The sequence below is a fragment of the Urocitellus parryii genome, chromosome 4 (assembly GCF_045843805.1).
Source record: "Urocitellus parryii isolate mUroPar1 chromosome 4, mUroPar1.hap1, whole genome shotgun sequence".
In the NCBI taxonomy this organism is placed as follows: Eukaryota; Metazoa; Chordata; class Mammalia; order Rodentia; family Sciuridae; genus Urocitellus; species Urocitellus parryii.
The window spans coordinates 60999728-61071816 of NC_135534.1; the positions used below are offsets into that span (position 1 = coordinate 60999728).

A 72089-nucleotide genomic window follows, 5' to 3' on the forward strand; every position below is an offset into this window, starting at 1 on the left:
ATTGTGGAGGCTGACCTCAAACTTGCAATCCTTCTGCCTTAGTCTCTGAGTCTCTGGGATTACAGGCATGCACCTCTACACCTGGGCCACAATCCATTTTGAATGTATTGTCCCCAGTGATCTAAGGACCTCCCATGACTTCCCACCCTCTAGCTCCTCACCCACTACTAGGGAATGAATCCAGGTTTTGGGTATGCTAGGCAAGCACTACTACTGAGCCTCATTTCTAGCCTTATGTCCCACTTCTTAAAGATCCACAGCATATAGTTTTCTGTATTGTTATCATTTTATATTAATGTGGTACATGTGTTAAAATAGATGAACTAATATTAATCATATTAATATCTTCCCTAATACTGCCATTCTAAGGACCAAGCCTTTAATATGTGCTCCTTTAGAGAACAATACCCATAACCAAACCATAACCCTAGGATTTACTCTTTGAATTCACTCTAATTCTACAGGTTTGACAAACATATAAGGTCATGTATCTACCATTACAGTATCAGACAGAATAGTTTCATTGCCCTAAACATGCCTTGAATTCATTTATTCATCCCTCCATTCCTTCTCTGAACTCCTGGAAATCACTGATCTTTTTATTGTTTCTATGATTTTATCTTTTCCAGAATGTCACATAGTTGGAATCATCTGGTGTATTAGTCACTTGGGCTGCCCTTTTCCCCTCACAGCTTTGGAAGCTAGAACTCCAATAAGATTAAGATGACACTCGGTTTCTTTCTGGTGAGGCCTTTGTTCCTGGCTCTTAGATGGCCTCTTTCTCTCCAAGTTCATATGGCTTTTTTTGTGCATATGTGTGAAGAAAAAGAGATACCCCTGGTGGCTGAATTGTTTTCTATCATTCCTTTAAAAATACCTTATTTTGTGGGCCAGGGCACATATAGTATTAGTCGCTTATTGTAGTTATGGGCATTTTTGAAAATGTGGCTCCCAAATATTTACATTATTTCCATTCAGAAACAGCTTTCTTCCTCCACTCCCACCACTTCTCCTTAACATTTTCTCAGCAGACCTTTGCACAGAAAAAAAAAAAAAATCCAATGTAACTGTATGCTTTGTTGCTATGAGGTCTCCAGGCCAATTTCCCTGGAAAGTTAGGTTGCACTATCTAGGCCATTTCCTTTTTATTTTATTTATATATTTTTTGGTCTTGAAGTAAGCCTAAACAGTCTGAGATCACCAAAATTAGCCAGTCAAAGAAAGAGTCTGAAAGAATCATTTTCCAACACCGAAAACCATAGTGCTCTATTTTGCTTTTTCCTTGTCTTTTTGGAGAAAATCCTAGAAACACATAACTTCTGCCATCTCTTAATGTGTCATTGTGTGGAAAAAAGTTATAATCCCATGAAGGGCAGAGAAAGAGAAATTATGCATCTGGCATGAAGCTTCCTTCCCTGCCGAAAGAACTAACTCAAATATTGCAGATAATGAACATTTTTTTTTTTTTTGGAAGAGGATTGAGTGGTATGCAGAGAAATGATTTAAAGCAAGTTTAAAGATTCTTTTAAATGTCAATAACTATCACTTTTCCTGGGTCACCTTTGTTTGTGCATTTTGTGGTGCGTTCTGACAGTGCATCAGATTTCATTCTGTAAAGTTGAAGCAACTCGTGAGTGTTTGAGAATGGCAGTGGTGGGGAAAACTAGGACCACAGTGGTCATTTTCAGTGATGCCGATTAGACAGAGAAGCAATATTTGTGTGGTTGCTGTCGGGCTAATATGGAAAATAAACTCATATTGAATCTCATCTCATATATAATCTATTGGTAAGCATGAACAATTAACTCAATTCTCTGTGTTTCATATGATAATTGCTGATATTAACTGAACTAATCCACATAAATAATTTGGAATAGAACCAGTCACACTCTAGAATTCAGTGAAACTAAGTATTGTGTTAAAACTCTATTGTAGAAAATAATACCTAGCTTACATTAATCTTCCTCTATCTTTGTTGAATCATCAATATTTTCCAATTTATACCTTTCTGTGAATGCTACTGGTGTTTTTTGAATGTTCTTTTCATTTGGAACTCCTTATTTTGTGTTACAAGTTTGTGTCTCCATTTCTTGTCTTACAACTTTTCCTCCAGTAGAGGTATCTATCTCGTAAGTGATGAAGATGATAATAAATATAACAATGAAGACTCCTCTGATGAGAAGCCAGCCCATAATAAACATCAGATCCTAAAGCAGGATGTAAAAAATTACACTTTCATGCGATGAAACATGCGGACAATGGCTCGACGGATCTCCTTTGTCTTGGCGCTATAAATGAGAGGATTGAGCACAGGAGGCACAAAGAGGTAGATGTTGGACATCAGGACATGTATGTAGCGTGGGACATGTTTCCCAAAGCGATGCACTGTGGAAACTCCGATCATTGGCACGTAAAATGCAAGTACTGCCAGGATATGTGACACACATGTGTTGAGAGCTTTGAGGCGTTCCTCACGGGAAGCAATGCCCATAACAGAGTGCAAAATGAGCACATAGGACAGGAAGATAAAAAGCAGGTCCATGCCAAAGGTGGATACCAGAACAAAGAGTCCATAGATGCTGTTGATAGTGATATCAGCACAAGCCAGCTTCATCATATCTGGATGTAGGCAGTAGGAGTGGGAAAGAACATTTGATCTGCAGATAGGCAGCCTCTTGATAAGAAAGGGAAGAGGGAAGAGGGTGACAAAGCTCCGAGCAGTTACAGCTAAACCCATTCCAGCAATGACTTCATTGGTGAGTACAGTGGCATAGCGCAAGGGATCACAAATAGCTACATAGCGATCAAAGCTCATGGCCAGTAGAATACCTGACTCCATCATGGAGAAGGAGTGAATGAGAAACATCTGGATGAGGCAGGCATCAAAAGCAATGTTGCGGGCATCAAGACAGAACGTTCTGAACACAGTGGGCAGTGTGGCCAGGGATATAGCCACATCACTGAAGGACAACATGGACAGGAAGAAGTACATGGGTGCATGAAGGCTGGGCTCCATTCGAACAGCCTGTAGGATCACTGTGTTTCCCCCAAGGGCCACAGCATGCATCACACAGAGGGGCCCTGCTAGCCAAGGATGAGAACTCTCCAGACCAGGGATACCAGTCAGGAGGAAAGAAGCAGGGTGAGTGACATTGAACAACCCCATGACTGGAAGAACCCAGGGTACTTCTCAGGGTCAGGTCTGAGTTGGAGAATTCTAAAAGTTGTACTTACTGAAGGACAAAAAATCAGGAAGTAAGAGGGACAACTGATGGAAACCGATGCACTCATGAAATCACTGGTTCAGAGATGATACTGGCCAACTTCTCTTCTTCATATTTTATGATCACTGGACTATAGGCTAGGCTAATGCTTCTCTCTGTTCCATGGAAGAAGAAAGACATTACCCAATACCTTAAAAATATTCACTGATTATGAGGAAAATGTTTCCTTCACATTATTAGAAGCAACATTCAGTAGAAGAGGATTAATAAGAATTCATACGTAATTATTATAGAAGGAAATCAGGAATTGGAGTGATCAGTAGCTATTGGAAGTGCTTAAATATTTTTTAAAAGCACTGTTTAATTCAGATGTGTCACTAATTAAGGAAAGAATTCCCCAGAACTAGTGTAAATCATAAGTGAGGAGAAGGGATAGTGGGGTGTGGAAGGAATTGACTACCTCTGGATATGGCAGAATTGCTGCAAAAAAGCAGCAATAAAAATAATAAAAATATATATATTTGTGCAAAGACTCAAAACTGTTCTATTTTTAGAAAATTGTGAATCCTAAATATTCTATAGGTACACTAACATTCAGTTTATAGGAAGGTATTGTTCCAAATGCAAACTTTCATACCTTTATGCAGTCATATGTGTTCTCAAAATACCCATTATGCACAAGGACACATACATGCCTTCACAACAGTCTTACACTGGATGCCATTAATTTGCTAATGAAATACTCTTTCTCCTACAATCTCACTCTCATGTACAGATCTATTCACACACTTCTTGACCTTCACATTCTTTAATGTGCACAGATCTTGTCCTGATAATACTCTCTGTCCACACTGATATACAAGCAGTGTTTGTATATGCAAGCAAACTCAGTGTATACGTAGAGTTATGTACTCACACTGCATTTCTACCCATATGCTTGCAGGATGCTCAAGGTATTAATCCACTCACCACCACAGGAACTTTTTAAACTCTTGTGTATTTGACAACAGATTTTTTAAAAAATCTTTTCACTCATATTATTTAATTTCTACAGCCATTCTATGTAGTAATAACTATATATTGTTCATTCTTCTATCATGCAGATGTTCTGAAATGCTGCCATGTTCACTGCCTCCTGTGGATGAGCACAGTGAAGGCTGAAGGCTCTCCGCCTGATAGGTCTCTTTAGGCTCTCAGAGAACCCTCCTGTGGGGGAACTCCAGCAATACATGTCACTCTCTTCCCTTCTCTTCCTCCCCAACCCTGACCAAAGCAATATCAGATGATGTTTTAAAAAATCCCTTCTGATAGGGGTGGTGGAGGAGGGGAAACTGGGAGCCTTAGGGAGCTGCAGTGACAAGAGATGCTGTAACTGTGTGCAGAACAACACAGGGAACATGGGAGCATTTCTGGGCTTTCCAGCACAGTGTACAACTCATGTGCTCTGTGGTTCCCAGCAAGTCAGAGGCCACTGCTCTGTGTTTACAATGATTACAACCCTTCTGTTCTTAGAGCTCAGTCTCTGCAGACCTGTGGTCCTCAGAACTGTGATTCTTTAGAATTCAGGACTTGCCAATCTGACTTGTCTTTTGTTTCTCCCACCTGACTACAATCTCATTCTTTGTAATGAGGTACACAGAAGATAACAAAGAAGAGAACTGAGATAAAATGAAGAAAACATGAGGATAAGAACAAAGAAAGCAGACTCAAAGAAGAACTCTGTTCATCATAAGGCCAAAATCATTTTGAGTCTGGAAACCTAAGTTTTAGAAACTTTTGAAAGAAAGATGCCTGACAATCCCAGGATCACACTCCTTCCTGTACTCTTATCACTGATATTGTGGGTTGTCTGGGTGGCTATGATAAAGAAAAAGAGAAAGAGAAAGTAAATGTTCTGGGCATGCTATGTGCCAGGTACTCTGCAGAAAACTGCACAAACATTTACCATTTAATAATTGACAGATGTAGAAACTAACGATCAGTGTAATTAGCTTGCCTTACAAAACTATAGTGAGTAAGTGATAAAAGCAAAATTTATATTAAGATCTGTAGGACTTTCTACTCTCTCATCCAGCTTTGTGAGGCATTATTAAGACATTAGTAAAGAAAACATAAAGGAAAATAGAGGTGTGCATGTTGGAAATTTCTCAGGTACCCTTCCAGAAGGAGGATGCCCTTGGCTGTGGCTTAAAGCAGATAGAAGAGAAGAAAATGGTACAAAAAATATACTACTGATAGCCTGTACTTCATTTCTTTTGTCCTGGAACCCAAAAGTTCTAAGTTACTGTGGTTTTATTGGACATTCTTTAAGAATTTTTTGGCATTGATACTCTTTATGTTATTTTGCTTTTTAATTTCCTGTCAAAAAAGAGGTATATAGGAGAGGTTTGATAGGGTAAAGCAAGCAGGAAGAAATAAGGTAGAGATGGAATATAGAAAGACTTGTCTAAAAAAATCATAGCTTCCAATCATTATTAAAGATAGCAAAAAACTAGAAACAGCTATTTGTGACCCATCTGAGGTTATGACTACTATTCTTTTAATCTATGGAACTTTTTATTCATAAGGCAACTGCAAAGCTAGACCATGTGTGTGTGCTGTTAGTTTGAGCCATGGATGCCTGAACCATTACAGAGTCCTGCTTCCCTCCATGAATTTTCAGTATTCATTTATTCAGTAATGTTAATGAATTATAGAAACTGACTTTTGAAGCTAAGAGTCACAGAGAATTCAATGATGGCAAGTAAGTCGTCTAGAGAAGCACAGGGAACTTCCTAGGGTGGCACAATCAGTTAGTGGCAATATCAGGACAAGAACTCCAAGTCTAGGGATCTTTCTATCTGCTCTGCTGACTCTACTAAGCTGCTGCTGTCACCAGGCTCTCCAGCACTTCTCCTCTGCCTACCTCTATCCAGTTTAACCCTTTATCGAAGCAGGCTTTAGGAGACCCTTCAGGGTTTCAGAACTCACCTGAAGACAGACAGATGAGAGGCACTCTCCCTCAGAACAACATGTCCTTCAATCTGCTAAAGTGAATTCATGCCTGCCACTTTTATATCTATTGCTAAGCCCCAGGGAGAGAACAGTGATGCTTACTTTGTTTTGGAAAATTATTCAGTGGGGTTTTAGTCTCCTGAGGTCTTTAATGGCTGCTAGGAATTGAACCATATACTTTTTTAGCTGAAAATCAACTCAGCACTTTCCAGAATAATTCTTCAGCTAACACAATTATCCGGACATAGTTGGGCAGGTGTTGTGAGAGAGGAGGTCATCACCTTCTAAGAGATCCCAGGTTTATGCAACAAGTAAACCGAAGAAATAAAGTATAATCAGAAAGTAACTGTTTTTACTCTTATTGTCTCTTTAAATGTATTAATTACAAAGGGCTAATTACTTCTTAATCCCATATTTAAACTCAATTCCTTGCATTTTCTGGTCATATTCACATAATAAAATAGCCTCTGGAGAAAAATTAGAATGCCTAGTCTTATGTGATAGTCAAATTTTGCATTATGGCTTTTTCTTTTCTCCCAGCTCTCACAGTGCCATGCTTCTTTCTCCAGGAGGCAACCCATGCAGGAAATGGACAGCCTTCCTCTGTCACACAAATGCTCTACCCCAAGGCAGCAATTGCTTCTCCTGCAATCCTGCTTTCAAAACAGAAGAGCAGCTTTTTTTCAATTTTATATTTTATTCATTTAGATTTAACATGTACTTGTTTTGCATCTCTTTTAGTGACTGTTGAATTCATATACATGAGTCATAACTAACACAGGAAAAACAAACAGGGTTCAGTGGTCCAGTCAGAACATGAAAACTACATCAGTTCCTACAATTGGAAAAAAAAGTGTAAAGAAAAAAGTAACCAGTTTTAGAGAGCTCACAAGACAAAAAGGGAATCCAAAAGTGTCATTGAAGATAGCAGCTTCAGGAAGTAGCTTTTAACCCTAGAATTGGAAGCAAAAGTAGAGGCTTGGAATTATTAAATCATATAACCTTGGAAGAGGAGTTCTATAAAGTTGAAACTCTTTTTATTTTGTACTAGAGATTGAATGCTTAACAACAGAGCCACACTAGCAACCTTTTTTTGTATTTTTTAAAAAATTGATAGACAGGGTCTCATTAAGTTGCTTAGAGCCTCGATAAGTTGCTGAGGCTGGTTTTGAACTTACAATTTTCCTGCCTCATCTCCCAAGCAGCTGGGATTACAAGTGTGTATCACCATGCCTGGCTTGAAACTTTCACTTTTGAGCAATGCACAGTGTTTTGGAGATTCTAGGGTCTCATGACTTTAGAAGAGAGATTCCCTATGATTGAGACTTACTTCTGTGAGACCGGAGTTTGAGGGAGGATTCTCTGGCTTATTCTGGGGTTCTGGGAATGTTGAGAAGGTGTAAAATGGAATCAATTCATGCAGCTGGAATTAACCACTTGTGATTGAATGAAGAAATATATCTGGGGTAACATAATAACCAAAAGTACACAGGAGAGTACAGGACACTTCTTTGGCCCAGCTTCTGTCCCCTATTTACAGATCTTGGGATCTGGTTGATAAAAAAGAAATGCAGTTTGAAGTGCCTCAGTCCCAATGTCACTAATAAAGGCATAGAAGATGGTATTTAAACCATGAGACAATGACACAATAGCCAGTATAATAAACCAAAATGAATGTAGTCCTGAAAATTGTTTATACAGATTTCAAAAGAACAGAGAAACTGAGCAGCAGATGGCCATACAGCCTAGAGACGTGCAGCAGCCAGAAGCTCTTCTGACCTTTCCAAGGTGGGCTTACGGCAGCTGCAGTCAAGGGAGCCCAGCCAGGGGAAGCTGGGAGAGGTGTGACCATGCTAGAGATCACTGTCCAAGATGAGCCCAAGAACTGAGAGGCACATCCTGCATCTAACAGTGCTTCCTCCTGCTAAATCCACCTGGAAGGCATCTGGTACAGGAGATTGCAATATTTGTCAAGTAATTATGGGAACCCTGTGATATGGAGAAGAATCAGAGGGCAAGGAGCAGATTTGAGGATAAACAGACCTAACCGTGGGAGAATAGAAGCACAATTTGTTCATCTCGCTCTTACTGTTTCACTGATATAAGATAAATGCTTTCCTCTTCATAGTCTGCACCATACCAAGCATCAACTCATGGCAGAACAGTACTGGTGAGAGAAATCTGACTTGTCAGGGTCTGAGCAGTAGAGATTCTGTTGTATAAAATGATCTTCTTTCTTAAATCCAGGCATCTAATTCTCTTGGAGCTGCTTTAGGACTGATAGGCCACAAAAGCCTACTTATATCTCTAAAATGTTACTCACTCGAGTAGAATGTATTCACTGTTTCTTTTTGTAAACTTTATTTTATAGGTTCATCTTAGCTATACATGACAGTAGAATCCATTTTGATAAGATTACACAAGCATAAGATAAATCTTATTCTACTTAGGACCCCATTCTTGTGAACAGAAATGATGGTGGGGTTCACTTAGGTATTTTCGTATGTGTACATAAAAAAATTATGTTAGATTCATTCTACTGTCTTTCTGATTCCTATTTTCCTCCCTTACTTTCATTTCCCTTTTTCTAATCTACTGAACTTTTCTTCCCTTTCCCCTTTTATTGTGGTTTAGCTCCCATATATCAGTGAAAACATTTGACCTTTGGTTTTTTGAGATTGGCTTATTTCACCAAGCATGATATTCTCCAGATCCATTCATTTACTAGCAAATGTCATGAGGTCATTCTTATTTATGGCTGAGTAATATTCCATTGATAACACTTTATTTCTGCAATAAAACAATTACTGCACTCTGTGCTGAGAGAACTTTGTGAGAGAACCCAATGTCTCTGGAATAAGACTTGAATGTGGCAGGGGGAATCTCCGCAACTGGTGAAAGTAAATAATTGATCTTGGACAGAAAAAGCTGAAACTGAGAAATTTGACTCTTTTATTTAATCATATAAAAGGATATCAGTATGCCAAGTACACAAAATTTAGCCTGTAGCATATTATAACATGGTAGATATTAATTAAATATGCTCAGGTTTGGTTTAACCTTGGAAAGGAGATGCCTGTATTAAATTGCATGTTTTCATTGCTATTTAAAATATGGTCTATACTTTCAGAATAATACTATATATCTTTCATCATAAATTGTTAACCTATATTATATCATTAATCTTTTTATTATGATAGCTTTATCTTATATCTATTATTCATCCCCTAACCATTTATAAATCATCTTACTTTTTCTCATCATTGTAAAATAAGTTGTGATATCAATACAACTTCCTTGTCAGTGTTTATATAATTAATTGGAATTCAATAGTTTCTGGAACTTTTTTGATTTTTTAAACACCCAATGCACACATATTACATGTACATAATATAAAATTTTGACACAGGCATAAATTTATTATAGAATATGTTTATGACATATTTGTAGGTAAGGTATGGAAGCATATCTGAATTGCTGTGTGAATCAATTTTTCAATACTTTGCAAGAATAGGTGCTATATCTTTATTAATCTTTATAATCATCAGTGTTGAAGATAACATCTTAAAATTGCTCACTAATGTGTTTTTCTGCCATTTGTTTGTCTAGTTTTAGTTGAAATGAACACTTTGTAATTTTTTATTATTCTGTACAGTGGTTGAGTAAAGGAAACACTTGCAGAAGAAACATGCCAAATGGATGCTTGTATGTGTGCAGAAAATATATGGTGCATTCAAATTCTATATATTTATCTGCGGATAGATGTGGGGGTATTAATGTGTTGAACGTTTTGTTGATATGTTAATAATAATGTAGGTATGTGTTTGAAATACTTACTTTTGGTTATGTGTTCATGGGAGTATATTTGAAATATACTTAGTCATTTTTCAAGTCTGTGTATGAGTCTCTATTTCTAAAATTATGTCCATAATATATTTTTAGCCTTTATAATTAATGTAAGTATGCACAAATTACAGGGGGTGCTTTTGGGGCAGGGGTACAAGGATTGACCCCAGGAGTGCTTTACTACTGAGCTACATCCCTAGTCCTTCTAATCTTTTATTTTGAGACAGAGTCTCTCTAAGTTGCTGAGACTCTTGCTAATTTGCTGAGGTTGAACTCAAACTTGCACTCCTCTTGCCTCAGCCTCTAGAAGGCATGCCCCACTACAGTCAGCTATAGTCTATGTTCAATATATCAAGAAATGTGATTAGTGACACTAATTAGTGACAGTTTCAGGAGCTTATTTGCATATAAATTAAGAGGCAATATGAACATTAATGAATAAATAGCTGGATGTGTCTAAGGTACATCTGTGGAGGTCTCAGCATATCTGGGACTATGTATGTTTGTGTGTGTTGTATGCAGCGTGTTTGTATTTCTGATCAAGGAAGGACTGGCATGTTAATGGATGTGGATGATGACATCAGAATTCCTGAGGCCAAGATTGAGATTCCCCTGGGAGTGATTCTCCTATGGCTCAGCTCAGTTCATTGATGCCACCATCCCAATTATTTCTACTTTTCTCCCTCTTGAACAAAATGAGTCTTGGGATTTTGGCACATTCATAAATTTATGTCATAGGAGAATGGTTGATGCCGCTCTGGCGGCCGGATCCACAGTGCAGTACATCCAGATACAGGGAAAAGAGGCATCTTCCATCCAGTGAGTGCTCTTCCCAAAGACTGTCCACCTGGACTCTTTATATAGGCCTTATCCAAAATTTGAGAATTTTTACTGAAAGTAAAGGCAAACTCTACCTCTTATATTTTCTCTACAAACATGAGCCAAATCTATTTCCTTCTAAAGTCCAGGATCACAGAGAAATGATGCCTATTCCCATCTGAATCAAAGCCCTAACACCAAACCACCTACCATTAGGCCAAGGGACTGATGCATCAGACTTTGTCTTGAGGGTATTTTATATTTCTCATTTAGAAACCTACAATTTGAATTATGATCTCCTATACCTGGCTCTGGGTGTACATCGGGAGAAAAATCACAGAAGCAAATGAGCTGAAGTCATTCAACAATGTGGTCTTCAATCAGGTTGATTTCTACTATGTGTCAAGGGATTATCCTTAATGGAGATATTGCTGTGAGTCTATTAATGGTGATCATTTGTGACACTGCTTATGTGTGTGTGTGTGTGTGTGTGTGTGTGTGTGTGTGTGTGTTTATAAGACAGTATAAACAAGGGAGGATGAATATTTGAAACATTATATTAACCCATGAGCTGTCATGAGTCTTCTTGAGTTCTGTGGTGTGATGGTGTTATGTGTGACCAGGAGGGATGTGAGACAGTTTCTATGAATGTGTGGATGTTTAAGTGAGTGTGGAAATGTAAAAATGTGCACTTTCATTGCCCTTTTAGGCACTTATTCATGTGCAGGCTCATGTATATGCTGTGTTTCCATCTTCTTGACTTTTTTTTTACTGAAAAGTCATAGTTAAGAAGCTTTAACTGACACTCCCTGGACAGAGCAGAGAAAACAATGGTTGTTGGGTGGCATTGGGCATTATTCTCCCTGAAATGTTTTCAAGTCATTTTCCAGACAGGAAAATCTGCAGCACAAAAGAAATATTACCATCTAGACTACCTCAGCTTGCACACCAAACATTAAGAACAGTGGGGCAAGCCTCTCTTTTGGAATAGGTTTTAGTATCTCTTGGTGCTGTCAAGGTTCTTCCCATTTCTTCAGGACTCAGACAATGTCTGGGAGTAAAGGTGATTTTAAAAAGGTAGATCTGGATAGGCTGGGTCCAAAAAGACTTCTTAGAGATATTGATTTTAAACATGGGTTGGGAGGGGGGAAATGTTTATAGAGGATAAAGGACTAGAAATCTTACTGATAAAAGGAGTGCATTGATTTATCAGGTGGAAGAGAGAGAGAAATTAAAAAAATACATAAGTTTCTTCTGATAGTTTATATACTTTAAGGATTGTGACTGATATCACTATCCAGCCCCTGTCATGATCAATTTCACCATGTTTACCAGGTGTGTTAGGCAAAGAATGGAAAATCTGGAAAAAGAAAAGGACAAAAAAAGCCATTGTGCCTAAATTCTAGAATAAAGCTTTCATTTTGAGCTAGTTGGTAGTATGAAAATACAGTTGCAGTGATACTTTGAATAAATACGAAAAAGGGAGTCTTTAATGATACTTTTTTTTTCCAATTTTCACCTCTCTGACTATTGGTTATTTTACTTGGTGTTAGGCTGTTGCTGCTTACAGCAAACACAGAGAAAGAGGATCCAGTGAATAAGGTAGAAATAGGAAAGCCAAGGCACAAGAAAAATCAAGGAGAAATGGTGCTCTTCCACAAAGAAGGCAGTTTTGGGGAAGGTGAATTACTGATAATGCAATCAGGGAAGTCACATGGATAAGGAGGATATTTTCATTACCTTTAGAGGCAAGGAGATTACTGGTCACCATAGAGAAATTTGTTTTTGGGAGGGAGAAAGTGTAGAAGCTATATATGGAAATGAGTAGTAATAGAAGGAAAGACCAATGACATTGAATCCCTGATATAGAGGATCTCAGAGATCTGTTGCAGAAGCTGGCACATTAAATAGGTAAGTGCAAGATCCTCTCCCTTAGCATCAGGAAGGACAGTGTTGAAATAAATATGACTAAGAATTGATAGCAGCTAGAGAGGGAAGGTTCCAGTTTTCATGATGGGATGGTTCCTGCAGGCTTGTTGCCTGTCAGGAAAGAGGCAGAAAGGGGAAGAGATAGAAGGCATCATATAATGGACTAATGGAAGAGAGATCTGAAGGAGGTGGCCAGAAATGGGATCTTGAAGATGAAGGGACAGTCTTTGGAGAAGGAGGGACATCTCTTTCTCAAAAGACTGGGGAAAAGGCTAGATCAATGTGTAAATAGGTTGAAAATTTAAGCAGTGGCAAGAAACAATTACCTTCTTTTTATTTCAATAAAGAACTTGCATCTTCAGTTTTGCACAACTGATTTGATATAGACCTTATCAAAGGTTAGGGTTAAAAAAAAGGTTAGGGTTTACCATGTTCATACAAAAGGGAGGAAAAGAGATAAAGAAACAAATCCCTGTTGGGGAGTAGGTCAGGAAAGAAGTGAAGAAGTTAAGAGTTAATAGACAAAGAGAAAAAAAAATCAAAAGAATCCTGGAGACTTCAGAGCTAGTGTACAAGCATGAGAAGGTAAGAGAACTGTGAGATAGAAGTCTGTGATCAAAATGAAAGGTATTAAAATTTATGGTTTCAGAGAGAGAAGAGATTTTGGTGATGACCAGTTTAGGTGTGGCCAAGGGATTGGGAGGCTGAGGTGAAGTGTGGGTGAAGGCTGTTGATGCCGTAATTTTATGACTGTAAATTTTTTGGAACATCTGCTGAAGAGTTCCAAAAGGCATGGGCAATGTTTTCTCTTTATGGTGTATCTTAATTCCTACTTTCCCAAAATTAAGAGATGTAATTTCTGGGTAGATTGGAAAGGGAAGAGAGATTGCATTTGAAGGTTAGAAGACTTTGTTCATGCCATCTCACACCTTGCCTTGCCAGGTTTTGGGCACTCTTTTGAGTTTCCACCTTGGCCTATGTGGCATGCTGGGCCCTGCTGGTACAGAAATGTGTAGAACTCAGTTTCTTCCTCACAGAACGCAGAGTCGGATGGAGGAGGCAGGAATATGGATTCACGTTTTCAATCTCTTGTTTTTTGTGTTGGAGACAGGATATCTGAAAGAAGGAAAGTGAAGAGCTCCCCTGACACCCTCTGGGCTCATTTCCCTGCCATGCTGGGCCTCAATGGCACTCCCTTCCAGCCAGCTATGCTCCAGCTGACAGGCATTCCTGGGATGCGGACAGGTCAAGCCTGGGTTGCCCTGATTTTCTGTGTCCTCTACCTGATCTCTATTGTAGGCAACCTGAGTATCCTTGCTCTGGTGGTTCGGGAGCCTGCTCTTCACCAGCCCATGTACTGCTTCCTCTCCATGCTCTCTCTCAATGATCTGGGAGTGTCCCTTTCCACACTTCCCACGGTGCTTGCTACTTTCTGCTTCAACTACCACTATATTGGCTTTGATGCCTGCCTGGTCCAGATGTTCTTCATTCACACTTTCTCTTTCATGGAATCGGGCATACTGTTGGCCATGAGCTTTGATCGCTTTGTGGCTATTTGTGATCCACTACATTATGCCACTGTGCTCACCAACAGCCGCATCTTGGCCATGGGTCTGGGCATCCTTGCTAAGAGCTTCATGACTCTGTTCCCTTTCCCCTTTCTAGTGAAACGACTGCCTTTCTGCAAGGGCAATATTTTGCATCACTCATACTGCCTCCATCCAGATCTCATGAAGGTGGCATGTGGAGACATCCATGTTAACAACATCTATGGACTCTTTGTGGTCATTTTTACCTATGGTGTGGACTCAGTTTTCATCCTTCTTTCCTATGCATTGATCTTGAGAGCTGTGTTGGCTATTGCATCTCAAGAGCAGCGGCTGAAGGCACTCAACACCTGCATGTCACACATCTGTGCAGTGCTGGCTTTTTATGTACCCATAATAGCAGTCTCCATGATCCATCGCTTCTGGAAAAGTGCCCCGCCTGTTGTTCATGTTATGATGTCCAATGTCTACCTGTTTGTACCCCCCATGCTCAACCCCATCATCTATAGTGTGAAGACCAAGGAGATCCGTAGAGGGATCCTCAAGGCCTTCCGTAAGTCCTAGGCCCAAGGAAGGCTGAGGATCCCAAGAGAGCACCTTTGGAGGAAGGACTATGACATGCCTACTAACCTGGAATGCTAAAACAAGGAGGAAGATGACCCAAGCCCTTGAGAGTTGTGGATTTTGAATGAATAAATAAATGTTTAACTCAAGATAGTGATGCATCTATTGAAAATTATTTATTGAAAAAGTCACTGTCTGGGGCTGGGGTTGTGGCTTAGTGGTAGAGTACTTGCCTAGTATGCATGAGGCACTGGGTTCAATCCTCAGCACCACATAAGAATAAAATAAAGGTGTTGTGTCCAGCTAAAACTAAAAAATATATTAAAAGAAAATTTACTTTCTGAAAATTCTTGAATCCTTAGTTGCTAAGGATATTACAAGGGTGAGTATAGCATATTGTTAAATAAACAGATACACATGTCAAGAGAAAAGCATAAAAAAGAACAACAAATACCCTGAGAACTTTTTTTTTTTTGGCATATATGAGGAATAATGAAAGTCCTTCAGGGTAAATAGGCTTGAACACAAATAATTCTACTGTCACTAAAAATGAGGGAGGCAATAAAAATTAAAGACAGAGATTTGGGGCCACAGAGAATTGCTGTTCTTATTTAAAAGAGAGCTTCTATTTTATATGGAAATAAGTATAGGCTATTTTGGGTGTTATGAAGTAGCTTGTGAAGGATGAGAACTTTTAGAATGCTTGGTTCAAGATAACAGGGTAAAGGACAGATATAATCTCCTGAGAGGAAATATTTAGACAGAAGACAGAACCATAATTCTCAAAATATAGTCTCATAAACAATAGCATTGGCATATCTGGTACTTGTTAGAAAAACAGAATCTCAGGCTATACTCAACCTACTGACTAAATGCATTTAGTAAGAGCCTTGGGTGACTAAAATTTTTGAAGCATAGTATTCTCCTTTCTAATGACTCCCAGTGATTAGATTCTTATATGTCAGCTGAGAAGCAAGAGTTAAAAAACAAAAAACAACAACAACAAAAATCACATAGTCAACAAAAGTTTGAAAGGTGATTCTCAGAGTAAAACTCCCAGATCAGCATCATCGGCATTGTTTGGAACTTTAATTAGACACACAAATTCTGAGAACTGTTCTCAAACCTCCCAAACCAAAAATTCTGGATGGTAGACACAGCAATTTGAGTTTTAATAAGCTTGCTAACTTATTCTGGTAGTTTTAACCTAGAATACTGGCCTAGAATGTTTGGGAAAGCTGCAATTAGTTTTGACTAGACAACAGGGAGGTCTTTCATTGAGGAGCTTGGGGAGCAAGGACTTTAAAGATTGCCTAAATTAACAGGTGAATGACTTAAAATTTGGAGAAACTGAGTGCTTTACAACTAAGTGTAAACTTACTATCTCTAAGAGACGATGCAAGTGGAACATAGAAACAACTTCAGAGGAATCTGATGAACTATCTTCACCCATGTCACAGTCACTGCCCATGATGTGACTCCCTTCCATTCCTCCCAATCCCCACTCCTGACATTCCAACCTACTAGGCATCAAAGTTTAGACAAGCTCTGATTTTAGGGCTGCCACCTAGGTACATAGAAACTAGAGAGAAAAATTTCAGTTAGTTTTTTTTTTTTTCTTTCTCAAGTTGCTTTGATACTTCAGAGCACCACAAGGGGGAAAGAAAGTTCTCTATGCCCATCTTCTGTTTGACTCTCCACACACATTCTACCACATGATAGAAACGGGAGAGAAATTTCTGTCATTTTTTTCCTCAGTAAACCCTTACTCTATGAAAAATTGAAATTAAAAGAGGTTAAATTGAATCTTTAATAGGAAGAACAAATGTTGGGGAAAAGAACATATTTGGAGGATCTGAAATTGAGATCTACAGCAGAAGTAAGTTACCACTAATTATCAGGTGTTCTATAATTAATTAAAAACAAAGAAGCCTATTACATCCTTCTCATTTGCATCTCTATCTCCTGTAGACAGAAATATATACTTTACAAATTAGGTTCCAAGTTCAAGTTGGAAGAATATGAATCTCCTAAAACCCTAAAGTAAAGCCAGGACATAAACCTAGGTTTGTGACTTTGAACTCCGTGTTCCTTTGCTGCCCTGGAATGTCTATCTAGAAGAGACCCTGAGCTTGCGGAACATGGTGAAGGGTCAATGGAGATGGGATGGCAGTGGAAATTAAGTAGGGAACAGTGGGGATAAATGGATCAGGGTAGCCAAGGGCATGCACTCTAAATTCTGGGGTTTTCTCTGGGCTCCAAGCTCTGTTCTCTGATATCCAAGCTCTAAAATTTTTCTTCTGGGTTCTGTGCTTTAGGATCTAGCTGAGATCTGGGTTTTATGCTCAAAATCCAGGAACCTACACTTTGGATTCTGGGCACACACTTTTAAATTTTAGATTGGATAGTTAAGTGTAGGTATGTGAAGCTATGAAGCTTGGAAAATTTTTTCTCCATGTTCTTCATCATGAGAAAGAAATTGAAATTTTATTCTTTTGTGTGTGTGTGTGTGTGTGTGTGTGTGTGTGTGGTGAGAGGACACTTCCAGGGGAAGTGTTTTCATATACATTCTTATCTTACTATGATACATCTAGCCTAATTCTCTCTTGGGATCAGAAGCCAGCTTGTCACAAGCTATGAAGGATTCATTTCTGTTTTCTGTAAAAATATTAGGATGTCTGTATAGCCTGGCCATAAGTTGATGTTGTAAAGCTGCTTGGAATGCCTGCCTGTACCTTGAACTCACCCATGCCCAGTTTTCCCTGACCAGATAATAACCCTTTCCTAAACCTTAGTGATGCCTCATAAATCCTGGCCTTCCCTGGCCAGATAACGACCCTCTCTGAGGCTCTAACGACCTTCATAAATTCTGATGTAGGGGGCCAGCAAAAATGTAAACACACTAACATTTGTGTGTTATGCTTCTCAGAGTTCTGTTATCTGTAACCCCTCTTTGTGAAACTTTTTGGGCTATAAAGCTGGGCTGTAAGAAAGCTGCGGGGCTGTCCTTGGCTCCCACGATTTTGATGGGACAGGCAGCCCCGGTTGAAATAATAAGCTTGCTTTAATTTGATTTTAATTGGAGTCAATGGTCTTTTCTTGCATCGTAGTCTAACAACTATTCCCCAGGGGAGATCTAACCCCCTCCTTTTTCCATTACCAATGAAGCATCACACTCAGGCAAAGAGTACTCTGGAGGCCTTGGTCTCTGGGAACTCTGACTCAAAGACATTAAATCTGCCTCCGCCCCTGGCTACTCACTGCCTGAGGCTCACTGTGGATGGTTATAAGCTCTGGCCCTCTTGCATCCCAATAGTGGCTTGCTTCACAAAGCCCCACCCAGTGAGTTTGAATCTGTTTTTGTTTTCCAGATGTGTCTAAGAAGTGTGTTTTTATTGACAATTCTGTTTGTGTTCCTGTATGAGGTTCTCAGTCTCTTTGATCATATTTTTGAGTGAGTTTCTGTCAATGCTTGTGTGTTTCAATAGTTGCCACAATATGTTTAGCCTATGATAGAGAGGTTTAAGGCAAAACAAACAAACAAAAATCCCCAAATTTCATTTTTTAGAAAAAAGAATATGTGGGGCTGGGGTTGCAGCTCAGTGGTGGAACCCTTGCCTAGCATGTGTGAGACAATGGATTTAATTCTCAGCCTCACATGTAAATAAATGAATAAAATAAAGGTCCATAAAATTTATATATATATATATATAATTTTCAAAAAAGAAAGAAAAGAAAAAGCAATAGGCATTCAAATGCCCTTGTGGTCTCCCACCCACTTTCAAACAGGGTTTCCAGAGTCACCTTCAGATGACATGCATTGGAAACTTGCCTCTGTCTTTCCCACACAGATTTGGAGATAAGATTTTCTGTCACTGAACAGGAGAGAATTTGACAGTCTGGAATCTCAGGCCTGAGACAGGAGGAGAGTTGAAAGGGCCTTTCAAGGTTATCTTGTCTTTCTCTGAATATCTTCCTTATCCCGAAGCTTATTATTTTATCACATAGCTTTGACTTTGAGAAAAATGTTCCTTATGACTCCCATACTGTCTCCTGGCCACCTCCACCTGTGACTCACCACCTGTCACATCTATTTCTGCTGTGGTTCCCTCTTGTCAAAATGAAGTGTCCTCTGTTCCTTCAATTATTTCCTTATATCTTAGTTTCTCTTACCTTTGCTTATGCCAGAGTTGGTTCAACTCTTATCTAGAGTACAGAACTCAGAACTGAATGTGCTTCAATTATGTCCTGAGTAGTATAATAATGCATTTTATTTGTTGATGGTTTTTAAAGAATGTTTTTATGTCACAAACATGGGAATAGCCATGGAGGTGAGGTAAATAAGGTACAAATCTGATATTAAAATAATTCAGCCTCAAAGGAAAGACAGAGGCATAAATGCCATTTTAATATGATAGGAAAAGTTCATATAAAAGTTCAGATGAGAAAATTACTATTCCTGCTCAAATGATATTAGGAACAGTTGTCAATTTGCAGTAAGATATATATATTACACTGCTCATTCCTATTACACTTACTATCCATTGTTAGTCACCCTAACAAGAGGACTCATGTGGTATGGAAATGGAAAGTCAGAAACTTCAAGAAGAAGCTAAAGGAATTTAGGATAGGTTATATGGAGAAGGGAAGATTATAGGATACCATGACTAAAATGTTCAGATATTATTTATCAATTTAGCTATTTATTCATCCAGTTATATATTTATTAAGCATTTTCTATGCACTTGAACACGTGTTACTATTAGGTATGTAGTGGGAAAAAAGTCAGCATTATTATTTCTTTGATGGAGTTTGCAATCTAGTAGGGGATACAAACATTAAACCAAAGAATATACATGTAAATAAATGCCTACAAATTAAGATAAGGGTTGCAAGAAAATTACAGATACTGTGAAGAGCAAAATTCAAGTGATAGCTGAGTAAGATTATTGTGCCTCCATGTTTGCATCTATAATACAGAGAAAATAGATTTAACCCAAAGGTAAGAAAGTTCTCTATAAGTCAGTGAGACCTGACAAGGATAGTGGTTTCAGGAAGCAATAAGAGTATAGACATTGAGAATGTTCAGACTAAGCATAAGAATGTCATGGTGAAGATTCTCACAGCGTGTACAAGACTGGGCTCTGGTCTGATTCACCTTCAAGCAAGTGCAACAATAGCCCTGAATCTAAGCTACTGCTGTGGATGTCACCTTAGAGTATTACAAGTGAATCTACGTTTGTTTAAAGGAGCTCCAGGATTCTGAAGAATCATCAGATGATGAATCACAAGGAAATGTGAAATTGTAGTTAGAAGTTAGGGAGGAAACTTTCTGAAATAAAAAGTGTATGGAGGAGACTTAGGAAATGCTTGCAGGTTTCATTGTGGTCTAAAAGGATGTCACTATAGTGATTAGAATGTCATAAAATGAGTCTGGAGTTGTTCTCAACACTGAATTCATCTCAGAAAATTTTTAGTAAAATTCATAATTTGATGCTTTACCCAGAGGTTCCAGTTTAATTTGTGAGATGTTTCCTGGGCACTGGGATTTTTCGTTCTCCCCATGTGATTTTAATGTGTAGCCAAGATTGAGAACCACTGATCTATAAGGTCGACCCAAGAGAAATCTGTGGATAAGAGGCACTTGGTAGTGTATTTCATTTGTCAGAGAAGTTGCTAGTTTTGAGGGAGGCCCAGAAAGAGTGTGCAAGAGGTTTTAACAGAGCTGTGTCTGAAGAGTGACTATCATAAGAGTGCAGCTTCTTTGACTGTCCTTCTTGTTACACTATGCTAGTGTCCAGTCATAGCTCTTTGTATTCCATGGGCTCTCCAGTTCTCAATCATTTATCCCTTCCAGCAAAGCATTATCATTTAATTATTTAGATCTTTGAGCCGTTTCACATGAGCATAATGTGACCATAGGATAAAGAACTGATACAAAATCATTGATTCCTACATCCAATCTGTGAAACAGTGTTAATTCAGCTTTCATGCTCATTGTGACTGCATATTCCTATCTACTATTTTACAAATTTAATATATCATATTATGTTATATTCAATGTGTTATGCTATATTAAGTTATTTCACATTGCATTACTTTAAATTTTATGTGACTTCCAACTCCTGATTGGTTTTTAGCTATTGATCCCTGACTCTTGGTCTCAGATGGAATCTTTTATCTCTGAATCTTTGATCTCCATGGTTTCTAGGTCAAATCTGCTCATTTAGAAAGGAACACATCTCTGATAATCTTTCTGTTTTTATACTGGAAGGTCACTGTATTTTAGCATAATTTTAAGATGGATTGTTAATTTCCTTCATAGTCCATATTTCTCTTTTGAAACAGTTTGAAACTGCAGTTACAATTTTACTGGAAACATTTTTCCCTCCCTAGGATTCAGCAGGGACTCATGGAGACTATCACTTTCCTAGGTGTTTTTGTCATCTTAGATCCATGTCAGCAGAGCTCAAACTCAACTCTTTTTGATGACTCTAGCCTAGGTCAGAGTTTGCTCTCATCTCTGTAGTGAAAATGAATATAAACTCTGAACGTATATTAATTTTCTCAATTTTTCCTTATGTTCAAATAAAGAGAATAATACTATTTTCTTTCATTTTAAAAGTAAAGTAATTGACTGAGTATGGATCTGACTCAGATCTGAGTTATTTAAGTTTGTGTCCCATTTTTAAGCTGTGTTATCTCCCACAAAATTGGGCAGTCTAACATATCTCTTTTACTATAACATGTTAGGAATGTAGAACTCAGGAGAACAGGAGTAGAGATGAGACTGTGTGTTACTCCAGCTTCCCCCACCCTTCCTATCTCATTTTTGAGCCTTCAGAGTGGGCTACTGAGGCAGACAACTTCATCTTGTGAGAGCTGATTTTCTTTTTAATTTATTTTGTTTTTCAAATGGCAGGTGAAGACTAATACCTGCTGTCGATGACATGGGAACTGAGAGCAATGGAAGCCTCAACCGCCTATCTGTCTTCCTGACTGGCATCCCAGGACTGGAGGCCCAACATGGCTGGTTCTCCATCCCCTTCTTTACCATGTACATGGTGGCCATTGTGGGAAACAGCCTAATCATGGCAGCAGTGCAGGCAGACTCTGCCCTTCATGAGCCCATGTACCTGTTCCTCTCCATGTTGGCCATTAGTGAGGTGGGCGTCTCTGTGTCTACACTGCCTACTGTTATGGGTATTCTTTGGTTTGATGCTCACAGGGTTGACTTTGATGGCTGCCTGGCCCAGATGTTTTTCATTCACACCTTCTCCTGCATGGAGTCAGGGGTCCTGTTGGCCATGAGCTTTGACCGCTTTGTAGCCATTTACAACCCATTGCGCTATACAGCCATCCTGACCCTGCCCCGCATCATCTCTATGGGTTTGGGCATTACACTGAAGAGTGTAGCACTCATGGCCCCACTTCCAGTCCTGTTGAGGCAACTGCCCTATTGTCACATTAACATCCTCTCCCATTCCTACTGCCTCCATTCAGACCTGATCCAGCTGCCTTGTGCTGATACTAAGCTCAACAGCATCCTGGGCTTGGCCATTGTCCTGGCCACTTTTGGGCTGGACTCACTGCTCATTGTGGTCTCATATGGGCTGATTCTTTACACAGTGTTGGGTATTGCTTCTGGGGAGGGAAGGTGGAAAGCTCTCAACACTTGTGTGTCACACATCTGTGCAGTGCTTGTGTACTATGTGCCTATGATTGGTGTGTCTGTCATGCATCGGGTTGCCAAGCATGCCTCACCTGTGGTTCACACGCTGATGTCTAGCATCTATCTCTTTGTGCCACCAGTGCTCAACCCCATCATCTACAGCATTAAGACTCAGCCAATCCAACAGGGAATTGCTACCTTATTCTCCTGCAAGAGGAAATCGATCTAAGTCACTCCTTCAGTCCAAAAGTTTGATGTTTCTGCTATGGGCAAAACTCAACACTAGGAACTTTGAGGATAAACAGGAAGGAGAAATTCGAAGCATTGTCACAGGCTTGAATCTGAATCCCAGGAATTACTCCTAAGTCCTTTACCTCTCACATTTTATTCATATATATGTCTCTGTGTGGGCACACCTATATACCCTTCATTTCTAAGCAGATATAACAACTTGAGGGCAGAAATAATGAAATTACCTCCCCACCTCATCCTCTTAGTAGTTCTAGCAGAAGCCTAAAAAACGGTAAGCTAACAGTAAAGGCCTGAAACCTTGTGATATTTGAATTGAAATAAAACAAAATTTTATTTTATGGGATAGCTAGGGTTTAAGAACACCACCTTCCTATCATCATAAAGAAAGATCATCCTGGGCAACAAAAGGGGGAAATGTTAGAGTCTGTAAACAAGTCAGGATGGCTCCTGGCAAATGTTAGAGTCTGTAAACAAGTCTGGATGGCGCCTGGCATATTGCCAGAGGGAGTGGTTTGTGAAGTAACGCCAGCGAGCCATTAAGTGTGGAGATTCCTTATTGGTTGACTGCTGTATCTAGTTTATGCTAATTAAGATAAGTTGTGTGGAATGTATAAATACCACTCCTGTCCTACAATAAAGGGCTCCCACTCCTGCTGTATCAATGTACACAAGTTGTTCGTCACCCCCCCCCCCCCCCCCCCCCCGGTTATTTTGCTGCAGACGGACTGCTGCACTGATCTTCACCAATTAATCTGTCCAAACTTAATCCTCCATTAAGTTTATAATTATTTTGCAACGGAAACTCAGAGAACATCCTCAGTACTCAATGTGGTGATTCAGGAGAAAGGAACCAGAATTGACGTGCATTCTGGAGAAGAGCCCCCTAAGAGAATAGCTTAGGTGGGACAGTACAAAAAGACATTAAAAAAGGACAGTATAGCTTAGGTGTTAGTGTCAATGTGCTAGAATTCTCATCAACTCAGATGCACATCTCTTTTGTATAGAATCATTGTTTCTAGTTTACTACCCCAAACTCTCCTGCCACAAGTCAGGACCATGTGTACTCCCTCAGTAATATTATGGGGTTTTATTTTACATGTATTATTTCACAATTCTGACTATACGTTCCTCTTATTTCTGTATAATTTAACAAATGAATTCCCTTATCATAAAAAGATTGAAAGATGAAAAAAAAAAAAAGAAAGAAGAGTTTAGGCAGATTTCTAGCAATTGTTTCTTCTAATAGTCATGTAACAATGAGAACTCTCTTGACCTTTCTGAGCCCAAACATCTAATTTCCAAAACTGGGTTTCTATTTGCTGTGGCTTTTATCACAATTAAATTCTTTAACTAATCTTTTAGCTAGCTGATGAAAGGACATCCTATATATGTGTGTTACGTTGTGACCAGATTCAATTCCGTAGGTCTCCCTGAATATGCTATTGAATTGGGGCCTTGGTGCAAATTACAAAAATTCATTGAATTTGAGAACATTTTCTGAGACATACCTCAATATTTTTTTTGGGGGGGGACATTAATTTTGAAATTTATTATAGACTTTTGAAAGGTAAAACTTTTCTATTCATATGTTAATAGGCACTTGGGTTGTTCCCATATCTTGGCTATTGTGAATAATGGTTTCACAAATATGATGATGCAGAGTCTCTTTAAGACCCTAATTTTGATTTATATGTGCCCAGAAGTAGGATTACTAGATCATTTGGTAGTTCCATGATAAGCTTTGGAAGACTCACCATTCTGTTTTTCCATAGATGCTGGACACCTGAATAAAGTTATTCTTAAAATTCCTAGGAAGATTCTCAATCTATATGCAGTTCTGAGGTTCATCTTTATTTTTAGATTGAATTTGTTACTGATAATTCTGGACATATGGTGATTAAGAGGTGAGAAGAGGGCAGTAGCATTGGAAATATCCCAAGATGCAGGAGTGGGTTAGTGGACATTCCTAGGGAAAACCCCAAATGCATCTCTATTTATATCTCTGTTTAAGTTGGGGCCTTTATCTCTGTCTATCTATCTATCTATCTATCTATCTATCTATCTATCTATCTATCTATCATCCAGAGAGAGACAATTAAAAATATCACAGAATGAGATTAAAAGAAGGATATAATATTAAGAGCAGCCTATACTCTAAACAGGGTGTTTTTTAATTTAAGCAAAGCTTTTTTCATACCCTTTATTCCTTACTCTTTATTGATAGTATTTACAATTTTGATGAAGGTGGTCCTTCCTTTTACTTCATGTTTCTCTATCAAAAGCATTCTTGCAAACCTGACAGTTTATGTGTGTTTTATATCCAATATCTACTAAAACTTCTTATGGAGGCATAATTGTACAGACTTTATAGATAAAGAAACTGCTTACAAAATGATAAACAACTTTTTCAACTCATTGATTAACAAATCATGATGACACATCAAGGATATCCACCATAATGAGAGCACAGCTTGAGCCAGTGTAGAAGGCAAAACTAATTTTCCACCATTTTGAGTTGGTTCTGTATATTCACACAAAATATTGACAAGTTTCTTGCAATCTTCCAGAGATGACTTTCTTGGAGTTCCTTCTTGCACCTACCATCCTCTTTAAGCAAGAGTTTCCATTTCCGAATCTGTGACTCCACCACTAAGTTTAAGTGAACTTTGAATTGGAAATTAGTTTAACAGTTTCTGAAACTCCAAGAGTATTTTCTCTTTGACTTTTGGTGATTAGTATTTGTTTTTCTTTGCACATAGCACCATTATCCATAATGTTTTGCTTTTTTCAGTTTGGTCTCCTAATTTATGAAGGTTGTCTTTTATTATTTCAGTTTGAGATTATATGAGAACCAGCATTAATTAAACGTTGACATTTGCTTTAGAAATTACTTATAAGGATATGAACATGTTATAGCTTCGATGAGAATTTTTATATAGTTATCAGAATTTAAATTTTATAAAGCAGAATTTTATATTTTATCATATACTTAACACTGCAAAGAAGGAAGGAAAGGCTTCATATTTTGAATCATATTTTAATTTTTTTTCTTTTCTCTAAGTCAAGTGATTAGTGAAGTGCAAGGTTGGGTTTTTTTAAAAACTATTGGGGGGGCTGGGGATGTGGCTCAAGTGGTAGCGCGCTCGCCTAGCGTGCATGCGGCCCGGGTTCGATCCTCAGCACCACATACCAACAAAGATGTTGTGTCCGCCGAGAACTAAAAAATAAATATTAAAAATTCTCTCTCTCCTCTCTCACTCTCTCTTTAAAAAAAAAAAAAAAAAAAAAAAAAAAAAAAAAACTATTGGGGTTGGGGGTGTAGCTCAGGCGTAGAGCATTTGCTTGGAATGCATGAGTCCTGGGTTCAATCCCCAGCCCTGCAAAGAAAACAAAAACAAAACCTATTTCTTATAATTTCTGGTGAAGCAATAGTGATATCTTTTTATTTACAATGGAAGCTTTTTATATACCATCTGTTCCTTTCATCATCTATGCTACTTAAAATTGTGATGGTAATGGTCTTTGCTCCTGACTCCACGTTACCTAATAAAATGATTCCAGTAAATCTAAACTTCAATAGTTAGTGCATTTTCCTCTGAAATAGGAGGCGAGTAATTCCCTGATGGATCTGCTTAGTCTTTGCACTGTAAATGATAGGATTCATCACAGGTGGGGCCAGCAGGTAGATATTGGCCATGATAACATGGACCAGTGGAGAGGCATGTTTGGCAAAGCGGTGAGTCATAGATACACCAACCATGGGGACATAAAGGACCAGAACAGCCAGAAAGTGAGAAAGACAGTTATTGAGGGCACGAAATCGCTCAGTCCGGGTGGCTGTGCTCAAGACATTTTTCAAGATGAGTACATAGGAGAGTACAATGAGCAGAGGGTCCATTACAATAATGAGCAGGACCAGGGCAAATCCATACCAGGCGTTGACTCGGATGTCAGCACAGACCAGGTGAATCATATCCTGGTGGAGGCAGTAGGAGTGAGAGAGTAAGTGGGAGCGGCAGAAGGGCAGGCGCTTGAGTAGGAAAAGTGAGGGAAGAACAGCCAGGACACAGCGGCAAATAATGGCTAACCCAATTCTACAAATGACCTCACTGGTGAGGATGGAGGCATAATGGAGGGGGCGGCAGATGGCCACATAACGGTCAAAGGACATGGCCAGCAGGACGGAAGATTCCATAAAGGAGAATCCATGGAGGAAGAAGAACTGTGCAAAGCAGGCCTCAAATCTGATTTTTTGAATGTTTTTTTTTTTTTTTTTTTTTTTTTTTTTTTTTTTACTTTAAATTTTTATTTAATATTTCTTTTTTTTTTTTTTTTTTCTTTTTTTTTTTTTATTGGTCGTTCATAACATTACATAGTTCTTAATACATCATATTACACGGTTTGATTCAAGTGGATTATGAACTCCCCCTTTTACCCCGTATTGATTTTTTGAATGTTGAACCAGAAGAGCTGCATGACTGTGGGCAGAGTGGTGAGTGTGAGGCCCAGGTCAGTCAGAGCCAGCATGGAGAGGAACAGGTACATGGGCTGGCGCAGAGACGGCTCTATGCAGATGACAGCAAGAATGGTAGTGTTTCCCATGATGGAGATGGCGTAGAGACAGAAGAAGGGGATGGAGATCCATATGTGAGAAGCTTCAAATCCAGGAATGCCCGTGAGGATGAAGTAGAAGGGAGCGTGGGTGGTGTTAGTCACAGGCCCCATTTTTGATAGATGCAGAACCCAGAATCTGTGTGTTCCACATTAAGAATCTCATCAGTATGCTACCACCACAGAATCACTATCTATTAAATTCAGGATACAAGCATGCTTTTAAGATTTCTTTTTCTAACTCCACTGAGCAATACACTAGCCGGAAACACAACAAACAGGCATGCCTTTTTATAAGTCTCTATTTCAGGTAAGTTCATGTTTTGCAAACCATATATATATATGGTTTGCATATATATATATGTCATTACATCCCAATGACTCTTATACATATGTACATATGTACCTGCACAAATATTTTGAATTATGGAAATTTGTTTTATTAATAGTTTAAATAACTTTCAATCAAGTCTATAAACAACCCACATTTTACTTGACATATAGGAAAATAAAATTTTACTGATTTATATTATTTACTTGAATAGAAATAGTTTCAAAGGGTAAGTATCAAAGTGATGCCCAAGTTGAACACATGTAGATTATAGTAAGAATTTTTTTTTTTTTTTTGAGCACTAGAGCAGGAGGAGACTCCAGGGAAAGAGTACAGAGTTGGTTTGTGCAAGTTGAGTCTGTTCTTCATAGAAGCTATTCAAGAGAAACTACCACCAGATGGACAGAGAGAGGAAGTCTGCTAGGGGTCAAGGTAATTTCAGGTAATAGAGAATCTAAAGTTAACATAAAGGGCTGGGGATGTGGCTCAAGCGGTAGTGCGCTTGCCTGGCATGCGTGCGGCCCGGGTTCGATCCTCAGCACCACATACAAAGATGTTGTGTCCGCCGAAAACTAAAAAAATAAATATTAAAAAAGAAATTCTCTCTCTCTCTCTCTCTCTCTCTCTCTCTCTCTCTCTCTCTCTCTCTCTCTCACTCTCTTTAAAAAAAATTAAAGTTAACATCAAAATTTAAGCAAGAATTCAGCATGAGAAAAAAAGGAGTCCTAAGGCAGATTTATGAGAAAATGAACAATTTAGCAGGTAAGTATAAGTAGAAGAAAAATAAAGGCAATTATGGAGGACTGTCTAAAGGGAGGAAAACAGAGAAAATAAAATCAAAAGCCAATTAATTAAAGGGAATATCCACCGCAGTTTAGAGCAGCTACTCAGACATTCAATAAAATCAGTACTGAAAAGAGTTTAGTTAGTTTAGGGACAAGAATATCACCAGTAACATTTTGGAGGAACAGTTTAGTAGAGTAATTGGAAAAGAAGCCAAATTAGTGGTCTGAGGGATAAATTAAAGGGGGGGGGGGATGGAGAGATTTTGTAGTTTTGTAGACTGTGTTCTCAAATCGGTTTATACTGCCCCCCTATGGGCGAATGCAGACTTTAATTTTTTTAATGAAAAAATATAATGACTGAACCCTTATTAATCTTTGAAGTGTTCTGGGAATAAAAGCTCAGAACATGTTATAAGAAATAAACAGTACCTAGAATCTACCTACAATCCATGTATTCTAACCATGTCCCCCCTGATGAGCTTCTAAGTGTCAAAGTATAATCCTGGGAAAAATCTCTTAAAAATTTAAGAAACTGGGAGAAATGGGAGGAAGAAAATAAAGATAAAATAGATTTTTAAATTAGAAAAATAAAAATATTGAAACTTCTAGAAATTATTTGGTGGAGTCAATATAATTTGGAAGCTTCTAATAAATATGGTCAGGAAAAAAGAAATATAGGCAAACATTGAGAACTGAAATGTAATATGAAAGCAAAAATTGTAGTGAGATTATAGAGACTAGTGAGAATCACTGATCAAATAATAAACAACAAGAATTGAAATGTCCTCTGAGGCTTAAACTGTAAATCAAAAGACAAGAGTCCATAAACTAGGTGTGGTGGTGCATGATTGTAATTCCAGTAATTTGAGGTAGGAGGATTGCAATTAGAGAATAGCCTGGAAATTTAGCAAGACTCTGTCTGAAAATAGAAATAAAAGGAGCTGGGAATTTAGCTAGGGCTAGGGATACCCCTGAGTTTAATCCCCAGTACTTGAACAGCAATAACAGCATCAAAAGACAAGAGGCAAAAACAAAAGTTTTTAAAAATCTCCTAGCACCGAGTACTAATGATCTTGATTAATATACCTGAGAAGTTAACAATTTATCAGATATTCCAAATAAATATATTTAATAAGATAAATAGTTGTACAAGGATAAAGGAAAGAAAAACCTGAGACAATTTTCAGTGCTGCCCATCCAAATGCTGTGCAGAAGGAAAATGTGTCTGCAGCCAGGAAATGGCAGCTGCATGGGGATCAAATGGGGCTACCTGGTCCAGACATTTTAGCTTTCAGTCAATGACTGCATTCCTGTGCTCTCACAGGCACTTTTGGCCACAGTTTGGCCCCTATGTCTTTTAAATTTTTTTTTTTCTAGATGGTAGCCACACATCTTTTCTTCATATGTATGATACTTCCCCTAGTTCTTAAACTGTGGGCTTTTAATTTTATTTATTTTCAGTTTGGTTAATATAAATATTAATAGGGAATGAAATTATACTTAATTTTGAGAGACTAATGATTATGAGCCAACAAACTAAGGTCTTAAATGGAATTAAAAAGCACTGAGTAAATTGCCATATTGAAAGGATTCTTGTAAGCTGACATCAAGATTTCCAAATATTTTTTTTGAGCTTCAGTATTTTAAACTTCATAAACAACAACAAAAAGAATGAATTTGAATAAATCATATCCCATGCTTTCTTAATTGTATAAAAATGATTCCTAATGATATATACATCTAAAAAAGAAACAATAAAAAGAAAGAGTGGGTAGCTGTGTGAGATGATGGTTATGTTCACTTGCTTCACTACAGAAATTATTCTATTACACACACTTTCCCCCATAACATCATGTTGTATACCTTAAATGTACATAATAAAATTTATATTAAAATCTTATAATATTTTCTCTCAAGTAAAATATCTCATCATGTTGTAGTTGAACACAACTGAGACCGTCCATGTGACATGCTTATCACTGAATGACAGAGAGTAGAGAGATGAACGATAATGGCAGAGCAACAATGTTTGCCCAGTTTCCTCGGTGCTGTGTGATGTTCTAGAATTTTTCTTATTTTAATTCACTTTACTTAATAATTACACAATGGCTGTCTTTCATATTAAATAATAAAAAATGTGTAGTGCTGATGAAAATATGTATTTATTTCTTTGAAGAGCCAGGAATTCTTGATGGAAGAAGGGATCTACCAGCTGTTTTGCAGTTTTAAAAGGGTGGAGAAAGTGATAAGATGGGAGACAAGATGATACAGTGACATACACAGGAAATGGCAACCTCCTTAGCTGTCTCAGGGTGGGCCTGACTGAAGGTGTGGTGGGAACCAAGACAGGAAGTAGTGAGAACAGAGGGCTCCAGAGGAGGAGGATAGAGTCTTCACAGGGCTTTAAGCCAGAGAGAGACATCATCACTTTTTTTGGTTGGAAAGAGAACGTGGGCAGGTAAAAACAGGAGAGAATTTGGGGGACACAAACTCAATGAAGACAAGCAGGTAAGAAATGTATGAGTGTGTGCATTCATAAGTATGTGCATTTGTGTAAGCATTCATGTGCACATGTGGGGTGGTAGGGGTGAGATCAGAAAGAAGGTGAGATAGATGTGTGATTCCAAAGTCTGTTGGAGAATATTTAAAGGTTTATATTTGGTATTTTTTAACTCATGACAGATTTAAAATTATTGAATATGTGTTAGGAAAAATAAAGATAGAAAAAAGAGAAGATGGGAAGGAGTGGAGAAAGGAGGGATGAGGTAAGAAAGGAGGAAAGGAGGAAAGAAGGGAGGGAGGTGAAAGGGTAAGGCTTAATACCAGTGAAAACCTGATAATACATTTACTTTTCTGCAAAGCAATTATTTCTACTTTCTTAAGTAATTCTCTAGCGAGGCGAAATTTTTAGGGAATTTCCAAGCAAGTGGTGAGGAGACTTCTGCATTGTACTTAATCTTGTTTCTCCTAGCCATGCTTCTTTCTATCAGTTGTCCTTGTGCAGTAAGATCTGGACTCAGTAGCTGGGAAGTATTAAGGAAACTATTTCCTTCATTTCGCATCAGCTCTAAACTCACAAACCCTTACTATGGGGCAAAGTAATTTGCAAGCCCCTGACTAATTTCAAGCCAGCTTTTGTTCATTCTTCATTCATGGTTTCCCATATTTCCTTAAACGCACTCTTTCTGAGACATTTGATGAACCATTTGCAAGACAGAGAGGAAGACTCTTGTGTACTGAGACTACTTCAGCTTTGATGGCCACAGGTTTGAGATAACAAGGGATAAAGACATCAGAGTTCCACTTTGTACTCAGTGGGAGCATAGTGACAACCTCTGCATGAACTGCTTCATGTTTCCTATCTGTCCTATCTCCTCACTCTAGTCTACCTCCTTTTAGGATGTCTCTGAAAAGGGTCTGTTTAATTCTTCCGCTTGTCTTTACAGAGCATCCCTTTTCTCACTCATCCCCTCCTCTTACTTTTATTGCTAACCATCACTGGAGCAGTCCAGCCTTACCTGAGTGTTCTCTGTTTGTTTGTTTGTTTCTCAATGCTCTTTGGTTTCTATTCTCTGCTCTGTGGTTGAGTGTGATTATATGTTCCTGAACATCACAGCCTGGAATACAGGATATGAGTGAAGAGACTTCTGCCAGGATCTTATAGGAGTGTAAAACTTGTGCTCTGAGACCTGAGGCCCTAAGGGAGAGAACCAGGAAGCCAATCATTCGTGTTCACTAAAACAATAGGCAAAAAAAAAAAAAAACCTTATTATAGTCAGGTTCAAAACCTTGAGAGAATGTAATGTGGTTGAAAGGTTCTTTTGGAAATTAGTTCTGAGAAGCTCTCCAGCCTGGATTGGTTAATATGAGCACATATTAACCAATATGTCCCCATATTAACCATATTAACTCTTCAGGGAAGAGTTGACTATGTTTCTTAAGAGTATTGTTGTCAAGAATGAAAAATCTGTTTTCAGTTTACTTAAAAAATACTCATTCAAACTTAAATTTGAAGTATTAAAACTTCCATATGCTGTTCCCCCCTCTAAAGACAAATTCTAAATTAAAAACATTTTTAAATTATTATAAAAATATAAAGCCAAGTAGTAAAATCTCTTGACTTCAGTGAATATGCAGACACCTAGTTCAAGGAATGAGAATTAATAGTAACAATAAGTAAAACCATGAGTAAAGTTCTCTGCTTGATCTATATGTACTAGCAAATGAGCTGACAGACACATGGATATCTGAACATCTTGTGAGGTACACGGAAACAGCCTAACTCCTATCCTAGCAGATGTTGTCTCAGTGATCATTAGTGCCCTCCTGCTTACTGCTGTGCCTTATCTGGTTTGAGAGGGATTGTTCAAAGTTGGAGCAGAGCTGCCCTTTAATATTGTCATGGCATGAATATGACCAAACTCAGTGTTGATGTAGTAGATTCTCAAATCACAGAGAAAAATGGAATTTCCTCTTCCAGTGATCTACAGGGAGCAGCTGGGTCATGCATTAAACTTCTTCCCCAGGAAAGACTGGATCTCTGCTCAGGCCAGAAGTGGCTGCGGTGTTATCTAGAAACAATTGACCTAGGATTTTACATGTGTATTTATTGAGACTGTGTTCTCCATAGTCAATAAAAACCAGCAGCTGTTCAGATGTTTATTTACATGTGTCTTGTGTTTTATTAAGGAAGGCCCAGGGTGCTTCCTTCAAATGTGGCTTGCCTTTGTGATCTGGGGAAGCTCCACCTCTAAACCACTACTGCTACGTCAGAAAGGAGATTGTTATTGCAGAGCAAAATGTTAAGTTATAAACCCTGAAAATGAAGAAATTAAATAACCAATACAAATTGGGAGTAAGGATTTTGGAAGTTATTATGAAGTATTTGATTATTTTACTTCTAGTGGTTGAGGATCAAAAGACACAATTTAAAATTGACAAAGTGATAAAGTAACACTTTTATCAGTAAAAGGAATATTGGTAAAATTGGTAAAACTGATAATATTTGTAATTTTTGAAAATGAAGAAAAATGAGGCATACAAGAGAAGATTTGTCTCTTATGCATATTTGAACAATAAAAATAGTGTTTATCTAGTTTATATATAGAAAAAAACTGTAATGAAATTGAGATTCAGCTTTTTATTCATCAACTTAGCAAACTCCAAGAATATTAAAACACATTTATGGGCAAATAAATAAGTGAATTTTATGGAGGACATTGAAAATATTGTACCAAAGTTGTACAAACTTTGTAACCAAAATTTGTATCAAAATTGTTTCAAAGTTATATAAGTACCTAATTCTTTTTTTTTTAATTTATTTTTTAGGTGTAGATGGACACAACACAATGCCTTTATTTTTATGTGGTGCTGAGGATCAAACCCAGGTCCTGCCTGTGTTAGGCAAGCGCTCTACCGCTAAGCCACAATCCCAGCCCCAAGTACACAATTCTTTACTCAGCAATTCCATCTCTAGAAATTGAGTTTACAAATGTATTTTTAAATATGTATGTGCAAACTGGCATATTTACAGACAAGATTTTACAATAAAATGTCATTTGTAAGAGTATAAAATGGAAACAATTTAGATATTCATTAACTGGAAATTGGTAAATAAATTGTGGGAACATATAGTATGTCAGAATTTGCAAAATGAAATATTTAGATATGAAAATGTTGTTTATGAGTGACCTCAAAGATATAGATATATGCTAAAAATTAAGTAGAGGACAGCACACAATTTTCAATGGAAAAAAGTATAAATTCACATAATTTCTTATTTATGCATGATTTGTTTTCCTAAAAGGAAATATAATAAACCAAATTTTTGTGTGTGTCTGGAGAGAGAAGTCAAAATGAATAAAATATAGACTAAAGTGAATATTTTAAATATTTACATACACTCCATGTTTTTGAAATTTGAGTCTTATGAATGTGTAAACTTGTCAACATTTTAGTAAAATGCAGATATAAAATTAATCATTAGTAAGAAAAATAGAAGCTAAGAAATAAAATAGCATTTATAGGCATGTTAAATTCTTTATTCACATAGAGTGAAAGACACTGTTAATAACTTGGAACTGTAAAGATTAGTGGTATGAAACTTTGTTGACTACAATGAAACAAGTGAACAAGAACTTAACTCTGCTAACTCAGAAAGTTTCATCTGAGGCATCTGGAACCTAACTCAGAGAGGGTAACCATGTAGGACTTAGAACTGGAGAGTTTGTGGAAATCAATGTGCAGATAAGTTAGATGCAAATATTCACCCATCACCACCACACAGACAAATGGTTATTACACTTTAAAAATGTTGTACACCATTCTTTTTAATATACATTACAGATTTTTTATTGGCATATAATAATCATAGGTAAATGTACTCATTTTATATGTAAATTGCTCATTAAGTATTCACAAAATAAATACATCACATCTTCTGACCTCAATCCCAATCAAGGAATAAAATGTTACTGTGTCCTAATGGTTTATTTTGGGAAGTGTTTCATATGCATTTAGAAAGAGTGTATTATATCATTATGTACAATTATAATGAACAAAATATAATGGAAGAAAAAATGAAGAAAGCAAAAAGAGTATTTTTTATGTAACTGCTTAATGGAATTGTTAATTAGATAGAAGTTTTAATAACGTTTTCCAGAGTTTTTAAAATCTTGATATATATATATATATATAAAATATATATATATATTGTCAGCTTCATTACTTACTTGGAAAACTATAATAAAATGAATCATTCTGGATTAATCTACTTAACTTTTAGTTTTAACAAATTGTCCTTTGCACATCAGCCCTTTGAGATTGTTGTCAGCTGTTTTCAGCTTTTACTTTTGAATTGATAAATTTCTTAAAAAGAAAAATAAAAACTTCCAGGTTCAATTCTTTAGGCTTTCCTTCTTTTGGAATCTTGGCCTTTATGCACTCATCGTTGATGCTTTTTGAAGTTATTTTGAAGTATTTCTCTAAGTTTTCTAATTGTGGGCAGGATGATTGGCTTGATACAATAATATTCCCTTGATAAGTGTGGAAATAACCTATAACATTCTGACATTTTAAAGTGTCCAAATTCTTAATTTATTTTCCTACATACTTAAATATGAAGGTGGATAATTTTGTCCTTGTTGAAAAGATAAAAAGATCAAACATAGTTTCAAAAGGTCTAGATTGTAAATTAGGGTAGTAATTATAAGGGCAGAAAAAGAGCCCAAACTGATATTTTTCCATAAAGTCATGTTGAATTCTGTTGAATTCAATGTCATAGACATTAGATTATTTCTGGACTGTTTTCAGCATGTGGTTTTCCAAGATTGTCCCTTTCTGAATCTGACATTGACAGAAGCCAGGATTTCAGGACAATGGGACAATAAAATTTAGAAAAAAATAGAGATGGAGGATGTATGTGCAAATCCATTCTATGATGGGATTGAAAGGTTTACACTAAATTGATCGTGATCTGACAAACATCCAAGGATGAGATTTAGAGTCAACATTTGCAACAGGCTCAAATGTAGGAGCAATCATATTTAAGAAGCCTAAAGATTCCCAACACAATCTTTAGAAACAAAAATGACTTGCTAAGATGATCGTTTTATGCCAAGCCATTTGACAACCTGGTGCCATCATCTATTCTGCACATCTTTAGATATGGGATGTCTTCAGATTCTATAAAGATACTCATCCTTTTCTCCTCTCTTCTCATAATCACTCTCTCAGTCTCCTCTGACTATCTATAGGATTTCCAGGGTTTACCTGTGTGATTTTCTTTGATAATTCAATATCATTGTCCTCTGCAGATCTTTGCCACTGGTGGTTATAGGCAATTTCAGATCCCCAGGTCAGAATCTAGGGAAACAGGTAGAGGGAAACCTGGAGACAAATCCACAGAATTAACTTTTACAAGAAGTCTTTGTCAATTTTTGCCATCCTTGCAATGTAAAACAGAACCATTTAAAATGTTTAAAATTCATAATTAAAATTTTATTTGTGGTTATTTATATATGGGGCATTTGAATGTCTGCATGAAATTGATTCTAAACACTTTTTCATAGGAAACATAAAATATAGCAAAGATGGTGAATGTAGTGATTCCTTTCTAAGCTCTGTAACAGAAGGTGCCTTGTCTCTTTTATCACTGCTTTACCTTTAAGGCCTAGAATCTTGTTTGATGCATTGATTGTGTTCTGTAAATTCTACTTGGCTGACTACTAATAAGGTCAAGGAGATTCTAACTCATAGATATGTAGATTTAATAAGATGCTTATTATATCTAAACATCAGCTTTTCATCTAAAGAATAATAGCTATATTACTTTGTAATATTTTAGTCATTCCCTACCTCAGGCTTGTTGATATTGTTTATATTTAATAATAAATATAAAGTGCCCAGTATATATTTGCATCTCAAAAATCTTAATCTCTTTCTCTGAAAATATAAGTATAAGCTCTTCATATTATTTCAAGGGTCTGAAAAAGAATATCCAACCAAACAAAAAATTATCAATGTCTTCAAAGGGGATGTTTGTTTGAAAGTGTCTGCCATCTTGGGGGGAGAACTTCAGAATTTTGCACAACATACAAGATTAGTAATTTTTGGTCTCTCCCAGTGTACGACCTTGGTGAAGTTGGGTAAATGCCACATTAAAGCATGTGGGGGAAGCCTCCTTTGAGCTAGCTCTGGTGTTCTCTTGCTATGGAATCAAAGGGCCAATAGCTCAAAAGAATGCAACACACTTACTTCCTCTCTCCCAGGTACAGAGGACTCAATAGATTTCTCAGGACACCTTCTGAATGTGTTTTCATAAACAAGCTTTTTTTGCATTCCTGCTTCAAGTATGCGAGGTAATGGAAAACTTCATGTCACATGATCTTTTTAAAAATATTATTAGTTCTCCAACTGTTTAATTATGCATATTCTGTGCCTACTTGCATTTCCATTCCAGTTCACTGTCAGTATATGAAAGCCTCCTGTTAGATACCATGTTTTAAGGCAATCCCAGTTATAACCACATAAGGTGATTATAGAAAACCAACCAACAAAACCTCCCTTTTTAATTTGGCCTTTGATTAAACTCTGAATCTCTTCTTTGCTAGCATTCTGATAATGCCACGATGAATCTCCTTGGTTTTAATACTATAGACAATGGGGTTGACAACAGGTGGGAAGAAAAGGTAGGCATTGGCCATCATGGTTTGCAGCAGAGGCGATACATGCTTTCCAAATCGATGCACCATAGACAAGCCAATCATAGGTATATAATAAGCTAATACAGCACAAACATGTGAACCGCATGTGCTGAGTGCCTTCTTCCGCCCTTCTCCAGTGGCAATACCCAATACAGTGTGGAGTATGAGCCCATATGAGATTACTATGAGCAATGAATCCAGCCCAAAAGTGGAGGTAACAATGAAAAGTCCATAGATATTGTTGATGGAAATGTCCCCACAAGGTAGATGAATAAGGTTAGGGTGGAGGCAAAAGGAATGAGAGAGAGCATTATGGCCACAGAAAGGCAGCCTCCGTAAAAGCATGGGCAATGGAGCCATGAGCACAATGCTCTTCAGTCCAATAATAACTCCTGTGCCAAAGATACGGGACAGTGTCAGAATAGTGGTATAGCGCAATGGGCTATAGATGGCCACGAAGCGGTCCACAGACATGGCCAGCAGCACAGCTGACTCCATAATGGAGAAAGAATGGATGGAGAACATCTGGAAAAGGCATGCTTCAAAACTAATCTCAGTGGTGCCAAAAAGGAATATGCCTAGCACTGTAGGCAGGGTGGATACAGAGACACCAACCTCAGCTAGTGCTAACATGGCAAGAAAGAGATACATAGGCTGATGTAGGGAAGCATCTGTTCTGATGACATGAAGAATGGTGCCATTTCCAAGGAAGATGATGATGTACATCAGGCAGAAAGGAATGGATATCCAGAAGTGCTCTGCCTCCAGTCCTGGGATGCCAACCAAAATGAATGTTGTAGGCAAGAACCCCAAAGAGCTATTGGAATTCTTCATGCTGAAACCTCATCCCACAGGACTGTGACACCTGAAAAATTAGAAATAAACTAGTGAGGTGACATTATTATGGAGAAATATGATTGAGCATTTAGGGAGGGAAGAAGAAAATAAACTCAGATTCATGTGGCCAATGGTTTCATTTCTGGAAGCTGACAAATTACCATCATCAGGAGATTCCCAATGTGAAGCAGTTTACAGTTTCCATTACGTGGACATTCTTGGCTAATAGAAAAGTATGCATCTAAACTGAAGTGACCTTGAATCAGCTGAGGGAAAAATGACTGCCCTGTTGGCGTCAAGATGCTTGACCCTAGAATGTCACTGAGGAGACAAACATGGACACAATTTCAGCACGAGATATGAATTAATGCTGGGAATAGGTAAGCAGATATTAGTAATAAATACATAGGTTCAAGGCACAGAGTATGGCATACAAAACAGCTAAATGAAGGTGTGTGGGTAATTGAATGATTAAAGTCCAAGGTAAAGCCAAGACAATGGAGTGAACAGAGCCTGGAGTGAGCTGCAGAATTAAACTAGAAAAGCATGGGGTGTGGACCTACACTGGTTTAGCCATTCTGAGCTTTGGAAGTTATAGGAAGCAACCATAATGATTGTGTGCAAAGGTCTGGATGATTCAGAAGGAATCAGGTTTATGAAAATATTGTCATGAATATTGTCCCTTGACTCACAGTTCCCGAAAACAACTTACCTTATCCAATGAAACTTCTTTCTGGCTCAGGTGCACTTCTCAATTTTCTGTAACAGCAATACCAGGAACCTAAACAGATTTTCAAGGAATGCTTCCTGACAGGAGAGGAAGGCAACAGAGGAGAAAACCACCTGCCTACATTGAACTGAGTGTTACTAGTCATAATATAGTAATAACGCAAGGAATCCTGGGGCTGGGAAGGTAGTTTTCAACTCATTTACTTAAATACAAACGCACACACACACACACACATTCACACATTTGTTTACCTATTCATACATGCATGTAGTTTACAAACTCGATGAAAATGTGCCTAAAAACCCTGATATGAATTCTCCTTCAGCCACTGCTTAATTTCCCTAGCAACAGTGACCTCATGCCACCAGCAGTCATCCATGCTGATCACTATTAAATTCTTCTCTGTTCTGCAGATCTGTAACCAGCCAGAATTCTGTATGAAGCACCATACAGGGCTCAGGCAACATAGGTCCTGGACCTACTTAATAAATCTTTGCAACTTTTAACCACAGATCAGAGAGTGCATCTTCTCCCACACATATTCACACACAATCATTAAATATCCTTTTTTATTTTTAAATTTTATTCCCAATAGTATTAAGTACCATAGGAAAAACAATTAGGATACCATAAAAGGGACCTAAAGGAAAAAAACCCAATTTATTTTGAAAGTCATAAAGCCTTCTTTGGGAAGTGACACTTCAGCTGATACCTGAGGAATTGACAAAAAATTTCCAGGTTAAATGGAGAAGTTGAGTGAAGTGTGACACAGAGGGAAAAAATGACAATTACTGTTACAGGTATGTAAGATAACACTTTGACAAAGACTGGAATAAAACATGGAGAAAATGAAAAGCATTAATATACTATGATGTTCAAATCATTGACTTTTCACAATTGTGAAAAAATATGAAAATATAGGAGGAAACAATTAAAAAATAATTTCTTGCCCAGATAGGGGATCCCTGGGCACTTACCATGGCCAGATGCAGTTTAACTAAGCAGACACTAGTTTAGGAAATGCTCTCTGTGGAGGGTTGCAATTAAATTTAGTGTAGAGAAATTCAGAGGCAAATCATTGACTTCATAAAATGATCACATATTTCATAACATCACTGGGCTGGAGGCTTGGGGAACTTCCTCTGTCCATTTTGTATACTTCTTTCCATAAGCACAACTTATTTTTAGTTCCTTAGAGTATCAGCAAACCCCCGGATCACACAACTCTTCCTCTGTGCTTCCTAACTGCACTCTTTGTCTTGCCTGCCACATCTCAAGTGACCTGATATTAGAAGGGACAAATCTTGGCAGATAATGGAAGTCTCTACTTCCCAGTCTTCTCTGCCCTACCTCGCTCTCTCATGTGTTCCTATTTTGTCTTGTTTTCTATCCTTCTTGCATTTATGCATTGATGTCAACCTTTATCTCAAGTCTCCCAAGCCAGATAGTACAAGGCCAGGCCTTTTAGAAAGAGATCCTCAGCACAATCATTCCTCCGAGTTTAGGATTTATTGAACAAGAGCACTCCAGTATGGGAGATAACAAAAGGGGTCATTAAGTGTTTACTCCAGTATAACAGGACAGAAAAATCAGCAGAAAGAAAAAGATGATACAGTGATTCTAATATCCCTGAAGCAAGACTGGATTGGAGGTGACTCCTATGTGCAACATAACTTATTTTACTTTTTGTGTTTTTTTTTTTTGTTATTTAAGACAAAGATATTACTATCTACCACAGACAATGGCTATGACTATTCAACATGATCCTTTAACAATCAGTAAATACTAGTATCCTTTCTACCCACTATTTCTTTTCCAAGGCATTCTTTGAAAAGATCAATCATGGTCAGCTTATCTCTTACTTTCTATTAAAAATGTTCTTCCCTTATCACTCACTGATACTCAGGGCACATCTGTGAGGAAAGCAAGAAGACAAAGTTCCCACTTAACAAATAAGCATCTAAATAAGACACATGCATTGTGAGAGTAACCCACAATAATATCATGGCAAAACTATTTTGACCCATGGTGTAATCTGATATTTTGTTTTGCTCTTCACCAGGAAAACACTATGCTCATTCTACAATACAGGTTCAGATAGCTAGGATTTGCCCACTGTAATCCCTCCTAAGGGAAAGTACTGATTAGGGAAAAATCTAGAAGCCTTCAAAGAGTGAGGCAGGGGTGGGAATCCTGGAAGCTGCTTTAGAAGGAGGCAGGGATGGGAGATTGTGGCTTGATCACTCACCACAGGCATCAAATGGTCCAGGGAAGCTCATGTTAGCAACTACCACCACTTTGGCATTATTACCTTCCCAGTTCTTGGGCTGGGGTGCTGCCTCCCTCTTTGTAAGCTGATCAGAAGCCCTGAGAGTAAAGTAATAGGGAGGGAGTTAGGTCCACTGAGGAATTATCCAGGTAATTACATCACCCTTTCTTAATATCCAGAGACCTCTACAGGAAATAAGCAAAGATATAGAAATGAGCACAATAATATTTACCTAGTATGATAATTAAGGTACATAAATTACTTATAACATATGCTGCTTAAAAAAAGTATTCCATAAACATGGGTATGCACAATTCTCCATAGCCAGGTTATGGAAGCAGCCTAGATGTCCATCAACAGATAAGTGGATAAAGAAAATATGGTACATATGTACAATGGAGATTTTTTTTCAGCTAAGAAAGAATGAAATTATGTAGTTTGGAGAAAAATGAATAGCCCTAAAGAGTATGATTTTAAGTTAAATAAACCAGATACATAAAGCCAATTATCATGTTTTCTCTCATATGTTGAAGCTAGAGAGAAACAAAGGGAAAAGGGGCAGTTACAAAAATGGAAGAGAAACCACTGGGTAGAGCAAAGGGAACAGGGGAGAGTGAAGGAGGGTAAGGGGAGATACTGTAGAGTAATATTAACCAGGCTATGTTATATGCATGGAAAAATGTGCCAGATGAAACCCATTATTCTGTGTAATTAACATGTACAAATAAATGACTTTTGAAAAGCACACCTCAGATATTGGCTATATAACGATTGTGGGACAGTTGTATCTTAGAGAAACAATATAACAATTTATCATGATTATTAACTACTACTTTTATGAACATGTATTCATCAAGAAGGGAGCAAGGCACAGAGAACACCAAGTGTGCTCAATGAGAAGGACCTGTAAATTCTGCTTATTGCTATGTACAGACTCATTTCCTTTTTCCCATTCCATGATGACTTCAGTTTGGTCTTTAACACAATATGAAAATGTGGAGTCGTGACTTAGACATAGGGGCATCTCTGGAATAAGATAATATAAGTAGTTCAAACTAATTCTCACAGTGATCTCATCATGTATAACTGGTAACAATTTAATGTTTCCCCTTTATCCAGCAATAGATGGTGTTGAGTAGCTTTAAAAAGGTGACTGGAAAGACTGACATAAAGGTATAATGTTTCTGATACTGTATAAATTCTTGTTAATAGCATGTTGAATTTTCAATGATGAGAAGTTGAGAGAAAAAGAAATTACTTCAATATAAACATAGATTCGAAAAACAGAGAAAACTCTTAAGTACCCATCTCTGCCATTCCAAGTATTATCAAACCCAGCTGTCCACTGGAGATGAAAATTATTTGGCTTTACTTGGATAAAACATCTCTAAAATATTCATTCCACAATCTTCTGGATAATTAATTTGGATTTTCCACATGAGGATGAAAGAAGGTATAGGAAAAAAAAACTATGGTAGAGTTAGTGGAAAGAAGGATTTGCCCACTGTAGTCCCTCTTAAGGCAAAGAAGTATTCTATCCAGTGGGAAATGTTTCCCATTGCCAACCTACATATTGGAACATATTTAATCAATATTTGTTATGTGTATGGAAGGCTGGACAAGACTATGACTCCTTCAGAGCATGTTTCTGAAACTTCAAAAATGATGACAGAAATTTAAATCCATCATGGCTCCCAAATTTAAATTCACGTGCTGATATCTTCTGAACCCCTACCTGGGAAGACAGCATGGATCTACTTACATTATCCAAAAGAAATACATTTCTCAAGAAGACAGGAAGAGACCTTTGTTTACCAAGATGTACCTGTGAGAAAACCTCCACACCTTAAGATACAAGATTAATCAAAATCTATGTTAGAAAAAAATTAGAAAAAATTGAATAATCTCTTTCTCAGTACTGAACTGCTGGCAGAGTTGAATCAGCAGATGTGGTTTTAAGCCTCTGGTTTCAACTTTCTATAAATCTTTGAACTTGACCTTTTAAATTTGTAAAATAGGGATGTGTATGTGTGTTATATATATCTAAGACAGTGAATATATTAACACATATAAAAGAGCCTTATAAATTGCAATAATCACTGGCTACATGGAAGTAATATTAGCCATTGTGAGAGACAGGTTTTCCAAGTAGAACGTGACTTCTCACTGATGAATGAACGTCAATAATGACATAAAGTCTTCCTTGTTATAGGACCACCCTGATACTTGGGGCCTTATTTCTTCTGTAAATTATATCAGTGGGTGTAGATTCCTTTTCAATTCAATCCTTCCCTGCAGCATATTGGTAGCCTAAGTCATTTTCTTCCTGTTTATAATGCTTTATATTTTGATACAGTCTCAGGAATTTCCTTTGATTGCTTATATGACACTAGTTATTTTAATCATATACTTTATTTATGGTTTCAGATTTCATGTCTTGCATTTTTGGATTTTAGAGCAGTATGCTTAAGAGGTAACACTGCAGGATATTAGGTCGTATTGCCCAAGTGGAGACCTAGCTTGACACTTCTTCTCTATCTGTAAAGCAAGGGTAATTATAATGTCTGGCCCTATAGTCTGACCTTAGGCTTAAAGAGAAGTTTGCAAATAATGCACTTCTTCTAAATGCTGCTATTGTTGGTGAAATGATAATATCATCAGTACAGTTGAGACAATTTTCATGCATTTTTCATTTAAGCCTGCCACCGCCCGTTATTGTGGATAATATTTGATTTTTAAATATCAAGCAAATTCTTAGTTGCTTAAAGTTGTTTATACTGAAGATATCAACCCAGACTTTTTGACCCAGACTCATTATACTGAAACCTTTCAAGAATCTAGAATGCCTCCAAGAAATAACTGATCTTGTTCTCTGAAACAGAACAAAAAATGATTTTCAAATGTTATAAAGTTTCACTACTTTCCATGAGTTCCTCTGAGCATTCGAGAATGATAACAACAAAATTATTTTCATGAGAAATTAATAGCTGTGTAAAACTGTGACAATACTGAGCCTCAACTGACATATGGAAGGAACCAGAGAGAAAATAAACCCTTCCAATAAAGGCTACAAGGGAGGAGATCTTCTTTGGACTCCAGCCTAAAACTTACAATGATCATCTTTATAGTCTGTTTGCTGTTGTGTTCATTTCAGGAATATCAATTAAAAGGTGAATAAAAGTGATTTTCTAAAATACCTACCCACTGGACTTTAGAAGAGTCTGGCACAGGGGAAGTAAGTGGCATCAATTTGAATTTTTTTAATATTTATTTTTTAGTTTTCGGCAGACACAAGACACAACATATTTGTTTGTATGTGGTGCTAAGGATTGAACCCGGGCTGCACGCATGCCAGGCGAGTGCACTACCGCTTGAGCCACATCCCCAGCCCATCAATTTGAATTATTAAGAAGAATGATGAGTTTTGCTCCCCATCTCATTGTTCAAGATCGAAGGAAGATTCTGTCTCATGCATGCAATCTCACTGAATGACACTTCTTAATGCCTGTGAGCCTCTACTGATGGAGGCTTAGCTTAGATTTTAGAGCAGTATGCTTAAGAGATAACACTGCAGGATATTGGGTCATATTGCAATATGTATGTGTGTTCCAATACAGCATTGTTTTTCCTTTCCTTTCCTTTCCTTGTCTGTCTATTGCTATCTGCTTGTTTCACTTTTGTTGTTGTTATCATTTGCTTTTCTTCTCCCCACCCACTTTTCTCTGCAACGTTTTCTGTTTTCTTTTTTTTCCCTTTCTTGGGCACTCCAGCCTTCAGTTTAACTAGAAATTCTATTTTAATTCAAATGCACCCACCTTCCTTATTTCAGATCCTGCCCAGATGTCAGTTCTATGATGTCTGCCCTCACTCAGGCATGCCTCTCACAGCACGTCTCCCTAACCTAGTACTTGGTTCCTAACTGCAATTCAGTGACTTAGATGAATTTCTTCTAGTGGTTTTCTTCAGAAAATAGAGCCCATTTTTTGCAGTATATCTTTGTGGCTTGCGGCATGAAAAGGGAAAGGAAAGCCTGGCAGGAAGCAGGAAAAAAGATGCACACTGATATGCAGTGGGATAGGAATTAGTGAAAAAACATTTTGTCTTCTTTTGTTGAATACAGAAATTTTTGAAGAAAAAAGATAATTTAATGTCCTTTTTAATTTAATTTTATGTGTGGAGCTGAGATAGCAGGAACTCAGAGATGAGTGCTAATGAGTGAGGTATAAGGGTCGACTGTGCAGTATTATAGAGAGATAAAGCCTAGTATTTGGTAAGGAAGAGGGCAAGGAGGAGTGGAAATAAAATGCACTAATTTAATACTGCATATCAGGCATCTTAGAAGGATGATTTATGTCTGTTTTCATTATATACATTGTCTTATTAATTATTTTTAAAATTTATTTAAATTCTAGTTAGTTATACATGACAGTAGAATGCATTTTGACACATCATACATAAATGGAATATAAGTTCTCATTCTTCTGGTTGTACATGATGTAGAGTTACACCAGTCTTGTAACATTACATGCACATGGGGTAATAATGCCCTATTCTTTGGGATTGGCTTATTTTGGTTAGCATGATATTCTCCAGCTCCATCCATTTACTGGAAAGGGCCATCATTTCACTCTTTTATAAGGCTGAGTAATATTACATTGTGTATAATATCACATTTTATTTATCCATTCATCTGTTGAAGGATATCTAGGTTGGTTCCATAGCTTAGCTATTGTGAATTGTACTGCTATAAACATTGACATGGCTGCATTGCTATACTATGCTGATTTTATGTCCTTTGGGTATAAAACAAAGAATGGAATAGCCGAGCCAAGTGGTAGTTCCATTACAAGTTTTCTGAGGAATCTCCACATAGTCAACCATTATGCTTTCCATGGTGGTTGCACCAATTTGTAATCTCACTAACAATGTATGATTATACCTTTTCCCCCACATCCTCGCCAACAATTATTGTTGCTTGTATTCTCGAGATAATTGTCCTTCTGACTGGAGTAAGATGGAATCTTAGAGTAGTCTTCATTTGCATTTCTCTAATTGTTAGAGATGTTGAACATTTTTTCATATATTTGTAGACCAATTGTATTTCTTCTTCTGTGAAGATCTGTTCAGTTCCTTAGCCCATTTATTATTTGGGTTATTTGTTTTTTGGGTGTTAAGTTTTTTGAGTTCTTCTATATCTTGGACATTAATGCTCTGTCTGAGGTGCATGGGGTAAAGATTTTTCCCATTCATCTTCACATTATTGATTGCTTCCTTTGAATGATCTAATCACACTCATTTATACCTTGAAAGAGTGAGAAATTGGCATTTCAAGTGATTTGCCAAAGTCACAGAGTTATTCATTGACAAAACTGTCATTATAGTTAGGAGGGAAGGAAGCTGGAGGAAAGCCCTATAGAGAGCGCAGAGATAAGCAGGAGTGGGGGTGGAGCTGGGTCACCAGAGTTCTGTTAAGGAGGAGTGGACAGCAGGGATCTTCAGAGGAGCTGGGATTATGGGGTGAGCAGGCCCCTCAGGATGTGCAGCTAGCTGCAGAAGATAGAAACTGGAGGCCACAAGGATGCTATTAGAGAAGGCAAAAAGAGGAGGGTAACAACTCTAAAGAATGAAAACCAACTTAGAATCAAGACCCTAGTGGAAGAATTACTGAATTTGAGGGCAGTTTGCCTCAGCTTAGTTTTTAGCTCACTAGCCAGAGACAGTGACGACAGACCTTTGTATTTAGCTTGAATTTAGAATGAATCTTTCTTCTCCCAATGTTGCTGGTCCATTTCCTGGGAGACACGGGCAAACCAGGCTTCAAAGAATAAGCTGCCTCTGGGCCTGCAGGAATAATTGGATCAAGAGCAGAGGATCTCAGAGGTGTTCTCTGAGAAGAAAATTATGAGAAAATATAAAAAAAGATGTGTATGTATGAACATGATTTTATGTGCATGCACAAGCATGCAAATTTATGTAAATATATATATATATGAACACACATATATTCATTCATTTATATTCAGGTATAGGCATAACCATGCTTGTTCCTGTAGAATTTTATATGCAAGTTTACATGAATCCATGAACATGTACATCTTTCCACAAGTACCAGTTGAATGTGTACACATTCATGTCTTTTTTTTTCATTTTTTTATTGGTTGTTCACAACATTACAAAGCTCTTGACATATCATATTTCATACATTAGATTGAAGTGGGTTATGAACTCCCAATTTTACCCCAAATGCAGATTGCAGAATCACGTCGGTTACATATCCACAATTTTACATAATGCCCTATTAGTAATTGTTGTATTCTGCTACACATTCATGTCTTTATATGTGCATGCATGTATTACATTTCTTTTTTAACATATATGTTTGTGTATGTACATGCATATTTTTCCAAATTCTTCTTAAATACTTTCATGCTTATTTCCTACTTATTCTAATATCTTAAACTTCATTAGTCAAGAACAATGTATTCTATGGGCATAGACAGAAAGGACCTTGCCTGAAGTTGGCAGAGAAGGGCCTAAGGCCTTCTCTGAGTTTGTAGCTTGCAAACTTGAACTCAGAGTTTATAAACTTGTACAAGTTTGCAGCTTTCACTCAGAGCTGGGACTTCTTAGGTTATTGATTCAAGGATATACCTCATCCCTTCACCACCTACGGGTTGGATAAAATTTCATTCTTACTTCCCTACTGTGGTTCTGGCTGTTTCCCTTGTTTTTTGTGCTTCTGAAGAAGCAGGACCCTTGTTCACCATGTCACCCATTGCTCAGAGTCCTATTCTGGGCCACTGAAATATTAGCTTTCACAAATTTAGAGCATTGCTAGATATTAACAAATTAGTAATTTCTGAGAAATTAAAGGATTAGATAATCTGTTTTTTAAAGTATGGAATTACTGCTCAGACTTTGAAAATACATTAAGTTCTTGTTCAAATAATGAGTAAGAACTGAATCATAAGTGAGTGGATGGTGGATTAGAAAGTATGAATAAGTTTGGAGAACAGATTGTTGACTCGATACATAAGCAGAAAATCAACTTTGCTAAATACTTAGAAATACAAAAGGGACAGAGAGAACTCAAGGGAATCTTAGAGCCAATGTAGAAAACAGACAAATCTAAAAAATAAAACAATGGGCTGGGGTTGTGGCTCAGTGGTAGAGTGCTCGCCTAACACGTGCGAGGCCCTGGGTTCGATCTTCAGCACCACATAAAAACTTATAAACAAAATAAAGGTATTGTGTACAACTAAAACATAAATAAATATTTAAAAAATAAAACAATATTTTGAGATTATGGAGATCAATATCTGAGACAGGAAGGAGTTGGAAAAGAGCATCATCTGTAAACTTTAAATTCAAAAACTCCCTGAGCATTGAAACCAGCTAGACATTATTCTGTCTCTCCACCCCAAAACATGAGAGAGATCACAGCTGGTAAAAAGAGACTAAATAATTCACTGTGAATAGATGGGGACAGAGAACACATATTCTCAAGAACATAGTCGTAGGTATAGTCCAGCAGAGGGCAGCAAAGGTCTGCCTCCCAGAGTTGGGCAGCAACATGTCTTGTGCTAGAGGTAGTAAGAGGTTTTAATGGTTTGTTTACTTATTTCTCATCTGGATGCTAGCTTTTTAGTTAGGGGAATCGGTATGCTCCATCTGTACTCCATATACAAGAAAAGGAAGCTGCCACAGGAAGTATTTGCAATATTTTTGTTATAAAACAGAAAATTTGACCCATAATCCCCAACATACTCTGCCTAGCTTACCATTGCATATATGTAATATATTGAATCTTTGAATTTATTTAATATGTTTTTATTTTAGCTTCTGCTATTTTATTTTTCTTCATTTTTTTTGTGTTCCTCCTTTAATTGTATACCCAAAGGAGAAAATTGCAGAATCATTCATCTATTAATAAACTTTGCTAAAATGTGTTTGGTTGCTTATAAAATTTTTATTTTTATTAGACCATTGTCAATGTCTACAATAAATATCAAATAAGTGAATAAACATGACTTTACTGGGGCTGGGTTGTAACTCAGTGGCAGAGTGTTTGCCTAGCATGTGTGAGGCACTAGGTTCAGTCCTTAGCACCACATAAAAATAAATATTTATGACTGCAAACTACCAAAAAAATCACTTTACCAAAGACATTTATTTTTAGAAAGCAAAATGCAGATGATTGTTTAGCAACTTTTCAAATAGCCACTAAATTATCTTAAATCATAAAGGTAATATGGTAAGTGCTGGTAATCATCTCTTGAATGGGAAATTTATTATAATTATTAAAGAAGATATATTGAAGAGTGAGCACTTTGTAGATGAATTTTAATGGGAAACAGGCACAGGGAATATTTTCTACTTACAAGGTCTAGGTTCTTTAAAGTTTCTGATCCAAAAGTCTCAGGACAGCCATCAAAAGTTGGTTACTTGCTACCTCTCCACCCCAACCCTTCCAAATAGGAATATGTAATTAGCCTGACTGGCTCAATCATTTTATGTTTGAAGTGTTTTGGACAAACAGTTTGCTGAAGTCCAAAGTTTCTTGCATTGTGAGAAACAACATTTATATCTAATGAAGAAAGTATCATAAGGTTTTGGACTCTGAACCTGATGTTGTAATTTCAAGGAGCACTTGAGGTATCTTTATTTCAGTTTTATTTTTGCTAAAGTAAATGACAAGGGAGCATGTATTTTATGAATGAGAAGGAAAACTGGTATATTTCACTATTGCTTCCAATTTTCCATCCTTTACAGTAGGTCATCTGACCTTTTACAGGTAGTACAAGATACTCCACCACCCTAACATTATCAGGCTTGAACACTGACTGTTTTGGGCTCGTCATTGGTGAGGAAAAGTAACAATTGCCATTTCTGAACAGAAGCCTAAAGAACTACATTATATTTCTTATGTCATTTTCCTCAGAATGACATTCCCTGTATTTTGTGACTTACTTAACTAGTATTCCAGAATGTAGAAGAGGTGCCACAGAGCAAGAGCACCAAGAAGTAATCTGAGAAAGAAAAAACAAAGTTTGTTGTTTAAAGAGAGTGACATTTTAGTTTTTTTTCCTCCAAAATGGCTAATATACATATTTTTCCATTCCTTAAGATTTTAAATTAGTTTTAAAGCTTAAGTTGATATCTGCATAGGATAACAATTCAAATCAAGGAGAAGAATCTGGCATAAGGGAAGCCCCACTCCCCCCAGACCCTGCCTTCTGTTTGGCAAATCTGTTTTTGCCTGCACATCATCATATCTGACAGCTTCAGTGAGTTGACAACTTCCTCCTTTTCTAAAACATTCCCCTCTAATGGGTTTGGTGATTCTATATCTTTATGTCCTTCCTTTTATTTTTTCTCTTTTGCTACATTTAACTCTTCTAACTCAGTAGTAGCTATCTGTGAAGATCTTCTCACCTTGGTCTTTATTCACTTTCTCTGAATAATACTCCCATTCTTATGAATTTGAATAGCATCTATATGATGAAGATTCACAAAATCACATTTCCAGTCTCTATCCAAATAAAAATTGACTTCACCTGTGAATTTTCAGACTTTTCAAACCCAACATATTAATAACAATATTCTTAATCTCATTCCCTAGTTCTAATTCTCCACAATGTGAATTTTTCTCATCTAAGTAAACTGTGTCACCATCTGCTTCCTGGAGTCAGAAGTCTGTACATCATTGTTAATTTCTTTTTTTTTTCTCTCTTCTCTCATATTCTTATTTAGACCACAAACACATTCTCAGGTTCTGTTTTTATGCTTCCTTCACTTCTACCGCCACTACAACTAACCCTCTTTTAAACTTCTTGATCATGTTATAACTGTCCTCTCTGCCTCTTCCTGTTCTGTGTTCAGGCCATTTTCCCCCAGAGCTATTGTGATGCTTTTGTTTAATACTTCAATAGTGTCCCATTGCAAATAAGTGAAATCCCAGCTGTTTTCAATGACTTGCAAGGTACTGAAGATTTTAGTATCTGTTTGTGCTGAAATTGACATTTATCCATGCTTCCTGCACAATATCTCCTTGACAAGTTATTCAGACATGAAGGAACACTTTCTGGCATATATTTTCAAGTCATGTTTATCACAGGCGAATTTTTACAAATCCCAGATCTTAACTAAAATGACTGATCCCCCCAAATAATGCATACAAAATAGTTTACATTCCGTCGTATTTCTCCATTTACTCCTTTGATCAATTGTCCTATCTGGAAAGGGGACACACAAATGGAAGGAATCCCATATTTTTATTGTTGACCATTGTGTTTCAAATGGCAGCCTAGTTCTTGGCAAATAATTGTCACTCGATGACTAAGAATGAAGAAGTGAATTAGTAAAATCAGGGTCTCCTCCAAAGAAGGAGATATTTTCAGCACCATGGGGATATTTCATTGTCCTAACATGTTAAAGGAGTAGCTCTCTATGAAGACCTCTCACCTTGGCTTTTATTTTCACTTTCCCTGAATAATATTCCCATTTTTATGAATTTAAATATCATCTATATATTGAAGATTCACGAAGGGGACAGACAGATGTGAATACCCATCTTCCCCCACAAAGGGAGAAGACAAAGTTAAAGGAATAATTCCATAAAATGTGACCACGGTGCTGACCCCCTTATGCTTTCTTTTCCAAGAAGCCATCTACCTGCAGTCCTGCCTGGCCTTAAGGGACAGGATATGTCACATTCCCCAGCAAACTATCTGTTATCTGCAGGAGAAAATGCAAGCCAGAAATAATATTGATAAGAACCCATGTTACCATGAAGGGGGAGACTTTCATGACCCTCTCAAGACCAGATCTAGAAACTCATGGAGATAAGAATATGTTCTTCTAACATAAAACCTGTAAGAATTTATGGCTAAAAATCCAATTATAACCAGTCAGCATGGGCTAAAGTGACCCAGAGTTGTCATGTCAATGAGGACTTGAAAGTCTGATGTTATCCTGTTGTCAGTCAAGAGGTGGACTTGGATGGGGGCTCTCTGGAAACTTCCCTGGGGTCCCCAATAAAACTGGAGTACAGGAGAGGCACACTGTCCCTCTCTTCTCTGAAAAGACCTACTTTCTCCCCTTTCCCTTACCTATCCCTTCAATAAATTTATGGCTATTACTCTGAGTGACATGTCTAAAATCTTTCTCACTTGATCACAAGAATAGAGATTTGAAGTGGGGGAGAGTGGGGTTTGTGCTGCCTCAATTTCTGGGAAGCCCCTAAACCCTGTAACATTATCACCAACCTTATGTTTTCTTACAGGATTCTTCTCCTCAAAACCATGCCCTGATGGATCATCATTTCCAAGGATTATTTTTCACAGTTGAACTCACTCATCTCCATGAGGGGAATGAAAATCTGATTGGTGACATTATTCTGAACCATTCATGTGTGGCCTAGGACCTTGGTTCATTTTATGCCAATTTGCTGGACCACACATGATATTGAATTTCAGTTCCACTTTATAAGTAGATAAGCACAAGGAAATAGTAGTTCAGAAGACCATGGAGTGTCTTGTCTTCATAGAGCTCATAATCTGGTGAGCACTAAAGACAGAGCACGTGGTTGAGATCCAGTTTCCTAAAGATTTTTATAGAATACTGCAACATAGGGGCTGGGGATATGGCTTAGTTGGTAGAGTGCTTGCCTCACATGCACAAGGCTCTGGGTTAAATCCCTAGCACCACCAAAAAAAAAAAAAATAGTGCAACACACAAAGCATTACAGCAGGCATCAACAAAAGTCCTATGATGAGAGCCATTTTAGTTCAATTTTAAGATCTAAAGGATGATGTCCTTTACTTATGGGCTCCCAGGTTCTTTAAGTCCTGAACTCTGCTCAGAACGACTGAGGTAAATTTCATCTCTCATCCTTCCCTGACAAGTAACTGTCTGTTCGTGGGAAGCCTTTTTGACATATCAATAACAGGAAGAGATGAGAGAGGTTTCTTATTTTGAGGTCTGTGGGTGTGTTGCTGACTGTATGTCATATATGTTTGCAACAGTGATGTCAACACTCCTGATCTTACTCATATGTAGAATCTGTAAAAGTTGACTTTATAGAACTACAAAATAGAATTGGTTACCAGGGACTAGGGTTGTTGGGGGAGAAGGTTGAGGAATAAATTCAAGAGATCTATGGATAGTATTGTGACTATAGTTAATAACATTTTGTGTTCTTTAAAAATGCTAGGAGGGTGAATACAAAGAATAATGATAGCTATGTGAGGCAAAGGCATTGTTAATTAGCTAAGTTTTGTCATCCCCCAATACATTTGTATTTCTAGACAGCATGTTGTACATACTAAATAAATATACTTTTGCCAATCAACAACAAAAATAATTCTTTTTAAAAGAATATATCTTATTGGGAAGAATGGTGCTAAATTCATTAGTGAATCCAAAGAATGTGAAAAATGATAGAATTAGGAAAATGGTGGGGGAAAGCCCTCCGATTGATGCCATAAAAAAGGAGTTTTCTTGGGCTTCCTGAATGTGAAGAAGGATGAGAAGAGAAGTTCTCTTACTTAGTTCTAGATCCCACTTTATACATTTATTCATCTGTGAATTTATTTAATATTTACTTATTGAATATATGGCATGTACCAGAAACACGTTTATGGTATACAGATTTACTAGTGAAAGAGACATGCATAATTCTTCCAAAGAGCTTAATTTAATCACCTATCCTAGTGGACACATTCACATACAAAAACATACATTAAACAGTATATTACTTTGTGACAAATGTCCTACTGGGAAATGCAGAGTGCTGTGGAGGCAGAGTATCTGCTCCTTTGGATTTGGAAAGTGGATTTATTAGTGAAAATATCCTTGAGAAAGCAAACTCAAAGTTGGGACTGCAACATGAACTGCAGTTAGTCAACGGGATGGCACGCTGCTCCGCTGATTTTAAATTCACATTCTCCTGGAGTGTTCGGATTGTGACTTAACATATTGGTGATAGCTTTCTTGGTTGAAGCTATGACACATTATGTCATTATGTGAGATTTCACAATAAAAGGTCCTAGAAGTAAACACTGACTTCAGCTTAATGTCAAGATTGTATTATAGGACTCAGTTGTCCACAGGAAAGGTAAAAACCAGAGATAAGAAGAGTCAAGGGCTTTGACTAGAAGAACATGGTCAGAAGGGTTCAACTGCAGAAAAAGTTGGGGGAGTTCTATCTGAACCAGGTTTGAGGAAGGGTATAGGAGTTCTTATGTACCAGTGTGACTCAGGGATCCCAAAGTTAGTGCTTAGCCAGGAGAGCAAGAGATGACAAGGACCTTGGCCAGCTACAGAAGATGGAAGCAGTCCCAAGGAGCATGGAAGGAGGTCTATTTTCTGAGGTCAATTAGCACAAATTACATTTCTCTAGTATCTGCCAAGATCTGTTCTGAGTGTTTTGTTATTTATTGTTCCATTTTAGTATTTGTTTTGTTTCATTTAATTTCAGTGTTTGTATGCCAATTGATGATCCTTGATAAGGTCTTCCTCTCTATAGCTTTTGATACTACCAAAAAATGCCAGACCTCAGATGTAAGAGGAGGCATTATAACTTAAACGAGAGAAGATCAGCCTTTTAAAGCTATAACTCAAAAAAAGAAATTCACCTATGCTTTATTTAGGGCAAGAGGAAGTCTGTTTGAGTGGGGTGTATTATCATAAGCCCTGAATGCTGATTAGAGGCCTATATGGGTGCTCAGTGAAATTTAGCCCCAGGACTCAGCATTGGCTTTTCTAAGGCCTAGAAGCTTGCTGATGGCACGGCGAATCTCCTTGGTCTTAATACTATATATGATTGGGTTGAGCATGGGAGGCACAAAGAGGTAGATGTTGGCCATAAGAAGGTGGACAGCAGGTGGGGCCTCTTTCCCAAAGCGGTGCACGAGGGACAGCCCCATCATGGGCACAAAGAATACAAGTACAGCACAGAGATGTGAAGTACATGTTTGGAAGGCTCGGAGCTGCTCCTCTTGGGAGGCTAGTCCTGCCACCGTGTGCAGGATGAGTCCATAAGACAGTGCGATGAGCACCAGGTCCAGCATCACAGTGAATACCACCAGCATCAGCCCATACAGGTTGTTGAAGGTGGTGTCTACACAAGCCAGGTGGATCACTTCCTGGTGCAGGCAAAATGAGTGGGAGAGGACGAGAGAGCCACAGTAGGGAAAGACCTTCAGGAGGAGGACAATAGGGATGAGAGCCACAGGTCCCCGCAGGATGACAAACAAGCCTGCCCTGATCACTCGCCTGCCAGTGATGATGACTGAGTACCTCAGTGGGTAGCATATGGCCACAAAGCGGTCAAAGGACATGACGAGGAGCACTGAGGACTCCATGAAGGAAAATGAGTGGATGCAGAACATCTGGACTTGGCAGGCTCCAAAGTAGATGCTGTGATAGTTGAACCAAAAGATTCCCACGGTGGTGGGCAAGGTAGACACCGAGAGTCCCAGGTCAGTGAGGGCCAGCAGGGATAGCAGATAGTACATGGGTGTGTGCAGGCGAGGGTTGGTCCTAATGATTATCAGAATGAAACAATTGCCTGAGATGGCCACCAAGTACATACAGAAAAAGGGGGCGAAAATCCAGTGTTTGATGGCTTCCAAACCAGGAAAGCCAGTGAGGTAGAACGTGGGGCTGAAGTAAGTAATGTTAGATACGACCATGACCTGAGGACTGAGGGGATCCTGGGCTGGCATTCCTCAAGGACTGAGCTGGAAACAAAAGGATATTTCTGATTAATACTTGATCAGTATTACTAACATTCACATCACCATTAGCAACATCATGGCCATAATTACCTTCACTATCATACACTCAAATTTTATCATTTTCACTACATTATTACATGCTTCTTTATTAATGTCATTAACATCCATTAACATCACCCTCACAGATTGTCCTCTGTAGTTTTTTCTTTTCTTTTTTTTTTTTTCATACTGGGGATTGAACCCAGAGGTCCTTAACTACTGAGCCTCATGCCCACCCCTTTCTTATTATTTTAAATTTTGAGACAGGGCCTCACTAAATTACTAAGGCTGGTTTTGAATTTGTGACCCTCAAGCCTCAGCCTCCAGAGCCTCTGGGATTACAGGTTTGACCACTACTCCTCTAGATTTCTATCCCTCCTCAGTCCTCTGCTGGCTCACCATCATTATTTATTCCTTAAATAGTTATTTTAATTCTTGGCAATTCTCTGGCCATACTCTTATTATTTTTCTTCAGGCAATATCATCCATTCCCATAACTTTATTTGTCATCCATGTGTTGGTAAGTATGAAGTCTATAGCTCCAGACTTCTCTTTTGATTTCCAGACTCGTACATATAGCAGCGTGCTCAGCATCTGTACCTTAGATTTTATATTTACCTCAAATGTATGTCAGAAATATGTCTTCTCTTTCCTAACAAACTTCTTGCTTATTTGCGTTTATTATTTCAGTGATATAAATAAAAAAAACCCTGTTTTTGTGTATTTTTTTGCAGTGTTGGTAATGGAACTCAGGGTCTTACACATGCTAGACAAGTACTCTATCACTGAGCTACATTCCCAGCTCCAAATTTAATTTTATGTTGGACTCCTTCCTCCATGTTGTACCTCTTTCCAATATGCTATCAATCAACAAACAAGTCTGGAAATTTCCATTTTTGAAAAACCTCAAATCTGCTTACTCACATATTCATTGATGCTCTCCTAATTAAGATTATTTTCATCTCTTCCTGGATTATTCCAACAGCTTCTAGTTTTGCATCTAAGTAGTTCACTACACAATAGCAAGAGAGATCCTTAAAAAAACAAATTTGACATGAAATACAAAAGATTCACAATGACATGCAATGCTCAACCTTGTCTTATTTCTACTTATATCCCCTGTTCTATCCTCAGACTGAACTAATATCAGCAATGTGATTTGAGTCCTCATCTTCCTCATTCCAACCTGTTGCAATATAATGGTCTGTACTACTCTGTTTTAAGCGCTTCCTACTTTGACATCTTTCCAAACCCATCTTCTTTTTTCTACTCCAGTCAACACAGCCATATCATTTATTCTTTATTTTCCCATACTTTCATTTCTATTCTTTAATGTTTCTTACTTTTTCTCCCCATGGAAAGAAAGAAATCCCATTTACCAGTAAATAAATACTTCTAATAATTGAAGACTTAGTACAAATTTTTATTTCTTAAAATTTTCTCTTGACTTCCTTATATATTTAAGTACATTTTTTCTCATTGTTTGTATAATACATATACTACATGCAGCACTATTAAGCACAAATACAAATTACTTCTATATTCTTTATATTATATACTTTTAATACTTATATAAAATAAAAATTTTATATAGAATACACATATGCATTAGTATAAATAAAATATATACAAGTATAAGTAGGGTTAAGTGTTTATCAATTTACTCATATACTTAAGAAAGTATATATTATTTACATATTTATTATGTATTCTTTATATGCATCATAGATATTATTTACATATAAAGTATAGATATTGTAACAAAAGTATATATTATACATATAATTACATAAGTCTATGAAGTTATAATTATACATTAATATAGGCATATTTACTTATATTACTTTATGTAACATAGTATTAGCGTAATACATAAGGTATTTATATATACTTAGATATTATTTATATATATTTATTTTTCACTTAATGATTTTTTAAACTCACCTTTTATTTTAACCAACTAATTTGGGATTCTCTAAGATTCCTGGAGCCCAGGACAGAGTTTATCACATGGTGCACACCACTATATATATATATTTTTTTTACATGAAAATATATATTTGTGCCTGGAGTTCTGTGCTCAGCTCTGTGTTCACTGACTGCAGAGTGACTGGATGGATAGGTAGAGGGATCTGGTGGAAGTGGTATTCTACAGAGAAACAATGACAGGCATGAGGTTATTACTCCTTTTGGAGAGGAAGTTCTAGGGAAATTCTCAGGGCAATGAGAGAAAATTGTCTTTGATGGAAGAGTAGCAGATGTTTCCCCATTTCCACGGAGAAACAGAGGAATCCCGTCCATACATTTAATTGAAATGTAATTACAATATTCAGAGCAGAGGAGATACAAGCAAGACCTGAGGAGAAAACTCATGAAAAGAGGGAATTTAGTATGCAGTGGGTAATTAGCTCTCTACCATTGTCATAAATGATTAATTTTTTTCCAGAATTAGAACTGAGACCACCTCCTTTCTGGATCACAGCTCTTTTGGGACAACCATGTATCCCCCTCTTCCTGCATTTTATCCCTCTTTCTCATATGCTTCCCTAGTCCACCTTCCTTCTGGAAGCCCCAGGACAGGACAGTGGAGGAAGCTTACCAGCTCTGCTGATTTAAAAAACGTTGAAACCTGAGCAGTCTGCACTGCAGGCAAGGTCAGGGAGAGGCACCAGGCTAGGGGCTCTCAGGGAAGCATTTATCCTCCTTCTTCATACAAGAGAAATACCCCCTTCCGGGCTGGGGATGTGGCTCAAGCGGTAGCGCGCTCGCCTGGCATGCGAGCGGCCCGGGTTCGATCCTCAGCACCACATACAAACAAAGATGTTGCGTCCGCCGAGAACTAAAAAATAAAATATTAAAAATTCAAAAAAAAAAAAAAAAAAAAAAAAAAAAAAAAAAAAAAAGAAATACCCCCTTCCAGCTGGGAGAACTGAAGACAAACAAGGAGTCCCCAGGGATGGAACCCATGTGGGCTGTAGTCTTGTGACTTCCATCTTATTTACCTGAGGCTGAAAAGCCCTGTCTTTATAGGGTTGTGAACATGTCTGCAACAGCAAATTTGGTATTGCTTGTTTTTTTCTGCTTTAGGAAGAAGCCAATCCCTGTTGGCTGTGACTTCATTCACTCCCTTTGTCCACCAGAGGGGCTGAATGGAGTCTATGAAGAAGAGGAGAGTCCCTGTGGTAGCACACTGGCTTCTGAATGCCCATCTACCACAATCACAACTACCTCAAGCTCCTCTCAGTCCTGTACTCATTTTTCTATTTCTTCTTTTTATTCTAAAATAAAGATCACATTTATTATCACTTTTTCTTTTTCCAGATAATTAATTTGCCTTCAGTCTGTGCCAACCACTTTCTTTGAGCCTAGAGATAGACCAATTAAGCACTTTCCTGTAGGACCCAACCCAAACGCAGGTTCATGCCAGTGTCTCAGTTCTCCCAGCTGGAAGGAGGTATTTCTCTTGTATGAAGAAGGAGGATAAATGCTCCCTAAGGCTCTCTGATCAACTCTGAATGCACACTTCTTCCACAAGTCTCCCAAAAAGGACCCTTTCTAACACTTCTTGCCTTTTTCTAATAGAAAATCTCACCATCTTTTAAAAAATCAATTTTATTCTTCCTCTATGTTACAAAACCTGGATCAATGTGATCAGATCATGCATATGCTTCTCTTCCCTTTCAAAACAGGCACTCTTAGAAACTGCCATGAAGCCAGAATTATATCTTTCAGTCAGGGGACGATTGGTCAGAATTGTAAGGAAAAGCCCCAAATGGGTCTATAGTGAGGACAGGCACCCATGAAGCCCATGACATGCCAGCGTGATCAGAACAAAATCAAGTAGGAGGTGCCTCCTCCTGAGTCCAAGGGTTATGGCTAGAGTTCAGGAAGCAGAGTCAGGGTTCTAGAATAGAATGCAGACAGCAGGATATCTTAACTAAATGGTAGTGCATAAAGAGGGTTCCAACTTGGGTACAAAAGGAGGGAGCTGAGTATCTTCATTTAAGCTTGTAGGAGAGGGAACCCCTACCAGAGAAATTGAAAATCGGATTCTGACTAGTCAGAGCTAGCATCATAGCAAAAATGCTGCTATTATTACCTTCAACAATGAGTATTCTTATTGTTTTAGAGTCTCTATTACATAGAGGTAGTATAACAATTACCTAACATGAAACACAAGAGATGGGCACAGAAATTATGTGAATATTAGTGGGTAGCAACTTGTCCCTGGGGAGGGCCAGGAAAGGCACCCAAGCTGAGCTATAATATGAGCATTACAGAAAGGGTTTTCAGGAAGAAAGAATTGCTTAAACAAGAGAATAAAAGTAGAGATAATTTTAAGTGTCTTGAGAACTATAAAATTTCGAATACTCAAATATAAAATTTAAGAAAAGTAATAGATTAGAATGAGTTCAGGTTACATAACAAGACTCTGAAAGGTTTGCTATGACATGTCAAAGTCTGTGTGCCATTTGATGACAAGATATGAGAAGGCTGTGGATGACTGTATCTTATTTTTTTTAGAGTGAATTTTAAGCAATATACGAAAAAGATTAAAGTCTACACTGGCAATAGGTATTATTTTGTTGTATGGAGGTAGGTGAGGATATGCAACTAGTAACTTTTCATAAAAATAATGATGGATAACCTGCCATTTATCTAGAGACTTATAACATTTGTTCCCTTGAATTTTTTACAAAATCTACATAATAATCTGAATTATGCAATTGAAGAATTTATTCCCAAGCAAAGGCCATTTAAAATTCAAAAAGCATCAGAAAAGCATTTTCGCTTCTTTATTACCCAAATGATATTTAGATTTATTTTGTCATATCACAAAATAGCATTCTTCCAGTGTCAACTGAAATTCTTTAAACTTTAAATTTTCTTATCAATTTTTATTCCTGTGAATATATTGAGTGCTTTTTGTGAGAAACCCTGAGCAGGGCTTTGCAGATACACAGACAAATATGGCATGATCTTGCCTTTATGAAGTTCACCTTTAGTAAAGACCATAGATTGTTAAATAGAATCTATGCAATAACGTGACTGGCCCTAGATAGAAAGAAAGAATTGATTTTTGAAGACTAGTGTGGGTTAGAGGGTAATGAGGAAAATAAAGTAACAGCCCCTGGCCCATCTTTTTTGCTTTAGGTGTTGTTGGAGTCTTGTGAATATGAATAGAAGTGAATGTGGTGTGTTTTGGTTGGGGATTTGGAGTATCAATATGTTGTGAGTAATTCGGGCTGTGACTCTGAATGTATTAGAATCCATTACTAAATCTATTGGTGCAACTGTGCGCATGTGATGGTGTTTGCAAATGTACCTGTATGTGATGGTGTTTACAAATGTACCTGTATGTGTGTGTGTGTGTGTGTGTGTGTGTGTGTGTGTGTGAGAGAGAGAGAGAGAGAGAGAGAGAGAGAGAGAGAGAGAGAGAGAGGAAAGAGAGAGAGAGAGAGAGAGAGAGAGAGAGAGAGAGAGAGAGAAATACCGACACAAAAAAAGAGTATTTGTTAAAAAAACCCAAAAAAAAACCCAAAACAAACAAACAAACAAAAAAGGAGTATTTGTTGTGCCTTTTAAGGAACCAGGTTATTTTTTAAAGGTCCCTCTTTCCAGAATTGGTACCTAGCCCACAAAACCAGGCTTGGCAGGGTTTCAGGTTCTTCCAGAAGTCTGGTCAATTGTACTGTAGTTTTCCAATGTAACCACTAGGGGAAGCATTCGGCCTAAGGATAAACAAATTGAGGCCAGTACCTTCCCAGCACCAATGTCCATGTCACCTCTATAGCTCCACAGACTAAAGAACTGCCAATGAATTTATTCTTCCTTTTCAAAATGATCTACCACTCATGATACAAAAAAATATATGTCCACACTTACAAATTCACACAAAATTCTGAAAATGATGGAGACAATATTTTTAACTACTTTGTCAGATTTTAAAAGCAACACTCTCATGTGACAAATATCTCCTAAGTGGTCTTTTATCTTAGTATTATTGACCATGCCTTCAATCCCCATTCTGACAAGACACAGACAGACCTAAATGAAATCCTTACCAGGGGTCCTCAATATCTCCAGACTCGGAGCCTCTCTTTTGGGGTCTCTCATGGAAATGGCTACAGCATCAACTCACTTTTACCCAGATCCAAGTCCCAGGTCTGTTAGAATAAGGCCCTCCTAGATGAACTTCATGTTGCTGTGTGGGATTAATGTGTTTCAGGCTGGAAAATTCATGTTAGGGTTTATTTTGTCCTTTTCCCTGGGTACTTGCTTCTATGCAAGCATAGATATTCTGTAATATTTCCAGACAAGTTTTCTCCACATTTTTCTATAGCAATTTTTTTAGAAAGCTCCTCTTTCACTACACATTATCTCTCTCCAATAATTCTGAAGAGGAAACAGTTTTTAACCTTATTGTTTATCTTTCTACATGGTCTGTCAAGCTTAAAGTACCCAACATTATCTCACCAAAGCGGGTCTGATATTGCCCAGTCATTTTTCCTAGGCCATTCCATCACATCTTAAAGAAGTCATATTGAGAAGGAGGCAATTTCTCAAAGGCCTGGTTGCTTTGTCATTCAAGCAGAGCCACAAGTCTGTTGTGGGCCCATTGTAGCTCACCATCTATATCTTGTATTATGTGTAACAGAGAGAGAAAGGGTCTGTGGTTGGAGTCTGACACACCAACCACACTCTCCTGATGTGGCAGTCTGGATGATTCTCCTGAGACACTTTTGTAAAGTCTTTAATATTGAAGGTCTTGATCTCAATTCCTAGTTTATCTAACTCTGTGATCTTTAGACTTCTTTGTAATAATCTAGTTTGAGCCCAGCGGGGGGGAAAAACATTTGCTTGGGAAATCTTTGCTAACCTTCTCTGTTTTCTCACCTTCTCTAAGTCTTCTTACCTCATTTCTCTTTCTTCTCATCTTAAACATATTATCAACAGGACAATAATCAAGGGATACCATTGGTTTAACAGGCTCTTAGAATGAGTATGATATTCTCTCCAGAGAAAGACTATTTCTGAAACCTTGAAAAGACATGAATATCCCATCTCTTCCCACAAATGAATATTGACCATCAGGCCAGGCCTAGGGTCAGCAAGGTAGGCACCTGGAGAGAGGATTTTAAGAAAGCACTCACTCTCAAGTCATACAAGGGCAAGATTGCCCATTGTAGTATCCTAAAAGCAAGTGCCTTCTCAAACAAGTTTGAGAAGGTCCTTACATTGCTTTATGCTACTCCATGCCCTGAGTACCTGTTATATATTAAGCACTAAAAATGCAAAGTGATTGATAAATGGTATTAAGAGTTCATGTGCTCCACGGAAAGACAGAAGGATATTCAATCTATTGCACCAGCATGGTGTAAATGTTCCCATAGAAATACAAAATTTAACCAGACACAGGTCTTAAAAAAGACTTTTTTAGGTGAATAACCAGGCAAGTCAATATATGATACAGCAGTGAACTAACCACAGAAAACAGTGAGGGAGAATTTTCCAAACATACAAGTAACATTTGGAATATTTTTCAATGATGAACTCATCTTCTTGGAAGGTGGCATGAAGAAACAGAACCTCATAGGGCTTTTAAATGCAAAGTCAGATCACTTGTTGACATCCCTGCCATATCCATGTCCTCATTGAGCAAGTGATTTAACTTCTCCTGGCATCACTCTTCCAGTAAACTATGCTTATGTGAATAAAGCATAAAGGGGAAGCTCTTCAGATGATCAAGTGGAACCAGGAAGTGGTAATTCTGAAAAAAATAAAGCAATTATTTATGTATTGAATTAACACCAACCACTCCATATACATTTTCTTAGGAAGCCTGAAAAAGAGTCAAAGCTGTGGCCCTCTTCTTGTGCTTCCTCATTTATGATAGTGAGGAAGCTTAAAGCGTCAGTTTCCCTATCTATGCCATGCAGGTTTGTATGCTAGGTAGTCAATGGAGTGGTTTTAACATTGAGGCTCTTCCTGGCTTATGCACATAAGAAAGGGGCTGACCTTATCTACTGGTGACAATGGGCTGGACTGTTACAATGTCTCTAGTACCTTATCACACTATTGTCTAACATAGACTTCGCATTGCTCCTCCTCCCACTCTTGAGGCTTAAATTCTAGGCTGATTTCAAAATTCCTTTATACTGCTCATTGGTTTCTTTTCTTTATCAATGGCCTGTAGACACAATCTCTTCAGCTGGTCTTTGCCAGTAGCGAACACATTGACTCGCATCCTTGGAATTAATCCCATACTAACAACCATCATTGTAGCATGTGTCCCTGAGTTTTTATGTTTGAGGACATGCCTGACATGTGACACAGGAAAGCTAAAACCTGGGGAACAAATGTTTTCATTAAAACCTGAGAACTTTGACAGATTGTACATATACACTCAGAGATATGGTACTTTCCAGGAAGCCCACTAATTTTCACTTATTCAAACGTTTCCCTTATTCAAATATTTACTTATTCAAGAATGGTTCCATGCCCAAATTATTTATTTATCCTTAATTTCCCATTTTTTTGTTGGTTCATTATAGTTCTAATGATGGGATTTGTTGTTCCACACTCATGTATGCATGCCAAAAAATATATAGAAAGGCCAGATTCTTCTCTCTCTGCTGTCTTACTCATTCACTTCATAGAAATCACTCTCATCTTGGCATGTCTATATTGTGTTTGTCATTCTCCTCTTTTCTTTATTCTCCATCCAGCTCATGAGCATTCCCTCATGAGACACCCTCCCAAACCACTCCCTTTATCTGGCTGCTGACCAGTTCCCCTCTATGTATTCACTGGCATTGATGCCTCTGATCATCCGCCCCAGCCTCTTGGCATCAGTGTTAAATGTTATCACTGAGGAGCAGCTGGATCCAAAATCATTGTGGACAGCTGAAGAACAGGAGTCAAAACTTACAAAATGAATTGCAATAAGAACAAGCATTAGCTTTCAGCTTTATAACTACAAGGGGAAATACCAGAATTTTTCTATGGGAGTTTTCAAATAGAGCCTGGATCTTTGCAAGAGCTCAGGATATAATCACAACAGGATAAAGGCAATTAGGTCCTCAGGACACATTTAGGCATTGTACTGAGCACTTTTACCTAACTGAATCTCACATATGTACTTCAAGATTTCTTTTCATTATAATAAAGACACTGACAATCGTGTCAATTACTTAAATAGGTAAAGTAATTTATCCAAAACTATACAATGTGCAACTTAAACAGATTCATCCATAAAAGAGTACATGGTACAAGTTTCTTTCTTTTTCTGTGCTGGACAGATGAGTATTCAGTCCATCTACCACACTCTGCATTGGACTTCACATTTCTGCAAGTCTACATTTTAGTGGCTGGGTAACTCAAGGTATCATATCCAAGAGTGTCTGAGGGTAGATGTTCCTAATAGAAAGGAGAATAACATTGGCAAGACTATGTATTCTGTTTTTTAAATGTTTTTTATTAAAGTGCTTTAGTTGTACATAGTAGAGAGATTCATTTTGACATAACCATACATGCATGAAATATAAATTGTTCCCTTTCAGTCTCTAGTACTTCCTGTTCCCCTTTCCTCCTTATACACAAGGAACAGGATATAACCTTCTAAATATTTGTAGACTAACCATTTTATCTGAGAAGAAGAGAAGTTTGCCTCACATCTGCCTTTTAGTCACCAACAGAGCAGCGTGTCTCTTCCCAGGCACACAATTTCCATAATCTTTCCTTAGCCTTGGGACAGATCTCAGTACTGCTTGGCCCTGTTTGGTTCTGCATGAATATAGAGCAAGTGACTTTTCCTGAAAGGTGTTGCTCTTGCTATGATGTTTTCCCAGAAAGAACTAAACTTCTCTTTTTAGAGAAGGATACTTAAGGATACAGGTTTGTTGTTTTATTTTCTGTGTTTAGGTACCAGGAATTAAACCCAGGGTGCTTAACCATCAAGCAAGCCACATCCCCAGCCCTTTTTTAAAAATTTTATTTAGAGACAGTCTCCCTAACTTTCTTAGAGCCTGTTGAAATTGCTGAGGCTGGCTTTGAACTCATGATCTTCTTGCCTCAGTCTCTCAAGTCACTGGGATTACAGGTGTGCAGCACTGCAACTGGCAGGATACATGTTTAATTCTTGACAATATGATGATCTTCATGTTCTTGCTCCAAACCCCCACAATTTCAACAGAAACATTAGGATCATCTAAAGATGGTAATAATAATAGAAGCATCATTGATAATAGACAACATATAGAATTAGCTCAGGTATTCACCATGGATGAATGGTAGAGACTCTGTCGTGCATATACAATGGAACATTATTCAACCATAAAATTTTAAAAAATGTTATTTTCATCAACATGGATGGAACTGGAGGATATTATTTTAAGTGAAATAAGGTAGGCACAGAAAGACAAATTATATATATATATATATATATATATATATATATATATTTTGTGTGTGTGTGTGGTAAATAAAAACCTTGATATAGACAATAGAATGGTGGCTACCAGAGACTGAGAACTGGGGAAAAATGGGGAATGGAGAGAGAAGTCATTAACAACTCAGAAGTATAGTCATATAGGAGAAATACACTAATGTTCCATAGTACAGAAGTTGTCAAAAATGGTTGACAGCAATTAATCGTGTATTTCAAAATATCTATTAGAGAGTATTTCAAATGTTCTCAAAGCAAAGAAATGATCATGTCTGAGGTAATGCATACATCAGTTGCCCTGACTCGCTCATGTTATGTGTAATGGCACATTGTATATTTGTATTGAAATATCACAATATACCCCATGAATATGTACAACGACATGACAGTAAAAATTAAACATAGATTTTTAAAATGTCAAGAAGGTTATAATATTAGTAGTAATAGTAATAATTATAATTATTATGGCTGATACTATGCACAAGGCATTACCAACATATTAGCACATTTAATATGCACAGTAACTTTGGAAGTCGGGTACTACTGTAGCATCCTTTACAGATTAAGAAACTATGACTAGGATGGCAGATACAATGTTGGTAACTAAAATCTATGTATTTCTCTTATATTTCCAGCAGCTCTTGTGATTAAGATAACATCTGTATGTTCTGCCTCAAATAATGTAGAGATAATAATGTGTTTCTGACCAAAGCATAAGCACTTCTTATCATTCACTCTCGATCCCTCTATGTGGCAGAAAATAAAGAACTCTGATATGGTGAAGTTAAAGGCTGGAAAGAGTCTGGATTTTTGGACCACTGCCTGGAGGAGAACACTCAGGAAAACCAAATGACTGTCAGCATCTGACTGTGACATAAATGCAGACCCAGATTGCATAGAAAACTGCCTGAATTAATAAAGCAAATAATGTCTCTGGTGTTGCACATTCCTATTTATCTGTGGTTTATTTATTTTGCTTCCTCATCAATCCACTCAATGCCAATATTCTGCTTTAAGTAATTTCAAGCTCTCACTTTATGGACTAAGATAAAGTGACTACCAGTCTAATTCCCAATCTCCAAAAACAATAAAGATGCTCTTAGTCCACTTTCCCAAATTTGTACATTTTCTCAGGGTCTTCTAGAATGATCATTATACATTTTTGTAAGGAATTGTGGAATATTTCTTAAATCCATGATTGCATCCTTATAATCCAAATATTTTAACAATATCCAAGATTTTGGAATAGATTTAAGACAGAGTGTGGTTGGCATCCATAATGCCTTCACCAGTTACATGGTGACCAATACAAAGAACTTTCCATTTCCTTCTCATAACATCTCTAGCTATGAGAACTCCCTGCCTGGCTGTCTATAAACTTCTGCTTTGTCAACACTCTCTTTGTGTGCAGCACCATCATCCTAGAAAAGATAAGGACAGAACTCTCCCTCATCAAGTCCATGCTCCTCTCCAGGTTAGCTTAAGTGGACTTGGATTTTACCTCCACCATGCATACCACAGTTATGGAGTTATAGTAGTTCAGTGATTCAGAGTTCAGCTTTTAGGCTATTGAATTATCCTTTCTCTTGCATGATCCTATATGGAGTTCTCCACCCTGATGGCTAAGTCGTTACCATACAGATACTTGCTACTACATGTATTATGCCTCCATCTTTATCAACAATGTCAACTTTGCTACTTTAATTATAAAAAAGAACACCCACAAAGTCATATTTATGAGGGATTTCCTATCTAGACTTTTAGTACCACTTCACTACATGAGAATACTTATCTTTGTTCAGCAATATCTGAGACAAACTCATCAAGGTGATGGTTTTCCAGAAATGGAATTTTATCTCTGTTGTGAAAGTATGGTTTTCAGCATTATTATTTGAAAATTATTTATCAAAACTTTAACTGGACAAACTTTTCACAGATATATTTTCCCAAAGTATCCACACTAAACTGAGGACAGGTTAATACCCATTTCTTCACTTAGTGCTATTTTCTAGAAATAGTAGCCAGCACTATATGAGCAAGAGAGCTTGGTGCATGTCTGAGGTTTTAAAAGAGCCTACTTCTAGATGTATAAGTGACAATACCTTCAGACCATATGGAATATTATGGGCTTTGACTCATATATTTGTCACCCATATTGCAGAGTTGAGAACCACGTAAGTGTGTGTAGTTATGTAACAGGTCCATAGGCTCACTGAATATATGGATTACCTGGGGAAACTGTTAACTTTGGAATTCTACACTTAAGAAATGCTCTTATTATTGTATATATATTTTATCATATAAAAATAAAAAATAAATAGCCAAGAAGGATGACATAAATAGCAGAGGGACTGGTTGGTTTGCTTTGAAATCCTTTTACCTGGTGGCTCCTGCCTACACAATCAGCTTACTCATTTTCAAAGAATTATTACTCAGAGAGCAGTGAGTCTTGCTTTACAACAAGGTAGAGAGAATAGACGAAATATACCAATTTGGATCTGTTTGGTTTTAATGCTATAGATGACAGGGTTCATAAAAGGGGGGAAAAGGAAGTAGATGTAGCTCATTGTGATGTGAACCACATGAGGAACATGTTTCCCAAACCTGTGAATAAATGTCAGTCCTACTACAGTGATGTAGAAGACTAGGATGCAACAGATATGGGAGACACATGTGTTGAGGGCCTTGGCCCGTTCATCTCTAGAAGCAATGCCCATTACAGTCTTGAGAATCAAGATGTAGGAGAAAAATATGATGAGAAAGTCCAACAGGACCATGGCAAATACAACCACAACTGGATAGAGACGATTGAAGGTGATGTCGGCACAGGCTAGCTTGATGACGTCCTGGTGTAGACAAAATGCATGCGAGAGAATGTGGGATCGACAATAGGGTAACCAATGCAGGCGAATGATTATTGGCATAATTGATAGTCCAGCCCTGGCTAATACTCCCACCCCAATTTTTATTACCTGGGTGTCAGTAAGAATGGAAGTATATCTTAAGGGATTGCGTATGGCAATGAAACGGTCATAAGCCATGGCGAGCAAGACCCCTGACTCCACAATAGAAAGAGTGTGGATAAAGTATGCCTGAGAGAAGCAGGCCCTATGGCCAATCTCTCTGTGGTTTAACCACAGCACACCCAGCACTGTGGGCATTGTGGTCAATGTCACTCCAAGATCTGTAGCTGCCAGCATAGCTAAGAAATAGTACATGGGCTCATGAAGGTTATGGTCATCCCTGATGAGAAAGAGGAGGATGCCGTTGCCAAGGAGGATGGAGATGTAGGTCACCAATAAAGGGATAGAAATCAAGTGATGTGCCTTCTCCATGCCTGGGAAGCCTGTGAGCAGGAATGGAGAGGTAGTGGTGTTGAACCACATGGCCAGTATTGCAAAAAAGGAAAATATTCTTTTCAGGTGAAGAAATAAAGACTAGTTATTTAGAAGTTGTCCGCTGAGAATGCTACCTATTCATAAGATGTTCATTTTTTCTGATTTCCAGTAACAGCAAAGAGGATAATTTAATAATCTCTTGTCGATTCCTAGGTATGAGAGAATAAGATACATAAATAACAACTCTACACATTATTCAGGGCTTATAGTATATGCAAGGCCATTGGGGAACATACTGCAATATGTGTAAGTAGACCTGATTGATCTCCTGGTGTGTTCTACCACCCAAACAAAGTGAAAGAAGAAATCATTGTAAGTCAATAGTCAGTACTTACAGGCTGTTTGTCATGCTGCTCCTCAACGTGATTGGTGGTATTAATGACAAATATGAAATTTTCCCAGAGTATGTGAAGCCTAGAATATGAGTAGGAAAAAAAGATTCTAAGCAATGTTGGACATGCTATGGCAAAATAATATGAAGAACAAAATATAAAAAAAACATAACTGAATAAAGTGAAATAATTAATTTCAGGGTTTGAGTGATGTGCATTGTGTTTGGAAAGAAAACTGAACTAATGAAGGTCTAGAGATTTTTGGGAATCTACAAAATGTCAACAGATTGATTTGCATGTATGTTATCTCCTAAAAAAATAAACTTTAAATTGTCTAGTATTGTAATGATCTACTTATTTATGAACTGTTTCAAAGAATTCAAAGCTATATAACATAGATGTAAGAATAAGCAATAGAATGATATATTATGATAATTATTTCAAGGCATTATTTGGTAAAAACACAAGGTAAACTATTCTTGCATATCCCTTAATTAGAGATGCAGAATTAGAAATTGATTATTTAGGCATTTCTAGAAGAAATTTTGTTTTGTCAACCCCTAGATTCTATTCCTCTACTGCTATCCTCTTGACATTTTGGAGATCCACACCCATCTCTCTTTCCTTTTTGTCTCTAGCTTCGGCATATTAGAGAAACATGGAACCCTTAGCCTTCTGAGTTTGACTTGTCTCACTTAACATGATGGTCTCTAGTTCCATCCATTTTCCTACAAAAGCCATAGTTTTATTTTTCTTTATGGCTGAATAAAACTCCATTGTATATATATATATATATACCATATTTTCTTAATTCTTCCATCCATTGATGGACACTAGTCTGGTTCCACAGTTTGGCTATTGTGAATTGTGCTGCTATAAACATGGGTAAGCATGTATCACTGTAGTAAGAGGCTTTTAATTAAAAAAAATAAAAGCTATAAATTCTCATAGGATTTATTAAAATTGAGAAGAATCTGTGTCTCATTGGAATTCTAAGGTATTATCTGGTTAAGGTAACTTCTGGTTCTACGAATCATAGAAAACAAAGCTACTTTCTTTTGATGTTGATATAGACTATACAGTTCACATGTATGGAAAGAATATCTTGGTGTGAATTGATGCATGGTTCACCTGACCTCTTTTTGCCTATTTTTTCCCCATTGGGTATGTGGGATGTATCCAAAATTATAGTGCTTTAATATTCAAAAGAGTTTGGTTAATGTTTCAGCTTTGCTAATTTCTAATAATAGTGAATTTGGGGAAATCACACAATCTTGATATTTTGTGTCATCATCTGTAAATGATACTAGAATGCAATTGCCTGTGGGGAACTTTGTAAAGTATTCTCAGTTGTGAGTTTTTGATATTAATATAGAGATCACGGTAGGTACACCTCAGAATTATTCTGAGATATCCAAATATCCAAATATTTTGAATATTTTCTGCTGCTCCCCTCCCCTGACTCAGGAAATGGCAAGTCCCTACTGATGTGGATGGTGCAAGGCATCCATCCTCTGGA

At 37.5% G+C, this 72089-nt stretch overlaps 7 protein-coding genes across 7 annotated transcripts; 2 read left to right on the top strand and 5 right to left on the bottom strand.

Moving 5' to 3' along the window:
* Positions 1-2227: 2227 nt before the first annotated feature.
* Positions 2228-3166, bottom strand: LOC113191323 (olfactory receptor 51I2). Its single transcript, XM_026401016.2, has one exon. The coding sequence runs from the start codon at positions 3164-3166 to the stop codon at positions 2228-2230; it is 939 nt and encodes a 312-aa protein (XP_026256801.2).
* A 10818-nt stretch (positions 3167-13984) lies between these two features.
* LOC113191246 (olfactory receptor 51I1) lies at positions 13985-14923 on the top strand. Its single transcript, XM_026400919.2, has one exon. The coding sequence runs from the start codon at positions 13985-13987 to the stop codon at positions 14921-14923; it is 939 nt and encodes a 312-aa protein (XP_026256704.2).
* A 6950-nt stretch (positions 14924-21873) lies between these two features.
* LOC113191355 (olfactory receptor 51I2-like) lies at positions 21874-22824 on the top strand. Its single transcript, XM_026401068.1, has one exon. It carries the CDS (start codon positions 21874-21876, stop codon positions 22822-22824), a length of 951 nt encoding a protein of 316 aa, XP_026256853.1.
* Positions 22825-26427: 3603 nt separating this feature from the next.
* Positions 26428-27584, bottom strand: Or51q1 (olfactory receptor family 51 subfamily Q member 1). The gene is made up of 2 exons (XM_077797928.1): positions 27283-27584; positions 26428-27091 (listed from the first exon to the last, which is right to left on the bottom strand). The coding sequence occupies exons 1-2, from the start codon at positions 27570-27572 to the stop codon at positions 26428-26430; spliced, it is 954 nt and encodes a 317-aa protein (XP_077654054.1). The 5' UTR covers positions 27573-27584.
* A 10073-nt stretch (positions 27585-37657) lies between these two features.
* Positions 37658-38611, bottom strand: LOC113191384 (olfactory receptor 51J1). The gene has a single exon (XM_026401105.2). It carries the CDS (start codon positions 38609-38611, stop codon positions 37658-37660), a length of 954 nt encoding a protein of 317 aa, XP_026256890.2.
* A 16738-nt stretch (positions 38612-55349) lies between these two features.
* Positions 55350-56342, bottom strand: LOC113191368 (olfactory receptor 51M1). Its single transcript, XM_026401084.2, has one exon. The coding sequence runs from the start codon at positions 56340-56342 to the stop codon at positions 55350-55352; it is 993 nt and encodes a 330-aa protein (XP_026256869.2).
* A 12930-nt stretch (positions 56343-69272) lies between these two features.
* Positions 69273-70226, bottom strand: Or51b6 (olfactory receptor family 51 subfamily B member 6). Its single transcript, XM_026400920.2, has one exon. It carries the CDS (start codon positions 70224-70226, stop codon positions 69273-69275), a length of 954 nt encoding a protein of 317 aa, XP_026256705.1.
* Between the last annotated feature and the right edge of the window lie 1863 nt (positions 70227-72089).

What these genes read in the sequence shown, in the direction of transcription:
- LOC113191384 (XM_026401105.2), bottom strand. Translation starts at nt 38,611, where the DNA reads ATGAAGAATTCCAATAGCTCTTTGGGGTTCTTGCCTACAACATTCATT.
- Or51b6 (XM_026400920.2), bottom strand. Translation starts at nt 70,226, where the DNA reads ATGTGGTTCAACACCACTACCTCTCCATTCCTGCTCACAGGCTTCCCA.
- LOC113191368 (XM_026401084.2), bottom strand. Translation starts at nt 56,342, where the DNA reads ATGCCAGCCCAGGATCCCCTCAGTCCTCAGGTCATGGTCGTATCTAAC.
- LOC113191323 (XM_026401016.2), bottom strand. Translation starts at nt 3,166, where the DNA reads ATGGGGTTGTTCAATGTCACTCACCCTGCTTCTTTCCTCCTGACTGGT.
- LOC113191355 (XM_026401068.1), top strand. Translation starts at nt 21,874, where the DNA reads ATGGGAACTGAGAGCAATGGAAGCCTCAACCGCCTATCTGTCTTCCTG.
- LOC113191246 (XM_026400919.2), top strand. Translation starts at nt 13,985, where the DNA reads ATGCTGGGCCTCAATGGCACTCCCTTCCAGCCAGCTATGCTCCAGCTG.
- Or51q1 (XM_077797928.1), bottom strand. Translation starts at nt 27,572, where the DNA reads ATGGGGCCTGTGACTAACACCACCCACGCTCCCTTCTACTTCATCCTC. An exon ending in ATTCAAAAAATCAATACGGG is followed by an intron (nt 27,092 to 27,282) that starts GTAAAAGGGGGA and finishes TCAAAAAATCAG; the next exon opens with ATTTGAGGCCTGCTTTGCAC.